Source organism: Calonectris borealis, chromosome 3 (assembly GCF_964195595.1).
Source record: "Calonectris borealis chromosome 3, bCalBor7.hap1.2, whole genome shotgun sequence".
Lineage (NCBI taxonomy): Eukaryota > Metazoa > Chordata > Aves > Procellariiformes > Procellariidae > Calonectris > Calonectris borealis.
Genome location: NC_134314.1, coordinates 16,318,485 through 16,390,006, shown reverse-complemented (window position 1 = coordinate 16,390,006; position 71,522 = coordinate 16,318,485). Strand labels below are relative to the sequence as shown.

Here is a 71,522-nt window from a genome sequence, read left to right as displayed (position 1 = left end):
CCTCTGAAATAAGACTTGTCTTTAAGTACCTCTTATCCTTACTTTTCCTTCTTTTCCGAGCATGAACCTCACACAGTAGAAATCTGGGTACCACTTCATAAGCTGCTTCCATGAACCCCGAAGATGAGGAAACATTTTTTTTGAGAGACAAATGAATTAGGCTTTAACTTCCATTGTTTATGATGGTTCCCAGAACCCCCTCTGGAGAGTTTAGCCCACTTGTATTTGGCAAGATATGAACCAAATCTATTGCTGGAGACATAACAGCGAATGATGCTGGAGGCAGGGTTCATCTGAACATCACCCCATAAAAAGCTCCAGGTGGATCCCTGTGCTGTGTGCTGGGACACAGGGGCTGCCTGCGGGTCAGTTATCCCCTTCCAGTTACGCCTGTCACCAGAGCAGTGTCACCAGGGGAGTGGAGTCCCAGTGTAACACAGGTAAGCCTCACATACGTTCCCAGCTTCACTGGGACAAACTGATGCCCTTTTACCACCACTTCATAGCTCCCCTTTACAGAAAAGTGAAGTAAAATAAAATTAGCTTGAGCTCCAAAAGGTTTTAAAACTGTAAAATACATGTTAAAATTGGGGGGGGGGGGGGGGGGGGGAGAAAAAGCTTTAAGTCAAAATAACAAATGAACCCTTAAAAAATTCTGTGTCTGAAAGCTTCTGCATATTTCACGAAAGTGGTTGCTTTACCATGCTCATCTCTCAAACTTCTGACACCCAGACAACACATCTTGCATCAGTTAAAGGATAATGTCCCAAAAGGTAACACAGCCGTAGCTGCTTCCACACCACAGGTAGAAGCCACCAAGGCCAGGACAATCCCATTTGAGCTTTGCACACTTCCATCTGGCCCTGAAATCAGAGACTTCTCTCCCTAGGCTTCTCCTATAGTCAATGGAGAGAGAAAGGCATCTCTGACGGACCAGCCCATGCTTGTTGGCACCGTTTGTTTTAGATGTTTGTTAGCAATCTGTATAGTGTTTGCTGTCAGAGAGTGTGACTGGGAAAGGAGCAGGAGATAAGTGCCAAGTGCTGAGGTCTGTGGCAGCACGGTCCTGGGGTCCCCTCAACTCTCATACTCCACCGCAGTAAGAGACAATGCAAGACCACAAATATTTCAATGAGCTTGTTTACACTCCAGAATGTTTGAAGATATTTCAAAAAGATGATTAAATCTGTCTGGCTTACTGTCATTCTTACTCCCTTTCATTGCTTCCATGGAGTTAATTGTTGGTCCACAACCAGCACCAGCATTTCAAATGCCACTGAAAGGGATTTCCCATCCATAATATGATCTGCTGTATCGGTATCTTTCCTGCTAGTCTTTAGTGTTACCAAAGCAACATATGTTTCATATAAGCTTAATAATGCCCAGAAAAATTATAAACACTGTTCCTTGGGGCACTTGCTCTGTTTATCACCATTCCTTAAAAAATACAAATAGCGAAAGCTGCAGACTTGACCACAATAATCGAAGGTGCTTTGTTTGGACTCCCCTACACAGAATGAGACTTTTAAAAACAGAAACTAAGTGGTTAAAATGAGGTCTTGAAAAAGCTTTTGGAAATATTGAACATAAAAGAGAAAAGTATTCAGCTAAAATGCTGGTTCACTCAAAGAATGTTCTTTCCTCTAGTTTACTTATTTTTTTCTTCAGACAGCACAGGATGAGTTGGAGCTGGCTTTTCTTCAAAAATAATATTTCTGTAAAGCTGTGCGCTTTGTCCCAGTGAGATATTGCCTAGGAGAGATATTTTTAAATGAACATTTTAAAGGTGAACTTCACAACAGTGACACACCTGTAGGCATTTGTGTTGCATGAGTAATAGCGAAAAAAGACTAAAAAGTTGTTATAGCAACAAGCATTAAGCGATGACTTCATGAGACGAATTGAGTGACATCAGAATAGCATCTTGAAAACAGCTGCTGTTGCTGTGAGTCCCATTTCGCAGGACAGTCTGGATGCTTTCCTCTTCCCCCAGCCCCTGCAGCTCAAAGAGCCGAGAGTGCAGGGAAACCTGAGCTCGTGTCTACGCTCAGCGCAGGGATGAGCACAAGCAGCTGGATGAGCAAGGTGTGAGCACTGTGGGTTTGGAGGATGTTCCCTTGTCTACCTCACAGCTCCCTGAGCACTTCCAAGAAGATAAAAATTTCCCAGAGTTTGCTTGCTGTTACTCCTCCAAATTTCTCCCCAGGTGTCGGACTAGCTCCTTGACTCAAATTTCTGTGTCCCTCAAGCTTCCGTGCGGAGGGTTTCTGGCTTCAGACCTTAGCACAGTGTCACACTAAGCCTTCCAACCCCCAAGGAAAGGAGGTCTGGGAAGGGCAGAAGATACGCAGCATGAATGGGCTGGGGGTGGGATGGCCATGGTGCTGTCGGAAGGAGTAGCTCTTATGCTGAGTGATGTGAGAGGAGTCACGGACCATTTCCATCCCCATAATGGTTTCTTCAGAAGCAGATTCAATCCCCTTTCAGGTCCCTTCTCTTGTTCCTGTTAGTTGAGAGGCTCAAGAGTTACTGGGGTTTCTTTTTTTAGAAATCTACCTTTTTTTTTCATCCAATCTTCAATGCATTCTTTCACCCTAGAGGCTTACATAGGCACAGAGAGATGTCTGCTTGTCCCTGTTACTTCTTGCTAGCAGTCGGGTTGGATGAGGCTACCTACCTTACATCTCTTCCCCCAAACAGAGGAGGAACTAAGGATTCAAGGACTTGGTAGGTGGATATAGAAGATTATCTCCAATTTTCCTTTCCCCTGGTCTCTTCAACTTCCTTAGCTAACCCATGGTTTTCCCTCTTCTGGAGTTTGCATTTCTCTGTGGTTTTAGTACCTCTTTTTGATTACCTGCCTGCTTACAGGCAAAGGGAAGGTGAACGAGGGCTTGGCATGCCAGATGGTAGGGAAACACAGGTGTAAAGAACATAGAGTCTAATACCAAAAAAAAAAGGCATTTTAGACACCTGCACATTACTTACAAAAGCCAAAGAAAATTTCTACAATAGCCATTTCCGTCTCTGAAGAACCTGATTTGTAGGAATGAGCTTGAAAATACAGATTAACGTTTCCATAACTTCAGGATGCTTTTCCAGACAGGGTCCTTCCAGGCTTTGCTACATCATTGCCTCTCTGCCCTGAGATGTCACCTGCTAGATACAAGTGATCAGGAGACATACACATGCTGATCTGATGTGTGCGGCAAATGGGAATAGAGAGTGAGATGTTGCAAGATGTGAGACAGAAATATGGCAGAGGGGGGGAGTGAGGAGGGCCAGATAACTTAGTCTCATGTATAACGCATGAAATATGGTGGATCTGCAAATTTATTGCTGAGGACAAGCACTAATTGCAATGCAAAAGCAGACAGCACCAGCCAGTGACCGCTTGGGTGCTGCAAAAGCATCTAGGGGCATGCAGCAGCCCTTTTTGCTGTTCTTGTGCTTGGCTGGAAAGATTGAACTCATTGCAGAGTTTCTGCTTCCGATGGCATGAAAGACCACCACCAGAGGCTTTCTGGATTAGCTGCTTTTAACAACTGAGAAGAGACTCCAGTCCTCCAGGCTTTTCTCCTTACCAGAAAAATAGGACATTTCAGCCAAGATGCTAAACAAGAAGAAGGTAAGCACTCAAAACTGGTAATATTTAGAACCCTAACCAAAATAGCCATAAACTCTCCAGATATTAAAGATACTGCATAAGTCATTAATGAGTGCTGTAAGGGAGTCTTTATTTGTGACAGGATCAGAAAGTTATTTCCCACCACATTGTGTACTCAGTCATTTTTTAATGACTCAGCCTGCTCTGACTTCAGGAAACCATGGTGTTGAATCTCAATTTACGGCCCAACAATGGTTAATGAACCTCAACAGAGGAGACAGAGGCGACTAATTATTTGCACATTTGGATGTCTGAGAAAAAAGAGGAAGAACAGGAATGTCTTAAAAAGATGGAGGAAAAAAAAAAAGACTCATTATCATGCCAAGGCATGTAATTTAATTGCCTGGGTTACAGATTTCTCTATAAAGAAAACAAATACCCACTCTGGCTTCCCTTCTCCCTCATCTCTGAATGAACTGGCCTGAGAAGAGAGAGAGATGCTGTGTCCTTGGACACCTGCCCTTCACCTACAGACACAATATACGTGCCAAAAAAAAATGTGAACAATAGACGTCTCAAATATTTGTTGACTTGTAAACAGTGAATAGCCCAAATCCAGTATCAGTCATAAGAGTCTGAAAGCAATTCAGAAGAAGCTAGCATCAGCCATAGTGCTTCAAATCTTGCCTAAGAAGTTGAGGATAGAAGACAAAACTGATTTCAAATCTCACTTCAAGACATGCACTCTTGGTAGGACATACCAGCTCAAAAACATACTGGCATCTTTCCGATGGAAGGTCCTTTCTAAATCTAAGGAAAAAATCCAAGTGCTTGATTCAACTGTTAGTTTTCCGAGTCTGAGGGGCTCTTCCCTCCCCTCTGCCCATGGGAAGCATTGAGTAAAGCCCTCAAACTCTCCTACTAGTCAGTGTTGGTCACAGCTCCATAGCTGTGCAGCTTCCCTGCTCTACTTTCCATCCCCCTGCCCCGAGGCTGGGGTGACTTCTGGTGCTGCACAAAGACATATGAAAGGAGAGGTTTTCATCTCCCCAAGAAAAGACAGGATTTCAGCCTTGTTGCTTAGAAAAAGGAAGCAAAAGCCTGGGAGATGACCAAGAAATTATGCTTCAGGAGTAGTAAGACTATAAAATTCAAGCATATATTCAAACTAAGAGACAACATATATATGGTGTGTGCATGTATATATATACACACACACACATACACACACACACACAGAGCATTCACAGAGAGATATATATGTATATATAACACATCTTCAAAACAAGGGTGGACTCATAACCAAATGTCTGTGATCTAGTAGTATATACTCCCTTGGAGAGAAACAATCACTGACAGGGTGTGATTTATCTCTTTCTCAACTGAATGTCCACAACAGGGCAATTGAATTGCATTGTAAAAGTGCCTATTTTTCTTCATTGACTATTAAGGGAGCCTAAAGGGACTAGCTGTTTGCATTCACAAATCTTAAAAAAGGTGCTGAAAACAGAAAGACAGGAATGTCTATTGAATTAATACTTAGCTGGAAGAAATGCTTTCAAAGAGGCCCATGTTTGGTACAACAGATAACAATTCAAAGCAGCATTTCTTATTTATAGGACTCCTAATAAGAATAAAGAAATCCAAGCTCATACAGAAGTCTGGTCCATAAGTACTTTATCTTTTTGTAGAAAAATTACTTGCTATTCACAAAAAATCTGATATGAATAATACAAACACATTTCCCAAAATGATGTGGTTTAATATGTGTTATACCTTCAGGAAGAAAAGAAGTTGTGAGGGAGGAAGGTGTTTTTCCTTCAACAATAACTCAGAAGTATCAAGCAGATTTCAAGAAATGACCATACCTCTGGAAAAGACCCAATCTAATTTTCCACAAATTTAAATGTAATACCAATTTCCATTAAAATGTTAGACTATGTGTTTCTGATGCCACAATAAGGAACAAAACCACACCTTCTCCTAATACAGTTCCTACCACAAACTGAAATAAACTTTCTAACTCATAAAGAAACGTGTATGCATATTATAGACTGAGCTTTATCTCACCAAATTTTAACCATATAGTTGGGCATCTAGTCTGCATTAGGCTGCCAGTTTGAGGTCAGTCTTTCTCACCTCTCTCTCTATAACGTCAGCAGATGCAAATCATCCCCAAAGTCCAACCTGCGAGTACCCTACCTAGCTATCCATAACAGAAGATATAAGCACTAGCAGAAGGTGCCTCTTTCCTACAGTGATTTCAGATGAAACCTAGGCCAAATTTATTTCAGTTGCCCCAGTGAGGAGATCTGGGTTGAACTCCACTTTACATTGCATGGTGAGGAAATGTCCCAGGGGAAGGAATCTTGCAAAATCCCCAAAGAAGGCTCCATAACAGAAGAATGCAAAAAATGGTCCGAAATTCAGACCTTCAACCTGGTGTACGCCACGAGAAAACGCAGGGACGTTGTGTGTGTCCACCTGATCTGCAAAGGGAAAGGGAGGATCCTTGTCTATGCTGTACTGTGACCTGGCCAGTCCTGGGAGAGGAGTGGTGAAGCCTGGCATGGTCTCCACTGACCTGTACATCCAAACTGAGCCAAACCCAGATTGCTGTGAATCCCACCTGCTACAGAACAAAACATTAACCAGGTTGTGGGCACCCAACGTCATGATCCACCCAACATCCTCAGATAATGTGATCGGATTGGACCCACACAGCGATCCGCAGAGGCACTGCATGTCGCTGGCCTGATACAATGCAGGAAAACGCAGCTAGCCTCAGAAATGCCTTTCAAATACTTTAGAGACACAGCCAGAGACGATTGGATGCTGCAACTGGCAGAACTTCAGCTTGGAGAAAATTAACTCACTTGATTGCAGATCTGAGTCACATTTACCTGCAAATCTGCCTTCAGTGAGTCACATGTACACATTTTCCATCATGAAAAGGAAACCACATCTGCTTCTTATTGCATCCACAAGACTTTCTGCTCTTCTCATGCTATTTCTGCTTGTTCCTGCTAAGGGTCCCTCCAGTTTCCCATTATCTTCTTCCCTGGCCTTACTCCATGCAGTTTTTCCCAGCTACTCATTGTCCTGACATCCTCTTGCCCTTCCAAACTCTTTTGTTTATCTCACATTTTCTATCTCTGTCATTGTCCTCTTCTGGTTTTCCATATCTTCCTCCCACACCTTACATTCCCATCTGCAGTCTTCTGCACAAGAACTTACATATTTTTTAGCAAGCACTGATGACAACCAATGGTGGTAACCATTTTTATATGGGCAAATGTGACTATAAACAAATTCTGTGAGAAGGAAAAATGAGAAGAAAACCAGACCAACTCAAGCCACCGACTGGCACTCTATGTGGATCATATAGCACTTAGACCTGCTCTAGACCAGGGTAACTGCACCCTAACACAGTCAGCGGGTTTTCCTGCAACAGCTCTTCCACAGACCAAGATATAATTGCACTGCCCCAGAGCCTTGACCATGGGAATGTCCTTTGATTGACATGAGAAGTGAATCTGATCATTAGGCAAGGGGTGCTGATGGTAAATTTGAGGAGATGAGATGAAGGGAGAGAAAGGTAGTCTCTCTGACATAAACCTGAAGAGTTAAATCTGAAGACCTGAAAGCTCAAAGTACCATGGCATCTGCAAGGTAGGGACAGAGCTACCTGGAATAGAGAATGAAAGGAACTCCTTGCTGAATTAATAATATAAAAAGGCTTAATCCTGCTAATTCCCATAGAGCAAATTCCAAAGGGTTGAAGAGCTAAATTCATATGGGAAACTGCAAATGGATGTTATTGTGCTTCACAATATCATTTTTTTATCACCACTGAACTCCACAAAGATTTCCTCCAGATTAGTTTTCTATCTAAAACCATCAAATCTGTGTCCATTAAAGTAATTTCCACATAGTTATAGTCTTGTTGTACATGTCAAGTAAAATTGAATTTGCACAAAACTTCTTTGCCATTGGGTATGTAGAGTTCAGTTATTAAAATGTAATTTCAACTTGGGGAAATGTTGTCAGCAACGGGTCTGTGGCTTTGTGCATTGACAAATATAAATCAAAAGAGAAAAAATTAATTGGCTCCCAAAATGAGAAATAAAGAGACAATTTTGAAAAATCTGTAAGCAGTGACCTGAAGAAAGAGGAATCAAGTGCTTTAAGAGAATCCTTAAAACTGATAAAATACATTAAACAGCCCATTTTTGTTTCTTTATTTTAATCTCTTCATGTATAAGCTTCTGGCTCTAATTAAAATCTTCATGTCACTCAACTAACATCCACTGCTACAAAGTGATAACGAACTTAAACCACGGGACTGGTCTTTTGAAAATGAAGAATTCTGGTCTTGGAGATAATTGGGTTTATAGGTCTTATCGATTGTAGGCCTTAACTGATTATAAACCCAAGATCTTTCTGTCACATCCTAATCATCATTTATTTATTGATTGTCCTAATGCAAGACTCCAAGCACTGCTTAATCACTTAGGCCAAAATAACAACAGAATTTTAGACATAGTTTTAATTGGATTAAAGGCACTGTCAAGCTTGGCCTTTCATAACTAGATACTTAATTTCTCAGTCCTACTGTTAATGCCATGAAAGGTCTGCTTTTTTTCTTAAAGACTCCCGCCAGTGCTTGGTCCCGCAGAGGAGTGTGAATGCACTGCAGTCCTGCAGGTTTGAGCAAGCAGATGGAAAGCAGGGATGTGTCCCAATAGGGTCCGGAAGGACCCACCAAAATTATCTGGCATACTAAGTAGGGCAAAAAAATACTCCTGTGACGAGCATTAATGATTGACAAGATGACAAGATGCAGAGAGGTCTGAACACCGGCTTTGATTAAAAGCGATATGTTAATGGCAGTTAGGTGAATGCTGGCATGTGCCTCAGTAGAGAAAGACAGCACATCCTGTGAAATAATTCTGATCAAATGAAAGCTAAATACCAAACATAAGATGCCTAAATTTAACCAGCTAAATGTAGCTGGATCTCCGTCTCTGTTCTGCTTAGTGAACAGGTCACACTTACTTGCTCGGAGTCAGTTTCTAATGTCAAACAATAAAATTAAAGACTTGGGTCTGTTTGATGGCAACAAAGAAGTCAGCGTAGAGGCAATAGACTCTATTCCGACAGAATACGGATCACACAGCTCAGTGGGTGAAGATGATAATTTAGCAGTTGCCTCTCTACTATTTTTTAAATGACTTTCCTATTTCTTTCATTGTTTCTTCACATACAGCCAAGAATTTCCATGTCTAAAACATTCCATTTCCAATCTAAAACATATTTTCTGTACAACACTTTTCACATTTTTAGTGGCATTTCTCTGTAAAACTACTGAGTAATTACAAATTCTCTGAAATTTTCCCTAAGTTAGCAACAGTGTTGGAGCAGGGCTCTTATACAGGAGAATTACCTGTTTTTTTCTTTCATTCTTATTTATTTCATTTCTAAATACCTATTTCCCAGAAATTGGAATTGCTTCTAATGCTCTGCATTGAATCATTCATCCCATTTTCTTTTTGCAATTATTATTTCGCATCAGCTATGTAATATGCAGTCCTGAAACACCTTAAGATGGCTGAAAATTTAAGTAAATTAAGTTCAATCACTTTTTGTAAATTGAAAAATTACAGAAATGGCATTGAGACCAAAAATTTCATTAGTAAAAAGGATCAAATAAAGCACTCAATTCTCCAAAATTTTCATCAGTTCAAATGTCCTTTTATGCCGCTCTCTTTGGGGCAATTTTAAAAATCATTTTTATTATTAACCAGTCAAAGCAGCCACCAGACTCCCTGAGCATGCAGTCTGCTCCCTGAACCATGACCAAATACAACGCAGAGGTGAAAGGAAAGGAAATTCTGGGGGCTCCGGACAGTCCCCAGTCGTGCAGCCGAGTGAGGCCGGTGCAAGGAGGTGGGTTGGCACAGGGTGCAGAAACTGAGTCAGACGCAGCCCCACGCAGGCCAGGGCAAACTCAGTAATTTAATCCATGTTTCTCAAATCCTGGCTCAACATCCTCCCTCTATTAGCTCAGCATAGCTAATGGCCAAAAAATAGTCAAAAATAGTGCTGCAGAGGTTGAAAAACTCATCACTTCTAAACCACAGCAGTAGTAAGTGCAATGATGAAACTTCCTCATGTCCAGTGAGGGGGGGTTCCATGCTGGTTTTTTAAAATTTTTTTCTAAGGTCCTTTTTTAAGGATTTTTTTCTCTTTATGAATTTTAAGGTAGATGTGGAGTCCAGCACAGAGCTGCCTGGGTCACAGGAGACACATGCTGTGAGAGGATATTTGCTTGTGGTTTAACGTGGTAACACTCTTCCCTTTTACAGTTGGTACAGGATGACGTATGGATTAACCCATGGCTGGATACCTCTGGACAGATCAAGTGGCTTGGAATGTCTGGGCTTCATTTTCCTGATGTGCTTTTCCACAATTGGGTTGGATACAATGCACGCTCCTCCCCTCCCCTCCTGGAGCATCTCTCCGGCATTTGGTTATCAGGCAGTGTGTCCACTTGCCTGTCCATCATCGCTGGCAAAGTCCCACTTCCTAATGCTAACTGCCTGACAGGTTTTCCCCTCCACTCTGCTTTCATAGACCTGTCTTTGCACAGAACTGTTAGTGATCCTGTCCCCGGCGTGTGCTGCAAGAAGGGACGGACACAAGCTGCTGCACCCACCAGCTCCTCAACTGCTGGAAAAACGGAGGCAGTGGTCAAGCAAAACATCTCTAAAGCCTAACAGAAGGAAATAAGAATGTATTATCTTTTAATGATTCCTTAGCTGTTCTGTACAATTCCATAGCTGAATCTTACAGGGTTGTTAAAAATCTACAGAAATCTATGGATATTTTATTTTCTGTTAAATTCTATAGGACTTTTCCCACAGAGATCTTAGACTGAGGACCCTGGAGAATCACAGCAGTCAAAAATCAGGATTAAGTCCTTATTTTCACCACCTACCACTGACCTGAACTACTCCAGCCAGATGCCACCATGGCCAGAGAAGGATTTAGGAAGCCCTGCAGCGGTGTGCACAGCGGCACCCCTGAACAAACTTTCAGAAGAGGACTCTCTGCAGCTCCAATGGCTTTGTGGGATCCAAGAGCCAGGGAGGCCCGGCACTCATGGAGAGGCTTAACCACCCATCGGTGAAAGCCACAGCTGGGTGCTCACACCATACCTGACCAGGCGGTGGGCAGTAAAATGTCCTGCCCCGCTGGGAGCCAGAGCCCCAGGGCTCCGGAGCAATCCCAACCTCCCTCCTGGAGAGTCATTCAAAGCAAGCCTGATCCTAATCTCTGCTTACTCTGCAGTGCACTCAATTCCACAGCAAAAAATTTAGTTATCAACACTAATTCTCGCTCACAGAGCAGGGCCACAGCGAGTCCCGCGCAGTGCTGGGCTCCCGCGCAGCTGCGGGGTGCTGCTGGGTGGGCTCCTGCCGGCAGTCGGCTGCCTGCTCCCCGAGCAGAGCCGTCGGACCCCCGACGCTGTCAGCGCTGCACAGCCCTCGGCAGGGCAGCAGCCCCGGGTTGCAAGCGATTGAATACTTGGGGTCTCAGTACAGGCACCTGAAGCATCACATAAATAAACTATGGGTGAGAAGGAGGGAAGAATAGTCTAATAATTTTCTGTTGTGTAATTACAGTAAAAATAGCTAATCCTGAATAAAGTTGTTACTTCATTGTATCCATGGCAACAGAAACAGCGACTGCTAGACCGTCTGCAAATGAAGGTGGCTTTCTTCTCCATCACATAAAGCGCTTCAGTCTGCCTGAAAGCTTCAGCGGGCAGGCGAGGAAGGGCTTAGTGGTCTCTGCGCTGGGATGGTCTCTGCGCTGGGGTGACCGGGCCCACCAGCAGGGAAATGCACACCAATGCTCAGCAAGCTCTGTATAAGCCCGTTACACTTCCAGAGCACCCTGCTTTGCTCCCCTGGGCCTTTTCCGAAGGCACGCACAGAGAAATACAGGAAAACACACGGCACGGGGAGACGCGGGCTTATCTCCAGCCTTTCCAGCCAGCCCCTCGCCTCCCAGCAGGCTCCCAGGCTGCCAGCGGGCTGCCGGCACTAGCACGGGCAGTGAGCGAATACACTCAGCCTCTCCTGGCTTTTCCTTGCCCACCCATCTCCAAGGAAAAGGCTAATGATGGTGATTAAGGAGAACAGGCAATCCATGTGTCCGCTCATCTGTCTCTTCTGCTGCTGCTGCTAAAAACACGTAATTTTTTGCATCATACTGCATTAAAAAATGAAACTACTCAAACCTTACAACATCTAACATGATGTAGATAATATGAGTTTCTTAAAATGATTTTCTCTCTTGTGTGGAGTTTGTCTGTGTATTTGCCAGTCCTATAGCTGTACACACACAACTTCATCTTCTGACCCTGTAGTGCTCTGGAAATGGAGCAAGTTGTTACTCTGATTGCAGAGACTTCTAATGTAGCCCTTCCACACTACTGCAAACTCTTCACCATGGATTTGGTCCTGGATGCTTGGCTTGATGCGGAATTTTTTCTCCTGTCATCAGGCACTGGCAAAGCTACAGGATTGTCCACAAGTGTCAAACTAGGCAAGATTCCCATGCTTATACAGAAATAGTGACAAATGCTGACGGAAATGGCCAAAATTAGAGCATAAAAAATAGCACTGCAATCTGCCACTGTAAACCAGCAGACTTTAAATGTCCAATTTCAGACCTAAAGTATGTAAATACAGTTTTATTGACACCTGCTTATACCACTTAACGCACTAAGTACTCCAAATCACTTTTGAATAAAATGGTCTTTAGGGAGAGTTTAGTTGACTGAAATAACTTTAACTTTCCCAACATCGCTAATACTGATACTGTATTATTACATTTCAAAATCACAGTTAACTTCTTGCACAGAAGAAGTTCTTGCATCCAGAAGAAGTGAGATAAAAATATCAATTACTGTGTTGAATGATCTAAAACAACGAAAGAAAGATGTTGTAACTCTGTAGCATCATGGTCTAGAGAGGTATGACCTAACGCAGTGTGTGAAATCTCCTCTAGTGATCATGAGGGCTTAATGATGGCCACCTACTTTACACATTTATCTTCTTCCAGTCTTCATTATTCTGACTAAACATGTCACAGACTTCTGCTCCTCTGGATGGCCTTTCTCCACAAGGTTTCTTCTACATTTCTAGTAAACAGAAACACCTGGAACTTGTGTGGTGGATGAGCCCTCTGCAAAGAGAGAGTATGGCCAGAGGCTTTAACCCTTGCTCCTGCTTACACTTTAAATTACAGCCTTTGTGCAAGATGCATGGTATGTACAGCAGAGCTGGAGACTTCTTGGAGCAGAGACCATACAGACCACTTTGCACCTGGCTTAAGGCTCCCTTAAGATCAGTTGAGTAGAGACAAGAGAGTTCATACCAGCTCAGGATCTGTCCTCTCTTTTTTCTCATTCTCTTATCGATACTTTAAGCGTATTAAATTTGGTATCTGGATGCTTCATAAGTAGCTAAAATAATGATGATGTTTGATCCAGCATTCACTGATATCAGTGCTAAAACCCTGCCTAACAAACACGTAATGGAAACTTGGCTTAAGTGGATCAGCCACAAACTGATAGCTTTCTGGTGATTAAAAGATGTGAATATTGTCCCTCACTGCTCTATATGGAGTAGTTCACACTTTTTTCTTTGTCTTTTCTGTGCTTAAATTTAGAATTGAGCTTGTTATGGTTTGGAGGCAGTGCAGATGGGAGAATTCATTTTATTCAAGTGTTATGCAGTGACTCCTCGGGCTGGTGGCTGCAGCATCCCACCCAGGGTGCTCAGGGAATGCCACCGAGCCCACCTCTGTGTAGAAAAGGATGACCAAAATAACAGCAGTTCTGAAGTGCAGCTACACCTATGCCTAAAACAAGGGCACGTGTTGGTCTGTGTTCCACCTCCCACCGCGGGCACAGAGCGGCTGTGCTAGGGACCAGGATGAGGAGAAGTACAAAAGGGGTCCATAACAGAGATTAGATAGACTTGGACTCTCCAGCCTGAAAAAGTCACGACTGAGGGCAGCTACCCCAGGAGTCTAGAAAGCCAAGTGCGGAGAAGGGAAAAAAGGAGTGCTTATTAATTATTTTTTGTAAAACAGAATTGAGATGTCTGTCTAAGGAACAGGCAGATGGGGGTTTCAAACAAACTGCAGCTGAACCCATAAGTACTGGGTCCTCAAGGGTAATACCAGGTGATATCGATGGGTATCATCAGCATGCTTTTTCACAGTAAGTAGTACTATACCCACCTTGTGTAGTTTCTCCTTGATGTAACAGGGCCTGTTTATGAAGCCCTGCCCAAGCAGACGTTCCTGCAGGTACAGCCTAGGAGAGCCAGCACCTCCCTGGGCTCAGGGGTGGGGACACCTCCCAGTGTGTCAATTCTCAGCGGGGTAAGAATTCACCAGAAAAAGAGCCCACACAATCTCTAAAGTGACAGTCTTAAAAGGTGGCAATTTGTAAGCTATGAAAGAAACAAATGCAGATCATTAGATCTTGTCAACTAATTAACATCCTCCTAATGAGAACTGGCTGTAACAAATGACTTTAAAAAATGGTCTGATGATTTATGTCAGGATCATTCCAACTTGCTGGGGAGTGTTTTCCTCCTGCACGCAATAAACACCAAGAAAAAAGAAAAACTTGTGGAACAAAAAGCTTTGTTTCACCTCAGCTGTAGTCCCTTCCCTTCCCTCCTCTATGTTCACAAAGCATTTATTCCGTTAGCAGGAGGAAGTAAAATTTATAGTTTCCTGATCACTGTTATTTGGCCCATGTGAAGGCAGGGTGTTTGGGTTCTCGGTCACGAATCACCAAAAATTGAACAATAAATGACCAGCTGAAGTGGACCAACACTTCTCCGTGCATGGCAATAGGTTTCAGTGCACGCCTTACCTGAAGTTGCTGAACGGGACGATTTGCATTCTGATCTAGAAAGGACCTTGGTGCATAGACGATAATCTATTGACATTAATAGGTTTGCGCGTCCTTTGTGAAACGTTATACATATCACTGCGTACCAGTGAGCAGCAGGTCAGTGTTAGCATCCCCATTTCATCCCCACCCACTGTGTTGAAGTTACATCACCATGTTGATGAGCCCATCAATATTGTCTGGAAAATAGTAACCACCACACCTGTACAGAAGCATACTTTTAATTCCCAGTTGGAAAATATCCCTTATTTCATGTTCTGTTGCCCTATCTAATTTTTATTCTACATGTGGATTTAAGTCCAAGAGATTAGGGCTGGGATACAAATTTCAAATGTCATGCCTAGGCAACAAGTATCGTATCCCAGTCACATCTGTGTTTATTTGCATGTTCTTATCTCCTGCTTATAATTAATTGTTGGTCGTGAAATTCCTCCTTGTGAAATGGATACCAAATTTGATCATAATAATAAGCTTTTATTTTATATTAATGTTCCTTTCAATACAGTGAATCGCACTGCATTTTTAATGGAAAATCATATAATACAAAATCTTATAATGTGTTCCACTGGTGACATAGCATCAAAAGCACATAAAGGTCTTGCAACTCTATGCATGAAGAAGCAGATTTTCTAATAAAAGAGCTGGGTATAAAAACCTTTGTAACATAATAGTATCATGAGCATTGCGAAAATTGTGAACACTGAGCTGCTGGGAAAAATAAAAACACTTTACTATATTTTTCAGCTCACAAGAAGGATGGGTGAATAGTTATAGCTTCTTTTAAAAAGTTAACTACATGCAGAAAATGGTATCACCTCTTGGTGAATAATAAGTGCACAAAGTAGGACATGGCAGTTTGTGTATATACAATAGTTTTCAAAGAGATACTGTTATCTTTTTCTGGATGGTTGTGGGTTTTTTTCCCCAAGGGAGGGATTTGACTGAGATGCCATCTCCATTGGCTGGCATTTCTTATGGGGATTTCTATTAATGACAAGAAACTAAGGTGGGGGGGGCAGGGGAGGAAGCTTTTTAAGGAATCTTTTCACCTGGGTGAAAGCCATACAAAACAACCAAAGAGAACAAGTCTCATTTTTGTGTTGTAGTTCAACTAGCTTTCTGCAGCATGGCTTTCGTAGGTAGCAAAGAACCATTCTGTAAACAGAGTTAGCCTTTCCACTGCTGTCCTGATACACAGAAATGTGAATTAAATTTTTTTTGCCCAAATATGCTAGTGACTAACCCATTCCATGCCCAGAACATTGTCTAGTTCGGAGGGTGAATGGCATGGCTTGGCTTGCACCCGTACAGCTAAACTGTTATCCCCAGCACCCACAGTGCCCATAGGGACGGATCCCGCTCACCCCTGCACCGTGCCCAGGCGCTGCGTGGCAGAGCCAGAGCTGCCCCGAGGCTGTGCCAGGGATGTGCCAGCAATCCCGCAGTACGGAGAGCCTCATGCCAGCGCCGCCCCATGTCCTCGTCTTCTTTAGTTTACTGGTACGGACATAACTTGTGTGGCTCAGAGGCAGCTTAGTTTTTTACAGCAGCTGCTCATCTGAAGGTTAGCAAAGAGCTCTCACTGTCACACTGATGTTAGGAGTTAATCCATTACGCATTGTTTGCAATTGATCTAAATCACTGGTGTAACTGGAAGAGGCAGTGATGGAAGCAAAAGGGAAGGACTGCTGGCTGATGTCTACTCCAAAAAAATTTGCCTCTGGATCCCAAGGACATCTGCATAACAAAGCTCCTGTTTTCCTCGGTATCTGTCACATTTATCAACAGCAGCCTGTACTATCTTTAAAGCCCCTTGCAAAACCTGTCGCTGTGTTCCTTTCATCCAGTGTTTCTGCAGCATCCACCTCTTCTCCACTGCCGCCTTCTCAGGCATCTTTAGCCCTACTGATGGTCTCCTTTTTCAGCTATTCTTTTCCCCTGCCAAAACCGGCCACATCCATGTTAGTAAATTGAACACTGTTAGGTAGGAAGGTCACCTTGCCAGGAGGGTCCCAGGTGCAGTTTTGCCCAGGCCACCTACCCCCACCCCAAGCAATCCCTGGGAAGGGTTCAGGGGTCGGCACAGAGAGATGTCCAGGAGTTACTTCCAGCAGGCGATTTCAGTGCACTCTCTATTTCAATGCAGTCTCTATTCTGAAGCAGAAGAGAGCATGACATTACTGACATGGCCAGGCCATGCTGTGCTAGTGCACTCTTGTGCTCCAAAACTGGCTCTCCTCTTCTCCAAACATGGTGGTTCTGCACCAGTTTTGCACAGAGCATGGATCCTGGCACCATTTAGCATCTCAGATATGAGCTAATAAGCAGATGTAGCAAATGCGATGGCAGTGTAATGGTAGTTATGGCATTTAATTCCTTGCTGCAAAATTTTAGGGCTTCAGTTGCTGCCAATCTACTCTCCTAACGCGCTTATTCACTGTTTGGACACACCGACAAAAGCCCTCTATCCCATTACGATGGAAGGAAAATGTTTTATCAACACCGGAAACAACACTGTGGGTGCGATGGAGGAACAAGCTGAATATGTGCCCACAAGCCGAGACGGGTGATGCCCTGAGTGCAACAAGAGCTGCCAGGGCAGGCAGCATCATCAGGACAGCGGCTGCACCGTGCAGTAGTGGTCCCACTCCGTGTCCCGCAGCGCCATAGCTGCGCCGACGGAAACGCCTGGCACCCGCCCCACCAGAAGCATTCCAGCGCACACCGGGGAGCCATTCTTTCACCCAGCTCCAGCAAAGTACGTGTTAGGGACAACACACGAGGGAAATTACTGGGTTTTGCCTACAGAAAGAATGGTGGCAGAAATAAATATTTTCCCATTACTGTCAAATATTTTCTTTGACATCTTAAGAATTTTCTTTCAAAACAACAAGAAACCCAAGAAAAAATTGCCCAGAAGCAGTTTCTGAAATATCCTCCTATGTGTTTTCATTAACGAATAGTTGTTTTTATCCCTGTTTTCCCTGAAAAAAAATAAAATGTATTGCTAGAGAAAAAAATGTGTTAATAGGAATGTTCTCTCTGCTACAACAGCAAAGGACCGTGGTTGAGTGAGACAGTACGGGATGCAGGAGAGCTATGCGTGCACAGCCTTGTGATGGGATTGCATGAGGATTAATCTTATTTTTTGAAGCTGAATCCTTTCCTGTACAGCGCAGGTGAGCCGGTGTGTGAGGACGAGAAATCCTCCTGTAAGCCACTGCAGTGTTAGGAGGATTAATAGTCCCAGCCAGTTTGGAGGAATTGTGAAGCACCCAGCATTTTTACACAGCGGGGCTCTGCCAAAGCCATATTTGCAAGGACGGTTCATTTTCAGAGGCTCTTTTTTTAAACCAATTGCAACTTTTTCCTGTTTGAAGCTTGTCCTGCCCGGGCTTGCCAGGGTTAAAACCCTTTCCTCCCAGCACAGCACTGGCAGAGATAATTGGACATGATAGGAAACAAAGCTGCTGATGGTTTCAGAGACCTGGAGTCACAATTATAAGTGAAATGAAGTATTTCAGAGACAGCAACAATAAGGCAATACAGAACCTGGCAATTCACACTTACATGTAACGCTATAGCATCTGATTGTGCTGACAGGGTCACGAGGCTTTTACATGAGACATTTTTATGTTGTTAGTGAACCGCCTCCAAAAAAGACAACCCGTTACCTGTTTGGGGCTGGGGGAGTGTAATGTTGGGGTTGCTTTTAAAGTGATCCCACATACCTTCTGAGTGCAATAAAATTGCATTACTAATTCCTAAAATGTTACTGAATATATTTTTTAAAGTTTTCCAGGTTTCCATAAAATGGCTAGTAACATCATAATCTGAATAAATATTAATTTCCTGGGCATGTTTTTGTTAGGGTACGATTTTTTTCTTTTGTACAGGTTGTAAGAGTAACTGTCCCTGCTCATAAAAGCATTATTACTGTAGCTGAACAAATGACTGCAATGCATAATTTATGTTGTGTATTTATTTATTTCCATTTGTGAATCATCTAGCTATAATTTTTGCTGTTTGCTCTTTGCAATTGTTTTAGCATTTTTAAGTTATTACATTTCACCTTGTTGGATGAACAAGCAGTTGCTCATGGTAAGAATTGGATATGTGAATTCAGTGAGTAGGCACCTAAGTCACCCAGTATCGGTTCCGCTCCCAGACTTGAAAATCTCACTTTCAGTAGGCCCTGAGCCTAAATAAATCGTGGGTTTGGTACCCTCAGGGTGGCCCAGTTTGGGAGAACGAGGTGTGACATGTTTGGGATGCTTTAAAATCTTTCTCTTTCCCATTTACTTGATGTATTTTTGAGCATAGTAGAGAGACCAGGGTGACAACTCAGAGGCAGCCAAGTGTTCAGTTCAAAGTCAAGGAGATGCAGGAGACCCCGACATACAGATTTCAGTTTTGGAAAACAGCAGTGGCCTCTCTATCTCCCCTGATGACGTTGGCATTACTGTGCCATCACCATTACCCTGAAGACTGCGGATGAGACCAGGGCCCATTGGGTGCTGTATAGACACAAGGCTTGCAAGCCCAAGGCTGTGAACTCTGAGTTTACAGCTAGTCTTCTCAGGAGTATCACATCCACGCAATTTCTGTACCTGCCTTCAGACACGTTTTATCAGTTCTTCTCCTTGGCCACTCGTTCTGACTGGTTTTGACCTTGAACTAAACCTTAGATCATACCTGCAACTTGAAATAAACTTAACCAAAAAATGTAGTTGGCATGACTGTCAAGACAGAGTTTCTCAGAAAATGTGGAATTTTTGCAAACTCTTCCTTATGAAACCATTTTCTCTAACAAAATTACAAGGGGCCCAGGTTTCAAATACTTCTTCGAAACCTCCAGCTAGCAACAGACAGATTTAATGCTGTAGTGTTGCAACTATTCAGACAGCCCAGTGCCACAGGGTAAGGTATAGGAAGAGCTTTGTACTGCCTGAGAGCGCAGGACTGAGTGACGTGCAGCCCCGGGGAACATGGGTCTGTTTCTACAACGGCTCTTACCGCAATGAGCTGCTGGGCCTTTTGCACCTCTCGTTTTCCCCTTGCAATCATTTTCTCAGCCAGTGCTTGTTCCATGTCCTCAGTCTTTCCTGGGGGTCAGGGACCACATGCTGAATAATTTGTCAAGGTTTTCACTGGGGCCCTCTCTTTGTAATCTCCCTTTTGCTCTTTCAAACCCTGGGAATCATTCCAGACCCAGGGGACCATCAACCCGACACTGAGGATTCTTCCTCTAATCACAGCTTCAGAAAATAAGCCTTTTCTAATACTCTTCTGTACAGAAATGATAAACGTTGGTAAATCCTTTGCCAGTCTTACACAACCATCAGCAGTGTCTGTGCTGTTTTTCTCTAAACTCTCTGCTGAGTCTTTTCCTTCTGTACTCACTGCTATCATCTCAGGCACGCCTCTTCCCCACCAGCAATGGCTGTACTTGGAGAAGGACTCTTCTCCCACCACACACCCCACACCTTGCCCTGGGACCCGGAGAAAATGCCATGAGCAGACTGCGCCAGCCCTGCAGTCAGACACTGTCTCAAAGAGAATCGCGAGATGCTCCCCCAGCCCTTGTGGGCAGCTCAGAAATGGAAAACTTGCTGCAGCCTCCAGCCACCAGCTTCTGTTGGGAACTTGGAGCTTAGAAACCTTAGTATGTCTATAGATGCTTACACAGAAAAGCATAAATTGACATGGTGTAGCATCACAAGAAATCCCTGTCCTAATATCTGTAACTTCATCCAGAGAAACAACTGTCTTGCTCTGCCATGGCTGCTAACTGTACTGCATCCAGTAAAGATGGGAAGGTCTTTGAGACCCTCTGAAGGAAGGCATAGTACCTCCAAAATCATAACTTCAAAGCTGCTAAAGCAGGAGGCAGCCACTGGAGCTCTTCCTTCCAGAGAGACCATGCCAGGAAGGCAGTTACATGCCATACTGTGATGTAGGAAGGTCTCCAGGATTTGAGGTCTTCCAGAGTATGCTGCAGGTTTAAAGCAATAATGTCAGATTTTAAGTCACCAGATTATTTGAAACATGATAAACCATATTGCAACTGTTGTCTCTGCCCAGTAAATTATGATGGACACTGCAAAGCAAGCCTGATTCCACAGGACCCCGGTGAAGCTACACCAGTGAAATCCCACACTACCTATTAAATAGTTCAACCACGGTTTGACTTTCTGCAGCTTCTGTATAACATGCTTTTTCAGGCTTTCATAAAGACAGTAACATTCTACCTAAAGGTCCAAGGCAGAATTTAAAGTATCACCAGCTATCCAATGTTTAAGAATAAGCATTTAAAAGATGCCGATGAATAGTACTGTACACATCAAGTATTGTTTTAAAAAGCATCCATTCAGCCTCAGCAGTCACAGTAGAAGAACTAGTGCTCATTATTAAGAAAATTAAACAGGAATGTACTCTCTAATGTTGATCATAATTGTACTAGTCGTAGAAAGCTACAGGTCTCCTGTGAGCCTGTGCTGGTGGAGGACACTATTAATTATCACAGTGGAAGGAGGAATGATTTGCCTTTGCCACAAAAACAAACCTCAGCACTTGTTAACTCAGCAAAAGAAAAGTACTGAGATGTGTTAATTTGTCATATTGGAATGAACCTGGAAGGTTGAAGAGTGTTTTGATATTTAGGAAATGAGAAAGATTAGATTATTTGTGAGATTAGATTGGTCTGACACTAAGGACGTTGATGTTAATACAAGCCTCTGTAGCGCTAAAGAAATGTGTTAGGTACCACCCTGAATGATCCAAACACTTTACAGAATCATTTATTATTGTTATTTGCATGTTAAGGGCACATAGAAACTTTTTTTAAAAGGTTTCTGCATTAATTTAATATTTCACATTTAGATTTGGTCTTCTGTGTTATCACAAAATACAAAAAATAACGGGAGCCAGGAACATTTTGTGGGTATTTCTGAGTGGCCAAACCTGTTTTAGCATGTTTCTGGCAGGCTGTGAACAGCTAACATCCCAATTCCCTTTTCTGGGCAATGCAATATAAGGGATAACAGGAGAAAAATAACTGAAGATACACTTACAATCAGCCTGATCTTCCTCTCAGATTGCTACCTTGATTTCAGTATTTAGGGAGTTCCCTGGGGAAGAGGTTGCAGGCACTAAAGGTCTCGGTAGTCCAGCTGGGAAAGGCCTGAGAGAAAGCAAAGGCTGGAGAGTGCAGCTGAAAGGACGCGGGTGTACCAAGACCAGCACTGCCCAGAAATGCTGCGCTCACCTCGTATGGGCAGGATGCCCGCAACAAGCCCAGCGTTTCCAGGATCATCGGGCGCAGCGGGCACTGGGCGCAGGCATCCCATGCACAAGGAGACGTATAACCAGAGCGGTTAATCTAAGTACTGGAGCCATCAGAGCCAGACTGCTGCTGAGCTGCCCCTGCAAGCAAGCTGTCAGCCACAGGTAAATTGATCTACTTGTACACCAACACCGGTCAAGACACAGTGAGTTTTGTTCGGAAGTGCTACTCTTCCACCCACACTGAATCATCCATGAAAAATAAACCCAGAAAACACAAGAAAATGGAAAAGCAAATTACCAGCTGACAGCAGAAATTAAAATTCTGAAAGGAACCTTCCTTCTGTCCCATCATCCTTTGAAATTACTCTCAAGACTGCAAAATAAACAAGATGATAAGCAATAAAATTTGCATTGTACCTCTCCACGTGCTGAACTTCAGGAAGGAAGATCTCTGCTCATCCAGCTGTGGGGTGATACAATTTACTCTCACGATTTTCTTTTGGGTTTATATTTTCTCTGCCTTTATTTACTGGCAATAAAGTGGGGATTTTTATTTAACTCTCCTTGGAAACTCAGGTGATTAAGGTGGTTTGGCGAGATCTCAAATTGTATGAGGCTGTATGAATCAGGACAAACAAGGGGACTTTCATCCAACTGCTGCTGTTGTCACTGGGAGCATTTGGGAGTTGTTTGGTTAGGAGAAAAGCATTTTTAGCAAAACTTGCCTCTATTTCTGGATGTTTTGAAAGTTTGTCATATAGCAGAATTCACAATGGGAAGAGAAAGCTGTTTCAGGAGATTTCTGTGTAGGACAGTGGCCAATGGCATGAGGTTGGGAATGTCCAAAGTGAGTCCATCTACTCTCTTCCCAATGTGTAGAACATATTAGTAAAGGTATATTCTCGTCTGATATGTAGGGACTTAATTAAAAACTAGCTTAATTTACCTATTGCTCAGCAAATTACTTACAAGTCCATTTAGAGAGACTATCACAGAAACTTATGTGGGGTATAAAGCAAGGGCTGAAGAAGAGTAGAGGTCAGATAAAGGTTTAGTGGACTCACAAAACATACTATGTTCAAAAAGAAAAATAAGACTTGACATGATGCAAGAAAAATTTCTATAGGTAACAAATCACCTATGCAGCCAAAGAATTCACATTAATTTGATCCCTGGTAGCTCCAAAATGCAACCATGTGCTGAGACCTCTGGATTTCCAGTCAGGCATAACTAAATATGCGTAATCCTCCATAGCTCTTGGAGAGGTGACTCCATAAAAGATACGCAGGAGGAATTGTAATTCAGATAAAATGGAATTAGTCCCATTGCAGAATGGAGTGCTTGGTAGTCTGTGTCTGGATAATAAGGGTACACCAAGCTGAATCAAAATCGTGTTGGTTTGTTAACTTTAACTGCACCTACATGCCCAATAAAATTTTAGTGCTTCTTTAATTTGGAGAAACACTCTGAACTCTTCATCTCATTAATTTGCACTTACTTTAAATTGCATGACTTACTTTCCATAATGAAAAGAGTCTTACAAGGTGGAAGTCTGTAAATATTTGAACTCCCAGCATCAAGTCAAGACACAGAATAAATAAACAGTTTTCTTTTAACCTGATATTGATATTCTGGGAAATGTAACTCATGCCCATATAGCTGGTCCAGAGTGATGGGACTGGGAGCATTTCAAATATTCCTACAGTAATGAGTCATCCCAGATGCTAGAATAACATCCGAGATTATTGTTAGATGGCTGGCAGCAGAGATGTGGCCAAACTGCCAGGGATATTCCTCCGAGAGTTTATTGCAGCTACAATGCAAAAAAGCCACATGTGAAGACGTGTGGAGCATGAGAAAGTCTGGTTCGTGAAAGACTGGCTCTAGAGAGAGTTTTACAGTAGTACTGACGCAGAACCGGATTAGCTAGGAAGGAGAATTGGAGAGAAATCTCAGTACCCCTTTGAAAACTGATGGGTAGATCACACAGGGGACTCAAGGTCAAGGCAGAAGGGACCATATTCCTTCTCAGCAAAGGTCAGGCTTCATTTCTGCTGCCTCTAAGAAATATGTCTATGAAATTCAAAGGATGGAGGTAGAAACTTAGGGAACGCTGATGGAAGATTTTAAAAAAGATGTTGTTTGTATGGCTATGAATCTGCACTGAACAAAAATCCTCGGTCAGTCACGTTTTCGTGACCTGGATGATAAAATATAATTGAGGTTATAGCTGTGCAATGGCATGCTCTGTCCCTCAGCCGGAGCCTGGCTCTCATGAGAAGTCTGTGAGCACTCGAGCCTGTCAGTGAATGCTCACACAAACAGCATCTTTCTACTTTTGAAGGGTCTTTGTTTTACAGGAAACCCAGTTTATTGCCTTTTTTTGTTTTACAGTGGCACATTTGCTCAGTCATTGCTCAGCCACCTGCCTGTCCTGCCGATACTGAAGCATCTTGGAGAAATCTCTCTGAGCAGTGAAGAACAGCCCAAAGAAGGCTTAGATATGCATCCAGAGGCTCATTCACAGTTAGGTCTTGAAAATCAGGCAGAAGGCCTTAAGATTATGTTTTTTTCCAATATTTCCAGCGTTTCCTGGCTCATTTGACCCAAAAATGCTCAGGGTGGATAAACCCATCTTGTCAAATCTTAATAATCCTCAAAGATGAGGGTTCACAACTCAAAATTTGACTTGATGTTGCCTTCATCCTCATTTTGCATAGCAGAAAACACAGGAAAAGGAGCCAGAGAGAAAAGTATATTTCTAATATGAAAAATTGCGCATATTGCATCCAGGCTTAACCACTCGCAGCAGCTAAACATTCAAGTGCAATCTTTTTTTTCTGTTAAGAATTTTCCTTTGGATCAAGTGGAAGGACATTGGGGAAACCACAGCACTTTGGCTCATAACAGCCTATAATTTCATTTTCTCTAAACAGCCAGATGATTATTCTTTCGTGCTTCATTAATTGTGGCCCACCAAAGGCACTTGAAAGGCTTAGTCAACCAACCCACAGAGAAAGGCTTTTTAACGTGCCTTGTGCAAATGACATTTGCCCTTTAAAAATCATCTGCAGTGGATGGAGAGGGGAGCTAAAATTACTTTCCAGAAGGAATGACGGGTATGAACACTGGTACTATTTCTATATATGTATGTGTGTGTGTATCTGTCTGGTTCCCGGACACCCTTAAACAGAACTCACTTTGAGGAGAAAGAGGGAATTTAATAAAGAGCGGCAGAAAGCAAAAGGTCAGTGTCTTTCGTCTTCCCCATTCAGCATGTACACTTTATCTTTCCAGAGCATGGTTCCCCTGAATAAAAGAAGAGTTAGAAAAGCTTGTTTGCAGCAAGAAAGCCCCTCCAACAGCAACCATGAACCCCCACCGGTGAGGTCAAAACGTGCCGCAATCCCGGCAGCCAGAAGCAGGTTAGTCGACGCTTCGGCTCCCGTCCTTGATCTGAGCGGCTGTGGTGTCGGGAACCGTGCCACGGGCTCCCTGCGAGGGAGAGGTTTAGTCCTTCAGCAAAGTTATCTGAAATTGTGGCTCCTGGGGAAAGAAGCCTCCCCGTGGGGCTGGCGAGGGAAAAGGGAAGGGCTGGGCCGTCACCCCTGCTCCCCCCACCCCAGCGGAGAGGAGAATCACTGCTTCGTCTTACTCTCATCAGGGTATTGATGACTCTGATATTTTAGGATGAAGCACACCCTATTCCTTCTGAAATACTTTCCTCCTTCCAGAGAAGCAGTTTTTCCACCTTCTAGGCACAGCTGGTTTCTTCAAAGCCTGGCTACAGCAGGACAGCATGTTTTTAAAGCAATAATTGTTGTGTTGAGTAGGAGTATCATATCAAATCTCAGAAGGCAAGTGCAAGTCTGAAAATAATAATGGTAATAGTGACAATAATAATATAAAACACAAAGGGAACACAGCCCTCCTGGAGCTGACGGGTAATTTAGGGAAGCTGACTGCTTGCGAGCACCACGGTCCAGGAATCGCATTTATCTGGGTCTGAGCAGAGGCTGTGACGCAAAGCTTTTCCATGCTGTAAGATACGTGTATAGTACTTCATCTCTCATTTGCATTACACCTGTGATGAGCTCTGTAAGCATATGACAAGCAAGTATGCTTCAAGTAGGTAACACAGAAGTTTGCTGCTACAGCAGAAATTTAGGCAACTCAAACACGGATGCAACCACATTAAAGTCAGAAGAAACGTTACACTTCCTCTTTGCTTGTTTTCATCTTTCCTTGTGCCTTGCATAGGTGCTAAGACCTGGTGCATCTACAAGCCTGAGCTCTCTGGGTAACAGGTTTTTTCTTATTATTTGTAATATAGCAATTATATCTACACAAAAACATTGTGGTAATACTATGTAAAAGAGACAGAAAAGCCTTAATCAGACAAGGCAGAGAGTGGGAAGGAAAGATGATACCAAAGAGTAGATGACCTCGTGAGGCCCCTTCCAACCTCAATAATCCTGTGATTCCATAAAGCCAAGCCACCATCATTTTATAAAAACCAAGCTGAGGAACGAGAGCTGAGAAAACTCGCCGTCCTCAGGCACCGTGGCAGCACCAGAAACCTACACTGGTTTGTGCTCATCTGCCGCCTGCTTCACAGTCATTGTTCATCCTCCTCCCTCTCGCTTTTTGATCTGCCCCCTTTCAGCCTTCCCCTCTTTTAACCTCAGTAATCCATATTCTCCACCTTCAGCAGCCACCCATTCCAAAAGCCGCTCTCACCAATATTTCTAAGTGTCACTCCCTTCTCCCACATCACCTCTCTCACCCTAACAAGTGCTTTCACAAAAGTGCCACTGCGAAAGGCGCATCCTCCCTTTCACCTTTGTTGCTGCACCAGTAACCACTGACCCTGCACCCTCTAATCCGTGCTCTTCTCTCCATCCATCCCACCCGTACTGCTGGAGCTTTTCCTGCCGCTGCCCTCCTGCCCTCTGCTCCTGCTGGGGAAAGGAGCGTGGTTTGTGAGCAGAGCAGGGCCCTTCTGCTCCCCCTTAAATCTAGCGGGTGATTGCAGGCTCTGCGCAGGCTAAATCTGCCGGCAAAACAAGTCAGAAACTCCCTCAACCAACTGAAGAGGAGGCAAGAGTCATCACATAAGCAAGGGACAGAAACAGCCCGCTAAATGATATTTTCCACTCCATTTATGTCTGGCCCTTTATGGTTTGTGACAAAAAGAGACACTTGGAATATTCCAGTAGAATAAAATTAGCAGGGATGTGATTATCAGACATGCAGCTCTCTCTCAAGATTTTGCCTGTAATGTTGGTTCATTAACCTGCTGTTTTATTAAAGACTCATTTAGAGGCTCTGAGACAATTTCACGTCATGTGTTTTCTAATATAAAATGTTCAGGGCATGAACATGTACTGTTCAGTATTTTGGGAATTCATGTATATTTATGTCATCAACACATCACTTTTAAATTTCCTAATTCACTAAAAAGCCCACTTCCAGCACCTCCACAACACAGTAGGAAACTAAAAATCAGAGCAGCTGGAAATGCGAAGGCAGACATTCATTCATTCATTCCTCTGCAGCTTGTGCTTTCTTGTGCCGGGCAGAGATGGATGCGCGGCCGTCGGCTCCCCTCTGCTGGCTGGTACCCGGACACGGCACGGAGCCGCGGCCAGACCTCCACGGGGCCGTCACCTGCCAAATGAAAAGCAACGAGGGCCCAAACTGCTAATAATCATGAAACGATGTTTTTCCAGGCAGCTGATCAGCACTTGCATGACTCTGGGCAAGGGCAAGCGCACCTGAAAGCAATTTTCACAAATTCTTTACACGGAGACTTATAACTTTTTGCAGGGGGACTGGCTGTACTGCCTGGGGTCAGGATGTCTTGACCTTCCCGTTCTAAACACCAGGTTTTCTGTAATTATAAAAATTGTGATTATAAATTTCTGTGACTATAAATTCTGTGATTATAAACTTTAATCATTATGCCTGAAAATTTCCCTGTCAGATCTCTACCTCAGGCCAATTCTTTTTAACTTTCTACCAAAACAGCACAGTAATTTCTGAAAATTAATTTAGAGAAGAGCAGAATTTTTTTCTCCTTCATATTATTTGCTCGTTTTTTTACAATGTTTTCAGCAGAAACTTGAAATTCAGCAGCATGTGTTCAGGAACTGCTTTATACCACCAGCTAGAAAGTACGTAGCCAAGTTATAAAACTCAGAATCAAAAAATGCCTCTCCGCCCATGAGCAGCAAGAGACTTTGGAGTTTGGCAGCAAACCTCAACAAAGAGCCTGTCTGTGCTGAGAATACACTGCTGTTTTTAGCCCTTCTGTGAGATTGCACATCCAGCATCTTGTCAAAACACTGCCCGAAACGAGCTAGTAACACCCTTCCTACTGACGACAGCAACTCAACGGACCTGCTGGGAGAATACACGGCAGCAACCCTCCCACCCAGCAAAGCTCCGTGTGCTTTCGGTGGGCGCTGCCCGGACACGGAGCCCAGGATTGCTCTCAGATTGCACTCGGAAAACAGGGCAGCACGTTCAAAGCTTGATTGTATCCTTAAGCAACAACTATAACTCACACCTGCTTTTCTTTTACATTGTCTGCTTAGGGATTTGATTTTTTTTCTAATCGTGGGAATTCTGCTACTGACTTCAAGAGAACAGGGCATGACTTTTTAATAAGGAAAGTGCATAAACTCCACTGTGTATGCAGGGCATTTCTTCCTAAATACAAGAGGTCTGGTTTGAATCAATTCTGATACCACAAAATTAAAGAAGTTTCACTTACCTGGCTCAATGCCGAGAAAGGAAGACACTTACCATTATTCATATTATTACTATTATTTGTATTAAATTATGTATGCCCTGAATAATAGACTCTTAAAACTTTTAAACACTGGGGATAAGGATGCCTTCCAGAGGCACATAGATGCAGTCCTGAGCTACGAGTGTGTCTGCCCAGCATAACGCACGCCTTGCAGAATAGGGATAGCTGAAGAGCTATCCCACGTACCAGGGACAGGGTCTCTCAGAGCAGCTTTCTACCTGGGGGACCAGATGCTGCCCCCTTGGCAGAGCTTTGCAGCCCAGGAACACCCCTCTGATCTTCTTCTTGCGGCTGAACTAGCCGGTGGAGTCTGCCTGCAAGGCATCCCCGAGGCTCAGTGAGCATCTTCTCAATAGAAGCCCAAATCTACAACAGAAACAACACTCAGGGCTTCTCATATACCCAAAGAGAAATGAGAATAAAGGCTGCCTTGGTCCTGGAATCTCCTTGGATTTTGGTCAAAACCTGGTTTGTTTCAACATTTTCTGTGTAATATGGGAACATTCATGCATAATGCACGTGTCCAGATGTATTCATAGAAGATGTATGCGTTCAATTACACATACTGAGTAAATGACATTTTTAAAAAATCCTTAATGTTTTGTCAAGCAGAGAGAGATTTATTATATTGAAATTGTAAAGAACTTCCATTTCACCACTTCCCTGAACACAAAATAGGGCCAACATTATGTACAAGGAAACAAGGAAAGAAAACAAAAATAGTACAAAATTCTAGGGTGGTTGTTTGAATCAAGTTTTCATTAAAATGATCAGGTTTATGTAAATTCATAACTAAGCTACAAATCAAGCACCAACATAAAAGCACACAGAAATGCAATGATAAATGGCTGGCCACTTTGCTTGCTGTGTCAGTCACACAATTATGATCCTGTTACCAATTACAGGCAAAATACACAGTACGACCATAATGAACGGCGCTGTTGATTGATAAGATGGTGTTTCTACAAAAAGACACTTTGCATAGCAAACAGAAAATAATGGGAAAATTGTATATGTGGAGAATATTCTATATATGCTAATAACTGCCTCTAATGATAGATTTGCAATAATTTCAGATCCAATTTCACCAGCCACTGACCACAGCCTCATGGCTGATGATTTGCTCAATGTGTTACGTGATGCAAAAGTCCGTCTGCAGTAAGTGTGTAATTCCATCCTCCCTTGCACGCTCAGCGGTGGGTACGGACGCCTTGTGAAAAGACCTGAACCAGCATGGGAGGAGGAGAGGCTGAAATAATTTGAAAACCACTTCCACCACTCTAAGTGGCTCTCAGGACTAGCAGCTACTGTTGTAATGTGAAAACCATTTGTCTGTCTTTAGGGACTTTCCTTCAGCAGTGAAAGATTTCTCAAGATGTTTTTGAAGAACTGATGAAATTTTTTCGGAGAGGATTTACCACAGGGAGGTTGCCCAGTGGGGGCCACCTCGTTTCTTCTTATATGATACAGTAAGAGTAATGTTTTCTGTTCTTCCAAACACCTACTTAAAAATGGTTTCTTTTCAGTTTCATCAAATGTCCATCAAGACAAGAGACCCAAAACCTCTCTTGGACACAAACCCGGGCTCTTCAGATACCCATTACCAGGATGACTATTCACAGGCTTTGAGAGGACAGCTCTTTCACACTTTCCTGGGGCTGTCAGACATGATTTCCAAACACCAGAGCCACTTGACACCCCAACTGTTACTCTGCACAGTGACATTTAAAAATAGGGCTGTAATAATTTTACTTAAGTTATATCTTGCACTCACCCTCAGTAGGAAGGAGAATAATTGAAATGTTATTAAGAAAAACTCATTACAAGTTAGCTGCGGGCTGCCAATGAGACAGGGAGGTGTTGTCATTTCTTCTTCACATACTGTTAAACCTACTTGAGAAAATTCTTCCAAAAATGAGGGGAAAACCCGAGTTTTCCATTAGCTTTAGGAAAGGGTAGACAAACACATGCATACGAACCCAACTTTAACATTTCTGCTTGTGTGTCCACCTCTCAGCTTTCCTAAAGGCTCCCAAGTGCTTGGACTTGCCTTGCACTCACCTCCCTGAATAAATTTGAACTGGCTTTTTTGCCTCGCAATTCCCAACAGAAGTTGCAGACCAGCCAGGGGTATGCTACGCTTGTCAACACCATGCACAGGCCCGTTCTCCTGACCTGAGACCTGCCTTCCCAATCCCAGCCTCCCAGAACAGCCGTATTTGCCCGGGGAGACCGTGATTGCCCATCATCTGAGGGCAACAGGGGACACAGAGAATTTGGAAGCGAACAGGAGAACTTGAGGGAAGGAATACCCATGGGTTGGGACCAAAAACCTCTCTAGTCCCACCACTAAAGCCCAAATCTGATATTTTGCTCTGTTTCCCCTTCAAAATACACTCCTTCTCTCTGGCCTTCCTGTGCTTTTATTTATACACTAGTAATAAGACTCAAAAAGAAGTCTTTTTTCTCTGTATCTACAACTCAGCAGAGGTTCTCAGGTGTGGGGCCACAGGCCGCTGCTACACGAGGCTGCAGAAACAGCATGGGATGTGTTTGCAGCCACGCTAGTTTAGGTTCATTTTAACCATCACTCAGTTTATCTGTACCCTCAGTTTTCTGGATGAAAAAATGCATCGATCATGGAGATACTGCTCCTTCACGCCCAGAGCACCCCTTCTCAAAGGACAGAAAAGGAACAGGGAAAAAAAATCATATTAAAATTTTAATTCCAGGATCTGCCAGATGGGCAGCTTTCCCCCATTCCCCTGGTGTGGTCCCATTACCCTGCTCCTCCACAGAGCCCCAGAGACCCCACTCCCTGTGGGACTCTGACAGGGAAGAGGAGGAGGAGGAGAAGGAGGAGGAGGAAGAGGAGCAGGAGGAGGAGGAGGAAGAGGAGAAGGAGGAGGAAGTCTTCAGCCACCTGCTCAGACCTGCTTTCGCAGGGAGAGGGGATGAAAAGTCCTTCTGGCTTACCTCTCCCCTCCTGCTACTGCTGCCCCAGAGCTGTTTGTCCTCCGGCAGGTCCCTGCTGCTGTACTCCCTGTCCCGCATCTCCTAAAATCCATCCAAGAGACACCGCCGTGTTATTTCCCAAGGCTGCCAAGTAAACCCGCTCCAGCCTCTGGTTAGAAACAAAGGTCTCCAAAGAGCTCCTGCTGCTCCCCGAACACAGCTCCCCGCAGCGTGCACGCCACCGGCCATCAGTGAGACCTTCATCACCACCTCACTCACCTTAAAATGGACAAGGACTAATTTTCCTGGACTTGGCAACCTGTTTTTTTCTCATTTCAATCTACATCAATAAGGCTTTTCAAGAAAAGGCAAAGGGAAGCATTCATATGCATGACTACTTTTATTTAATGTGCTTGTTCCATTTCCTTCAGTGTAGCTTTTTTTATACAGTTTTATGTCTAGATTTCTGCACTGGTAAACCAGCTGATTTTGACAGTGGTATATGTGATGTCAGATATCAGCTCAGTGAAGAGATAATAATTATAACATCTGATGCTCTTTGCGAGAATTTGTAAGAAGATCAATAAGGACAGGAGCACTTTGACTTTTCTTAGTATGGTTTCTCTGGCAACCAGGGGAAATAACATAGGTAAAATTATAGTCCCATCACGCTCCATGTGCTGACAGTACATAATATATAATTGCATGCTTCCCACCAGAAAGCTTACTTAGTATAATTCTATACAATCTTTTCTCTCGCACTGTTTTAGGTGTTTCATCATTTCCACAGCTTGCAAAGCCCTGAAAAATTAAAGAAGAAAACAAAACCCCTTGAGTTGGTTTTGCTATTGCCTGGCTTTGAGAGCTTATGACAGGACTAATTTAGTTTGTCTGGCAGCAATAATCCTAGATTATTCAAAACTAAGAAGAGGTGGGGGTGTAAATCATGCAGTCTTTCTAGAGAGACTCGGTTTTGCAGTTTGCCAGAATCCTCATCCTCCTAGAGGATGAACTTCAATACTTCTAGAGTATTTTACTTCTGAAAACACCTGACATAGGCTACTGATTTCAAAGAAGAGGTAGTGGGCCAGCACCTTTCTTTCAGCATGCACTTTCCAATAGCTTGTGTACGGCAGTTTGTCAACCCCATGTGTCTCCCTGTCTGTGTTTTGAGTTGTACTGGTCTCACAATTCAAGAACACCCTGGGCTTGCAGAAGGTACTCAGGGGTACCTGGAGAAGCATCAACACTTTGCTGTTGCATTTCTACTCCTGCGACATTTATTAACCAAAGGGAAGGCTGCTGGGCATACAGCATAGCCTGTCCTAGTGTTTGAAATGAGAGGAGCTGGATAAAGCAATGTAAAAGCTTGCAGAATTAGCTTTTAACTTGCAAAAGTAAATGCCAGAATTTGAAGCTCTCGCCCTTCCCCTCCGCTGTAGCTCCCCAGCCCCCATACATTGCTCGGGGCTATGGAAGTCAAATCATAGAATCATTAAGGTTGGAAAAGACCTCTAAGATCATCGTGTCCAACCGTCAACCCAACACACCATGCCCACTACACCATGTCCCTAAGGGCCTCATCTACACGTCTTTTAAATACCTCCAGGGATGGTGACTCAACCACTTCCCTGGGCAGCCTGTTCCAAGGCCTGACCACTCTTTCAGTGAAGAAATTTCTCCTAATGTCCAATCTAAACCTCCCTTGGTGCAACTTGAGGCCATTTCCTCTCGTCCTATCGCTAGTTACTTGGGAGAAGATATCAACACCCACCTCGCTACAACCTCCTTTCAGGTAGTTGTAGAGCGCGATGAGGTCTCCCCTCAGCCTCCTCTTCTCCAGGCTAAACAGTCCCAGTTCCCTCAGCCGCTCCTCATAAGACTTGTGCTCCAGGCCCTTCACCAGCTTCGTTGCCCTTCTCTGGACACGCTCCAGCACCTCCATGTCCTTCTTGTAGTGAGGGGCCCAAAACTGAACACAGGATTCGAGGTGCGGCCTCACCAGTGCCGAGTACAGGGGCACGATCACCTCCCTGCTCCTGCTGGCCACACTATGTCTGATACAGGCCAGGATGCCGTTGGCCTTCTTGGCCACCTGGGCACACTGCTGGCTCATGTTCAGTCGGCTGTCAACCAGCACCCCCAGGTCCTTTTCCTCTGGGCAGCTTTCCAGCCACTCTTCCCCAAGCCTGTAGCGTTGCATGGGGTTGTTGTGGCCGAAGTGCAGGACCCGGCACTTGGCCTTGTTGAACCTCATAGAGTTGGCCTCGGCCCATCCATCCAGCCTGTCCAGGTCCCTCTGCAGAGCCTTCCTACCCTCCAGCAGATCAACACTCCCGCCCAACTTGGTGTCATCTGCAAACTTACTGAGGGAGCACTCGATCCCCTCATCCAGATCATTGATAAAGATATTGAACAAGTCCGGCCCCAGTACTGAGCCCTGGGGAACACCGCTCGTGACCGGCCGCCAACTGGATTTAACTCCGTTGACCACAACTCTCTGGGCTCGGCCGTCCAGCCAGTTTTTTACCCAGCGAAGAGTGCACCTGTCTAGGCCGTGAGCCGCCAGCTTCTCTAGGAGAATGCTGTGGGAGACAGTGTCAAAGGCTTTACTGAAGTCCAGGTAGACCACATCCACTGCCTTTCCCTCATCCACTAGGCGGGTCACCTGGTCATAGAAGGAGATCAGGTTGGTCAAGCAGGACCTGCCTTCCACGAACCCGTGCTGGCTGGGCCTGATCCCCTGGTTGTCCCGCACATGGCTCGTGAGCGCCCTCAAAACCAACCGCTCCATGATCTTCCCCGGCACCGAGGTCAGGCTGACCGGCCTGTAGTTCCCCGGAAATGCAAACTCCTGCTGAGGCCAATGGCACAGCATCAAAAGCTGAACTTCAGCCACCTCCCTCTGGACATTAGTTTAGGACATCTGAAGAAAGAAGTAGAAAACAGCAAAATGAAGATAAACTTGCTGTAAGTGGAAGATTACCTCCATAGAAGGTAAAGATACTCTGGAGGTGAGCATGTCTCTGTGGAACGGGAAATGATGGGAAGAGGAGCAATTAACAGCTTTGGGTACAGCAAAATACTTGTAAAAACCTTTAGGGCTTTTTTTTTTCCTCCAGGACCAAAAGGTGTTCAATTAATTACTTAACACTGGGAGCCAAAGGAATCCTGGTGCTCTGCAACAAGCTTCTGTGTGCGTTTCTGGGGAGGGTCCTGGCACAAGGTGAGGGCAGGGCTGTCTCCTGCGAGAAGCCCACAGGCAGCAGCCGTCGGGCGCTGGCGGGGTTAATGCACCCGGCTGGATCACAGGAGGAGGCTTTGCTAAGCCAAACACAGGTGGGACCCACTCTGCCTGTCTGTAAAATATCTTGCCGACACCACCTGCCTACAGCTTCACTGCCTGTAGTCTGGGCTGCTGTTTTGCAGCCATTGGAAAAATCACTTAAAAGGAAAAAAAAGGGTTGGCCTCTGCCTTGCTTTGCCCCCTCTGCAGGATGGGAGGCTAAAGCATGAGGAGGAGGCAGTGCTGCTCATGGAAGCAACCAACCGTTTTTAATCCCTGTCCTTGTTGCCTATCCTCGTCTTCTCCTTTGCAGAAAGCTCCTTCAGGTTTCCTGGACATCTATTTTCAGTGAGGACACACACCGCATGACTGTGCTCAAGACACTAACCCTGGTCATTGAAAAGAGAGCTTTATTTTGTGCTGTATCTTCTACATAATTTTTTGGTCTCATCAGAGTATTTATTTGCAGATTCATTTTTCAGGTAAATGCTTTTGAGATAGTGCCTTAGCTGGATTTGGGTTTTAATAAAGCAGCTCCCTTTTCCTTCATCTAGCGATCTTGTAATCTCTAAAGAAGCAAGCACATCTATTGCTTTAATACACTTCATTAATCCAATCTCCGTTTTACTTTTAGCAGAGAGCACTTCAGATGTCTTTGGGATGTTTTACGTTTGTTTTCTCTCTTCTTGTTCTGTTTGTTTTCTAGTGACAGAAATTAGAATTACAAGCATTAGCAGGATTGCTTTATTGACTGAGGATCAATACTAGATTGCTTTTCTCCCCTCATAGCTAACAGCTCCATCCTCCTCTGACTTCAGAAACATTCATCAGATATTCAGTCATTTTACAGACTTTTTATCTTAACACTGCCACGAGTGGCTTAGCAGACACAATGCTTTCCTTGTATCTCCTTTAATGCTGCCTTTCCTTTCCTGTTGGAGAGACACAGAGATGGCCGATAGTGACTTTCTGGGGAAAGTTACAACCATAATTCAAACCAGCAGAGGCTTCATGTCATCTGCACGTTGCAACAGACTTAAAATAGCAGATAAACCTTTATACTACAAAGCTATGGATTTCTTCTTTAGCATAAACTACTCCTGCGCTGTGGCGTCTTTATTTCCAATGTTAAAAAGCTGCATGTTGCAAAAGTGAAAAACACACAGCAGTTCCGAAGGCAGCTGGGCTTTGGTCGAAAATACAGAAGACTGACAGCACAGGTTATGGCATCGCCTAGTCCGGAGCTGCTGCCAGCTGTGCCTCCATAGCAGGGCATGTTGCTACAGAGCTAGTGGTTTCTATAGCAGCAAGTGCTATATAAAAAGCATGACTTTTCCCTCACCTAAGTAACCTTTACGTGATGTAAGGAAGCTGGGAGAGAAGAGGCGCAAACCTGCATCTGTGCGTGTTGCCGGCGGGCTCTGAGCAAGCATCGCATTGGAGGCTCTGGGGGGATCAATTGCCTCTGGGTTTCAAGACTCATTTTCCACTGATGTTCTGTAGCTATTATTTTTTTCTGATCATGTCTATCATCCTGAGGATTTTCCAATTTCCCAGCCACTCCATATTAAACCCACCTCTGTTCCTCGGCTCTCTGTGCTGATGGGTGCTGTTCTCCGTGCTCATACCTGCAGGCACGGCCCCCCCCATGGGTGCCACACACCACATCCCCCCAAATATTCATCAGTACCACCCCTGCTGCAATACTACCCCAACACCTCCACACCTGCCTCCCACCACCCCCTCATAGCCCACCCCATGGCTCCCCCCAGGCTCTCCAGCCCTCCCTAGGACTGCCCCATACTCTGCCCCATAGGCTTCCCACCTCTCCAGTACCAGCCAGCCAATACCCCCAGTCCGCACAGAGATACACTGTGCCCACCACCCCCAGCCTAAAAAGTGACCCCACTCTGCTGAGCTCATTAGAGTGTGCAGATATAGGGTATCCCATATCTGGTGGCTCCTGGTTCCTATATACATAGTCCCCCTGCTCTATATGCTATCCAGAATGAATTCAAGGATTGCATCTGACCCTCAGTTCTTCACCCCAATACAGAAGAGATAAAACAATATTCTACAAGGTACATTTCATCTGGTTCATTTGACGATCATAGATGTCAGATTTGCTACTTGGCTGATATTTTTAAATTCCGACCATGCAATGGCACATTGCTACATTTAGCACGCTCTTAAGAACACCGAACAGCATTGCAACACAGCATCTTGTGCAAAAGCAACCGTTTTTTGAACAGTGAACCCCGCTTACAACCACTGGACCTGTTGGTTGGCCCAGTTTTGATTGGATTACACATGCTTCATTTGTCCAGTGATATCATCAGCTGGCCAGATACCACATTTATATTTAAATTAAAACATAGATATCCCACCGTACACACAGACATGAGTGGGAACCAAATCAGAAGCACATCATCACATACCTAACCCTGCCCTGCCTCCTAATCAGCTCCTCCAGCCACTCTCCGTGCCAAAACCCACGTGGGCCTCACCAGATACAATACCCTCCAAAATGGTGACTCCATCCCGGACGGACCCTTCCGCTGACCATGCTTTCTGCACCACTGGCCAAGTATAAAGGCAAGCCAGCTGAAGGACCAACATGTATGGGTGAAATCTCTAAGGAATGATTACCCTTTGGAATAAAATCTTGCCTGTTTGCATATTAAAAAAACCAACCCAAAGCACTGCTAGCAACAGTGTCTTAGTATCAGTTGCAGAAAGGAAAAAATGTCCTTTCCTGGCACATCCTTTAAAGGCCTAAAATCCCCCTACAGCTAGGATTTTCAGAGGCACATAACTTACTCCACAAGCTTTTCTCAAGTAAAATGGCCAGCTCAGTCAATAGAAGTTTTGCTTGAGTAAAAGCTACTTCTTTAACCCAAAAGTGAGGAAATTATAAACCGACAGGTTTGGGTTTTCAAAACACACAGAGTTGCTCCCATTAAACAAAGGGAGTTTTAATATTGATTTTAATGGGAGAACTCATATTCTCCGAGTGCTTACACAAATCTCTGTCAGAACTGTCATGCACTTTCTAGTACGACAAATAAGTCAAAAAATACCCTTTCCCTACTGACTGGCCGTGATGTATTATTTACTGATTCACCATGTAAATATCAAGTGTAAATTTGTCTTCAACTTATCTGCATTAATCCTTTTGTTATTAAATCAATTAGCGTACTGGTTTAGAAAATTCCTCAGGACATAAATTTCCACGGCACAGACGTTGATTTGAACTGTAAACAGAAGCTGAGGGTTGCTATGGTGTGATCTTTTGCTTAAAGTCTATTTACTTCTCCCAGCTAACAACAGTACCAATAGTGGAGTCCATAAAACAGAAAGTATAAAGTAAAGCAGGCGTCACACACCATGGTGCAGAGAAGTCCTTATTCTAAGGAAATGAATTTGAATGCTCACCATAAACAAAGGTATGTAGAAAAGCAAGATGAACTTTTTTTTTAAGGTTAAAAATGGTATTTTAATCTGCATTTTGTGATAAAAGATTTAAAAAGCAGCAGCAGTTTGAAAAATCTGCTTTGATTGTTGCTGTTTTCTAGTCCTCTTGCAAAATTCTACGTTTGTGCAAGTTAAGGTATGCAGCCTAGGTGAATATTCACATTACAGCAAGTTAATGAGACTCTGGTGGAATGGGAACAGGCAAAGAGCACAGAGATACAGCACAGAGATGCTTGTTGACCCTCAATTAGCCATTTGCAAGAGTATGGTATCATTTTAACTATGGAGGTAGTGCAGGCTATTTTCAAAATGGATATTCTCATTCACCAGCAAAGCTTCCTGTGAACTGCTGTCCTACTGGAACTGCAAGTATAAGAAACTTTCTGCTTTTTATTGCATGCTAACGGCATAAGTGGTTTTCATAATCAGACTTGCAAAAAAGGCAGTCCGAACACATCCTTAACCCTCCAATTGTCAGGTTCAAATATATAAACAAAACCCTTACGAAAGAAGAATGGCTGGAATTAGGAATATAAACCGTATCAAATAGAGGAGAAAAACCACAGACTTTCCTCCAACACAAGACTGGAAATTTAAATTATTTCTTCTACGAAGTCCCACCCAAATTCTCCCTTTACTCCTGGCTAACTCCCTTTTTAACCAGCAAATAAGTAACAGAAAATACCATGCATTATAATGCAATCACTTAATAAGAAACCTCTTCCACTAAGGTGGGGAATGCTTCCGATTCCCACGCAGAGAGCAGGCCCCAGCACTATTTTCCTGGTGTAGGTGTAGTTACACCTTTCTTTCCTATTAAGAAATCTCATTTTCAACATCAGCGTGTAGGGTATCTCCACCGTCCTTACAGGTAATGGAGGTCTAGGGAACATACCTACAATAGCACGTAGTGTGGATCTGTGGAGTGAAGCCAACTGTGGTTAAAGACTCACAAGGACATTTAATCCACCCTGCGGTCCAGGGGCTGCCTGCTCTTTCCTGGTCCACAGCATTAATGCCCATGAGCAGCTGGAGAGCGGGTGCAGCTTGCCTTCCCCAGCAGCAACCCAGGAGTCCCCATAGCCTGCATGTTCCAAGACCGCCCCATGGCCCTACCCAAAATATAGTAAGTGGAGATGACTGGGAGATTTGCTTGAAAAACACTCTTAACTGGAGCTCAGATGTGAATATTGATGCCCTCATAGTCATCCAGTGCAACCTGACAGCCATGTTCCTGCCTTTCCCCCCTGCTGTCGTAGAAAGACATGGTTCTCCTGCAGGTTTGCTATGGATCTGCTGGCCCTGCATGGATTTCTCAAGTATCCTAAATGGCAGTAGATGCTTCTGTGTGTGACTCTGTGTGTGACTCTGTGTGTGACTAACTCAACTGACCCAACTAATTTTGCACAGGTTAGTCAATCTTAAACAATTGGAAGTACTGGAAGTATTTAAAAGACGTGTAGATGAGGCGCTTAGAGACATGGTTTAGTGGGCATGGAAGTGCTGGGTTGACGGTTGGACTCGATGATCTTAGAGGTCTTTTCCAACCTTAATGATTCTGTGATTCTGTGATTCTGTGAATTTAGAATACATTTAAAGGATCCTTAGCATGCACAGCAGACAAGAACCAAGATTTGCAGAATGCTCTTTTCGTGGTTTAAACTACCAATGATCTGTAACACTGCAGCAGATCATCAAGAACAAAAAAACACATCTGAATATCCCTATTTTGGTTGCTATCTTTTCCACTCATTTAAAAACATACAGAAGCCAAGGATGCAGGTAGCCCAGGATCGCAGAGCTTTGAGATTCCTGCTGTTTAGCAGCAGGAACACTGGAAGCTGTAGGAGACCTCACCTGACACAGGGTTCTCCATGCTGTCAGGCTGCTGGCTTTACTCTGCTCTCTGTCCTGGGACTCCAGATCCTGGAAGCATTTTGGAAACCCTGCTTCTCATTCATCAAAGATTCACTGATCTCATTATATTTCAAGATGCAATATTTCAGGTTGAACAGGTCAACAATTTTCCACAATCTGTTTTGCTGAAAAGTTTTTTATGATGTCTACGTGGAAGAAGCTGGTAGGTGCACTTTTGTCAGTGCTTTGATCAAAGCTGGATTTTTAAAGAGAGGTATATAATCCTCATACTGCACATGTGTAGATTATATGGCTAATTCACACAAAAAGTAGGATAAGGTCTTGCCCTTTTCTCATTAAGTGGTCTGTTGTCAGAAAGTAGGATTTTATCCTAATTCTGCAACTGTATTTTTAATTGCATAGCTGTCTACTGCTTTGGAAGCTTTCTAAACTTAAGCAGTCACCTAAGCAAAAGGTTTCCTAAAAAGTGGGACCTGTCCTGAAAACTGGAATATAGCCCATCCTAAGAGCCAGGCTTTCATTCTCTTCATTAAACCATAACAAGACCTTTAACGAAGCATCTGGTATAATGGAAGTCCGGTCTGAAAGCTGTTCAAAGTCCATTTGGCTGCTCTGGCCATAAGGTCTGGGGCCATAGCTGTTTTCCTTTCGTTTTTGCCTTACTGTTTGAGTATTCGCATGTGAACTGTTGCACAACTGAGCTAAAAATACAAAACTCCAAACACATCCAGGAAGATTTCACATTGTTCTGGCTGTCCATTTCTTCAGGGAACAAAAGTTTCCAGCTCCATAGCAAAACAAAGAAGCTCTCTACAACCGTAGAAGGAATAAGGCTGAACTGAACTTCAGAACAGTGCAGGTGATCCAAGAAAAGAATGGCAAAACAGATTGTGCTTTCCCAGTACACTCTGTTACTTTCCTTTCTAGGTCTCATGGAGCATCTGTCTCATTGGGCACGAGTGTATGTGGTCAATCAGGTAGGGACTGAGAGTGGAACGAGTTAGGTAAATGTCTGACAAATGTGTGTAACACAGGCAATGCGTCTGGTGATCAAATCCTGCTCAGCCTGGAGCAGAGAAGGCTGTAGGGAGACCCAAGAGCAGTCTCGCAGTACCTGCAAGGAGGTTATTTGAAAGACACAGCCAGGCTGCTTACAGCAGTGTCCAGTGGGAGGATGAAATAAAATGACCACAAGTTGAAACAAGAGGTTCTGACTGTATATAAGGCAAAACTTCATTATGAGGACAGCCAAGCGGTGAAACCCATTATCCAAAAAGGTTGTGCAGTCTCCATCCTTGGAGGCTTTCAAGACCAACAGCATAAAGCCCTGAGCAGCCGGTCTGATGTCATAGCTGACCCTGCTCTGAGGAGCAGGTTAGGCTAGAAACCTCCTGAGGTCCCTTCAGACCTGAATTCTCCTATGATCTCAGGAAACTTGCCACCAGATTCTAGCATATCAAAGAAAAGGCTATACACAAAACCCCCTACATCCAGTTACGGGAACATCCTGCCTTTAGGAAGAACTTCCTTGTAATCCCCAATAGTCAGCGTTGGCCAAACATCAGCCTGAAGTGTGATTTAACACTAGCTTCTACGTTTAAGAAAGAAACCTACACTAAGAGCTGGAATGAAGATGCTAAAAGCTTTGCTGAAAAACAGATAAAGCTTGTGATTGACATGTTCAGGCAAGGCTTCCCAATTTTAGACTCTGACACTTATCTTGAAAAAAACTAAAAGGAAGTAGCTCAATTCTCAGCCAACAGAACTTGCAAAGGTTAAGAACATTTGAAAAAACAGGTCCCTTTCATTTAATAGCCAGAGACACAATTTAAAACAAATTTTAGGTACCACGATTTGAAAACTTTGCCTAACTTGCTGCAGAGAATTTTTGGTATCTCACATCAAAACAGAAAGTTAATCTCATTTCTGAATATGGTGAGCAGATGGTAGATGAAACATTTAGTGTATTGAAGTGCAGATCAACAAACAGACTCTTAGCTGCTGGAGGAGATAGCTAAGAAATAGAGAATAAACCAAAAATAACTGAACAGTATCTTGAGCATTGCAATATATGGTGATACACACCTGGAATATCGTAATTCACAAGATAAAATACTTCTGTAAGTACTACAGTGCCCCGGGTAGCAGAGAGAGAAAATTGAATCTCTGTAGTATTTGTGAGGCAGCTTCTCCTCGGCTGTTATAAACTGACCTGTAAGCTGATACTGTTAACGCGTACTACAGGAGCACAGAAAAGCAGGGCTATGCCAGACTTCAGAGGTCAAACTGCTGCCTTAGGTACTTAAGCAGTATGAAGCACAGCCTTTTCAGAAGTACTTAATCACTTTATACACTGAAATTCTCTTAGATCTGTTAATGAACTGTGCAAGAAAACAGCGAGGATGAACAGAATAAAAGCCAAGCTCCACTATGCAGTTACCAGAGCTCCCTCCTGTGGTGAGGATGTGACTTGAGCAACTCTGACTAACGAAGACAACTTTGGTTGTCCATGCAATACTGCACTTCTTGACAGGATCTAGCCTCTACTACCGAAATTCTGTGAAATACCAACTGAAAACATTCCTCAGCCAGTGAGGAACAATTCTTGTATTTATAGTTCTTTCTCCTCAAACCAGATACTTCCAAACATCTCTACTCACACACCAGCCCTGCAGCGCTCCCTCCTTGAAATACCATCACCTTGCTCAGGCGACAGATTTAAGTGGAAGACTCGAATGTAACAGCCCTGCATATTCTATATATGCAGGGAATAGCTGCTGTTTAATTTTTTTTTCAAGTAAATAATATTTTTTCAAATAAATCGTTTTTGTTTCAAATAAAGCAAACTGCGTATCAGCAGCTAACATATTTTGTAACACTAGAATTTGTATTAAAAGAAGGGGACAAAAAAAATTCACAACAGATTTCTTACAGTCTGCATTACAGCTTTGATTTTATTTTGAAGTGTCAGACTCTCTGTCACTGGAAGCAGACATTCCCTCAGTGGTATTTGTATGCCGCCGACACAACAGACGCTCCACTTGCCAGGCTCTCTCAGCAGAACTCCATTAAGACAAGAAAGAAGTTTATACATTTTTATGAAAGCTACAGCAAAACTTAACGCATGAGGCCTTTAATCAAGCAGCTACATAATCATTTAAAAGGAGTTTTACTCCAAACTGGCAGTGTGCAGGATTTGTTTTCATTTGGGCTGCATACAGCGACCAAAGGCACTCTGTTCCTGCCAGACCAAGACACAGCTTGTCAGCAGGATCTGTCACTTCTGGGCCTTCTAAAGCCCTTGCTGGTTAACGCCCAGGGCCAGTGAGAAAGCGCCACGGTAATGCTCTGCCATCCGTCACCTCTCTGATGGGTGCTCAGCATCCTCTGACCGATCACCTAACACCCCGCTCTGCTAACCATCGCCATGACCCATCTTCCAGCCTGCAATCTTGACTGACTTGACTGATCTTTATTCATTTGAGGAAGATGATGATGAAAACACAAATGTCACTATTTGAGGCAGGCAACACTGCTCATTCTGAAAGATTTACATGGGGGTCTCTGTCCCATTCATGAAATGGCAGAGATCATCTGAATAGCAATCTGCTCTGAAAAGCTGGTCTCCGGAGAGCTGCCCTCTCCTCCGGCTGATGATCTTGCTTCTGCCTCGTATTCACATGCGACATACACACTGCACTTGTTTTTTTAAATGTGTGTGTTTCTCAAATCTCTGCAATATCTCACAAACACCAACTTTCTTATATGAAAATTGCTTTGCTGTCCATCAAATCGCTATCACACCCCTCGGAAATTTGTTCTTCACAGATAATGTGATATGGCTGTGATCTTTCCTCTTTTACAGGTGGGCTTGTTGAGAGACAGGCAGGCATACCATGTATCTTCTCCTAAATTCAGCAGCAGATCTAGGAGCGGGACAATCCAGAAATCCTTCTAGCTCCCTCTTCCATGGTCTGAACTGTACAAAACATGGCATGAACATTTGGCAACACTGTCCTTAAAGTTCAGAAGACAGAACTTTTGTAGGAAAGTGTCCCAACACAGTACTGACTTAGGAAAAAAGTGCAAACCAACACTGGATGTATACTGTAGAAGACTTGGATGTAAAGGAGAAATCTGGGAAACACAAATGAGCTAAAAAAGATTTCAGATCTTATTCCTGCAAATAGGACCACATGAGAAAATCAGATCAGTCTAACTGACTTTGACAGTGCCCATCCTGGACCAACATGCACTTCCAACCAAAGCAGCAATACATTCATCTCCTATTATTATTTCCCTTCTGTAACTGATATATTCTTGCATTTAACCAAGCAATTTCCGTTAAGTTTTTCAGTGTTTCGGAATAAGCCTCTGAAGTCCCTGTCTTCCAGTAAAATCTGTGAGAACTTCTTCTTGAGCTTCAAGAAGCTTGTTACATAAAAAACAAAAGAAATTTTAGAAAAACCAGCTCAGAAATTGCCTCTGGACAAGGACATCAAATACTGGCATACAAAACCTGCTTTTTCTTAACTACAGCCTAATGTAAATGATCAATTTCGAGAAATGTGTATTTTAAAAATAAGGCAGTGCATATAAAGGCAAACATTAGCTCAAGTCTTGCATAATTGATACTGCAATACCCTCTTGTGGTCAAATAAAAATGTTGTGTCTGAACATCTGAACTTTTTCCTCCATAAAAAGCCTCTCTAGACACCTTTTCCTTTGACAGGGGCAAATAACTCACATATTTTTCACAGACGAATTTGTAGTGCGTATCATCATTTGTCTGGCAACAACAAAAGACTAACCTCAGTCAAGTTCTTCCTCAGAATGATGGGCACCGACACTGCTCGTCAGATAAGCTAACTCCAAAACAAACTCCTAAGCACCATCTCCTACAGTGACAGTCATAGTTTTTTTCAAGTTTCATGTCCTCAACCAGGAAAAATAAAGATGCTATAATCAATTTACATAGATAAGTATGGCATGAAGCCACAATAAACATCAACCTATTCTACTACAGGATTAAAAGAAGTACACAGTAAATCAGTCATACCAATTCAAATGAGCTCCCTGCTTAAACGCCCCGAGTTGTTATAATAAACAAATAAAATGCTAAACTGGCAGATGGTAATATGAGGGGAAATAGTTCAGTATCTGCAGCAGTTCTGCTGAGTTGTTCATCCAGTAAAAGGCCTAAATGGGCTACTAGTATATCCAATAAGGAATCTAGAGTAATGCCCAGAAATGCCATCCTTGCACTCACCTTGATGTGCTTTAATGGTGCATAACCGCTCCCTTAATGACTTCTGGTCCCAGCAGAAAATGGGATAATTTTCAAAATATCTTTTTTCCAAAAAAATACCTTTTTGGGGAACAGCAGCTACATTTTAAAGCCATATTATTATAGTATTTTAAAAATTTATTTTAAACAGCCATGATCCCACTCCCATCTATTATTTCCAGAGAAATGACTTGAACACTCTGAAGTGTCCAATACCTGCATGTAGACTCATCGCAACTTTTGTTTAAAGCCTAAAGAAGTCCTAAACAGTTAAGACTTCCTTCTTTCCTGAGGTTGTAGGGTCTCAGACCAACAGATGTGGCTTTAACCTATGAGTTCACTTTCAGTAAGATGTTCTGAGAGGCACTTTGTAGCCCTACACTTGCATAAAAACCAGGCTAGTTACAACTCCTGCATCTTTGTAGACACCACTCAATGGCATAGACTCTAAAAACCTGCTTGTGATCTTTCTGTCCAGTTTATTCAGTGGCTACAAGTAGTCATTTGGAAGCTATGTTCTCAGCTCAATAACCATTTTTAGTTTATTATTATGTTTAATTTGCAGAAATTTACTTGAAGGAAGGATTAGAATTAAAATAACCCAAGAACTTTGTAAACAAGAATTAAAATGCGTTCCATGCACAGGAACGGACTTCCCATCATGATCCTTTCCTAACCTGATCAGGAGCTAAAAGCCCATGCACACTGAATAATGCATTGGCTCTTCCAAACATGCCTCAGCTTCCTTTTAAAGCACTAAGATGCTCCTCAAACCCCATTCTCCAACCAGCTGCACACACTCCAACTTGGAGAGGACCCTGGAACGAATGCAGCAGGGTAAGCAGATTCCACAAGAGGAACAGAGACAACTATCAGGCCAGGTTGGCAAACAGTTCATTTCTTCAGTTCATGATAATGCTGTGTGGATACATGACTTTTTTTGCTTTTTGGCTGAAAGAGATGAAAAACACTGTTTAGGTTTCAATTATCTCAGAAAAACAAGCAAACAAACAAAAAGTCTACTAGAATTTCATTCAAACCCAAAGCAAACACAGTGGTTTGAGGTGGAGTTTACCTCTTCTTAAGTTATGTTATTGCAATCTTCAAAGTCAGAATAATTTTTCCAAATATAGAAGTACTTCTTACTCAAATATGTCTATATGAAGTGTTCGGATTGTTGTATAGTTGTAACTATTTTAAAAGAAATTATTTGCCAAATTCGGCGTGTATTTCCCAATACTGCAAGCAAATACGTTTGCCAAAAAACCCCTAAAAAAGTAGATTCAAGGTTCATTAGCATTTACCAGGAAGATGAACCAAGAGGCTAGAATTCATCTGGAGCTAATCCAGACTACTCAAAAACAAGTCAGTCAAGAATTTCAGAAGAAATTTATACTTAAAATACTCCGTTTTCCTGCAAGTTCACAAATACTTGAGGAAGTGACTTCATCTCACAAAAGCCCAACAGGCTGACTGTAAAGACAAACACTGAGATTTTGGACACTGTTTTGAAAATTCTCACTTTGTATGCTAATAACCCTTTAAAATTACTTAAGAACTACTTCTCATAGTTGCTTAATACCTTCTGCAGAAATCTCTAAGTACTTAAAAAGGAGTTTTGATTATCTCTGGCTGCTCTTTTTTTTTTTTAAATCTGAAAATAAGGTGCTTTCAAAGCACAGATTCATTGAAATACCTTATTTTAAACAAACAAGCTCTGCCCCAAATAGAGTTCACGGCCCCAGCAGCTGTACCACTGGGTCTCTGCTCCCTTTCTGGTGAATATTCGCAAGTCAGACTTGTTTCCAATAGAGACAGTAAACACACCAGGGAAACCAACAGCTTTCAGGAGATTTTGCTTCTGCTACATAACCACAACAAAAGTCCTCCTGACATACTCAGCAGCAATCTCCACAGCACCCTTTGCTACTAAACCAGACTTTATTGTTCTGAGGATTTTGAATAGAGGCTGGTCTCAGCTGCAAGCAGCAGTAATCACCTCGTAAGCTGAGAGTTTGCTGGTTACAGCTGGAGATCCAATGGCTTTCAGTAACAGTCATTTCTTACAAAATTGCTGTTACCATGAAAACTCCTTCAGCGTTCAAGCAACAAAGCAACATAAAGCAGTAGGAAATGAGCATTAAATAACAGGGAAGTAAAACAGTGCCGAGCACTGCCTATCAGTGTGCTGTGCATGTTCATTTTCTGAAAGCGCTCCAAATCAGCAGCTAAAAGAAAATGTTAAGAGAGAAGGAGCTTTGAAAGTGCAAGCAATAGCAGGTTTAACTTTCCTAACAGTCACAATATACCTAACAATACTGGGGATACAGTGATTCTCAAAATGGACAAGTTGGGAAAGGGTTCTGGATTCAGGAGAAATACCTTGGTTAGGTCTTGGCAGCCAGCAACCACACCTCTGGGGCAACCAGCCTCAGCTCCAGCTGTGTCTTTTGGCAGCACCCAACCCAGAAGACCTGTCGTTGCACAACCAGCTACTTGGGCCTGGGCAGATGAGCAGGCAGCACTGCAGCAGGACCAGGTTCAACAGGATAAGATCTGGAGAGAGTCTGTGGAAGCTGAACAGAGAGGAAGAAAAATTTGGTAAGTCACTTGTTCCAGTTCATGCTTCTTCTACTCATCTTAACAGTGGTACTGGTACTCCCTGACAGTCTTAGAGCTTGATCCAAAGCCTACACTATCAAAGGAAATTCTGCAGGGACTTTGGATCAAACCCTAACACCTTTCTTTCTAAGACTGTATTATCTGTTTCCCTTCACTGGACAACATCTATGCTAATATGTCCCTGGCATGCTGGTCTTAAGCTTTAAGAAAAGAGATGCAAAGAATTGCATGCTAAGTATCTTTTAGCTTTATAGAGATTTCCACAATGAAGATATAAATGTGCCAACCTTTATAATTTATTGCAGACACACTGATACTATCACCTCTTCTCATATTCTTAGAAATGGCTGAAATGGAAGCTGAACAGAGTGTTCTGCCAAAATATGATTTTGTATTCCCAATCTGTAAATCTGCTGAACATGCCCCATTGTTATAGTGTTTCAGCAGACTGAACTGCACACATACAACCTAAGCTTTGACTGTGTATACACCAGTGACCTGAAGGAACCTGAAATTAAGATCCTCTCTGTCTCTACCACGTATTTTGAGTGTTTATGTTCATACTTCAGTACACAGCATGAGCATGCCTATTAGAAGAATATCCTTGGTAAAAGTAAAATCAGATCCAGTTCCGACTGCACACTAGCCAAGCTAAAGTAAAGGGAGGAAAAAAGAACATCACTCTCAGGATTTTTCAGAATGGGAAAAGAAACCATCTGAAAACGCCCATCCTCCTCAGCCTTCTGGAGGAGATAAAAATCACAGCTCTGATTTCCCCAGAGACACATTTGCACTCTTGTCTGGCTCCTTTTACCTGAGGGAAAGGCTGACACCAGGACTCTGACTCATGCAAAACCAAGGCCGTGGTGGCAATGTTACTCTTTCCCAGTTGTGCATTCAGACTCTTCCCAAACGGGCCCAGCATGTTCCATACCCATTCCATAGCTAAGGCAGCAGGAGGGACTCTCTGCCTGTGCCTGCCTTCTGGGGTTCACAGTCATGGATATCGGTGCAAACTCACTTTCATGGGTACGTAAGATAACACATCACACAGCTGATGCATGTCCTGCTCTCCAGTCTCAGCTACGAAGACAGAAACTCTTGTAAAAGGATAGGACAGGCATGTGAAGGACAGATGCCTAAAGCTGGATTCATCAGACTACATATGCTACAGCCTGCAGAGAACTGTCCTTCAGCTCCACATCCCCAAAAAGAATGATGGGGAAAGGCTGATAACGTGTTGGCGGTCTGACTTGAAGTGGACATAGGTAAATATCTGAGACCCAAGTATTTCTCAGTAATTAGCACCATCCAGTAACACCCAAATCCGATATGTTCAAATAGTGGCTGGCATAGCAAGATAAAAAATTTTAGGACCTCTATGCTGTGCTAGTATACCAAAACATAAGTGATAAACACAACAATCATAAATTAGCTTTTACTTGCACTTAGGGCATATCTGCGCTGGACAGGGGAGTGCAGCACAGAAATCCAATGCTCCTAGCTCCACGTGGTACACAGCTGTGCTGTACAGATGAGCTCAACTCGGAAGGATGTACAGCTTCAGCACTAGATGAATGAGCTTAGATGCAGCACTGCGTAGACACAGGTAACCAGCTCAGAGAGTTAACCCAGGTGTCCCTTGAGCCCTGCTGCAAATACAGCTGTAGATTACTCTTTCCTCTATTGACTTCACAGTACATTTACAATAGCAGGTGAACTTTATGTTTTCTCCATTTCAGGCCAGGGAAAGCAAAGGGCAGAAAATCAAAGGACTTGCCCTGTAGTCCCACATCAGGTACAGAGCAGAGCTGAAAAGCAAAACTCAGGTCTTCTGATTCGATTTGCTCCTAGTACAGCTGCCTATCTGCACAAAATACTCCCGTGGGTGTTTGCCTGCAGCAAATAAGGCTCTGGGAATTCCTACCAGGGACTTCTGCCAGCAGAATATCGGTCACTTAAAAAATAAGAAGTTGTGTCTTGCTCAAGGCATGGGACAAAAGTTTGCTAGAGTGACTCAGGACTTTGCTAATTCATCTGCATTTGCACAAGGAATACATTGTGTACATGCTATCCTCATCTTCCTTTAGCAAAAAAACCCCACTCCTCATGTAGTATGGGCTATATATAGGAATAAAGAAAACCCTGGGCTTCACCACAGAAAACACAGGTTTCAGTACAAAGAGTTTGCAGGTGTAAGAGCTTGGCTGTACATATCAAACTGAGCAGTTACACAGGCATTCAAATGCAACCAACATTAACTATTTTATTTAAAGACAGAAGATTTTACACTGCATTTTTTACTTCTATTCCAAGGTACCAGAACTGGAGTTTCCTGAAGGAGTATGACCAAATGGTAAGTTTTGAACAAACATTCAACTGTAAGCCAGGCTCTTTTTAGTTTTCGTCAATTTGAGCTAGGCTAATATTTCAAATTGAAGCATACTAAGGCATAATCGGCAAATGCTTTAAGACTAAAATCTTTAGGAAAAATAAAAGAGAACTAAAGTGCCTTTCATCTGCTACCTACGCCACAAAGAAATACAGTGTGTGCGTGTGTTCCATCTGTTTCAGTATTAACAACTCCACAGAAAGACAAGTGCTAGAAGAACCAACTTCCTAGGAGAAAATTTGTAAGATAATGTCATCATGCTGAAATCCAAGCCACGTACTAAAAACGAAACAAAAAACCTCCCACATCACGACCATTCTAGAGGAGGCAAACTTCTGTCCCAGCTGATGTTTTATACAACACATTTGAAAATTATTCATTTTCCTGTGTTATCCTATTCCCATGTAAGACGACAGGAAAAAAAATCATTTTACTTTATTTCTTCAACACTTTCCTGTACATTCAGTATCACATTTTAAAGTACATTCAAATTCTAATTTCAAAAGCAAAAGTGCTGATATTATAAATAATCTCAGTAACTTGTATTTTTGTAACAAGAAATGGATGTAACTTTGAAAACTTATTAACGGCCTTTTGTTTTACCCAGGGTAAAAAAAAGGAGCAGACGCCACTGCCAAACTATGTATCTGTGTTCTCAAGCAAAGTTCCCAACTCTACCAACCAGACTATTGGCAGTCGAATGAATACTGAACTTGGCAGGGCTCTGGTAAACATGGATTACTTCTTCAGCAGTGGAGCACGAAAGAGGAAACTTGAGGGTGAGCTCCAGCTTTCCTAGCGCTTCTGTAAAAATGTAACAGTAACAAAGCAAGTTGAATGGTTCTAGCCAACAGACTCCACAACCTGTAAAAAATTCCTCCACCTTTTTCTCAGAGAGACCAATACTACTGTCTAGCATGGATTTTCTGTCAAGACCAAAGACGGATGTTGTCCAACAATGCCATAGGAGACAATCCTCTTCTTATTTGGGGTGACAGAGAGTTAGCACTACAGATCTCATCCATCTTCCCATACAAGTCTACAGTAAGGTTGCCACTAACATCAGAAAGAACAAGATTACAGCCAAAATGCAATTTCTTCCTGAATTTTTATCTCCTGAAAATAAACAATCAATGGAGACCCACTTAGATGAGTCCCAACATAAACAACATAGTTTCAGTTCTGAAAGTCAGCATAATAAAACACAGCATCTTGTTGCATTTCACCTAGTTAGTAGTCAAGGATTCATCAGCTTCTGTCATCTGCATGTTTAAGCTTGCTCTAAAGAATAAAATTTAAGGCACGTGGCATGTTCTGTGCTTTTTCACTCCTTGCTGCTGAGGGAGGGAGACCAAATTTTTTTCACATTAGTTTTCATTTTTTTTTCTTTAGATTTGCTGCTCGCAAATTCCTTTCTCTTACTCTTTTTTTCTGGTTTAGCTGATGGAAACTCATTGACAAGGAAGCAGGCTTTCACATTTTGCTCTGAAGGTGTGTTGGCTCAGCAACCTGTCTTACACTCGTAGCATCATCAACCTTGAATTTAAGGTTCATAGTTCCTAAAATCTGTGGTTCCCAGGGAAACCATCATCAAGCTAAATCGACACAATACCTAAAGCCTGTTCACTAGTACATCTTTATTACATAGACGCAAACTGTTTATGACCTGTTGTTCTGTAGGGAAAAAGCAGTAATCAGCAGAGCATGGAGAGTGTACATACAGTATCTGCTTTTGAACCATATGTAGCTTCTGTAGGACCATGCTCAGTCCTAGGTGGAGATCAACACAGAAGCCGTTAGCATTGCCTTGATACAACAGGCTGCAATGTCTCACCAGACTGAGGTGGAGATGTGTATACTTATGCTTTGCAACTCAGGCTATTTGTTTTTATGATGAGACTTCAGCAGCAGAAGGCAGTTCAAAAGCACAAGAGGCAGTATGGAACAGTGTGGTCACTGTCAACATCTAAGTGGTCTCTGGAAAAAAAAAACAAAAGACACTGTAAAAAGAAGAGCCAAAACCCACTCACTGAAGTCATGGCACCAAGCAGTTCTCCTGGCTTCCTCGATGCAGCGAGAACTGGAGGATTAAGGCTTTCAGGATGACAGCTAAGCTACCTAGAGAAGAAAGAAGACCACATCATGCAACCAGCCTAGCTGAGGAGGACTGATTCCACTTTGTGCAGACATCAATTGTGGTGGACAACTGTGTTCAGACACACCAAATGGGAACCTACTCTCTAAAAAAGACATCTTCTTGTTCAGCTAATATGCTCTCTTCTCTCTCCTGTGAGCAGAAAACTGCACCAGGAACTGGTTTGTCTTCAAACATCTGAAAGATGGAGAGGAGAAAGCAGGTCAAGCCTTTCCTTTTCTGTGTTGTCCAGAGCTTCTTCCAAAAACTGCACAGGCCACTCAGAGGCTACATATTTATTGGTGATTGCACAATACTGAAAAGTTATTAGGCTTGCATGCCTTACTCTGAGACATACTGAGCAGCCTCAACTCTTGCTATGGGTCACAAACTCTATACTGAGTGGCAGATGTCCAGTATCTGTCAGGCTCAAGCTCCTATTCATGTAAGAACATTTCATTTATAAAATATGGGGATTTTGTTTTTCAGCATGAAAGCATACAGAGCTCCTCGTTTCCTGACCTCCAGATGGCACTCACTCCACACCAACTAATACACTGAAAAGGACACCAAGTTATAGCAAGGCAGTGTTACACAATTCCTTTTTAATTTCAAGGCACATTAAATAATTCCAGATTCTTGACTCTGTTTGCTGTGTGTGAATCCAGAGAATCCCTCTCCCAGAGAGTTCCTGCAAACTGGAGGGTACCAGAAGCAGGATGGTCTAAGCAGTGGACGATTTAATCCTTCCACTTCACTTGGCACTGGCACTGTTTCAGCTGAAGCATGTCTCCCAGTTTTGGACAAGACCTTCCATGTCTTACCCTGAAGATGTGGGCCACTAAGCAGAGTCTAGAGAAGCAATGATAGTAACGGGAGTAGGGGAAAGTATGGCTTATGAGGAAAGATTAAAAAGGCTGCTAAAGTTTAACCTGAAAAAGAAAAAGAAGCCTGGGAAGACGATAGCAGTCTTTAGATACATGTATAGCTCTGGAAGGAGAAAAGGAATCATTTGTACTTCACAGAGTAGCTACATTAATTTAATTCTTCAGTTAGATACACTGCTTTCTCTGGTGGACTTTTGAGGATTGTTAATATTAATTGCAACTTGGTGCATAGATGTTTCCAGTGCCTCCAAATTTTGTGTGTTCTCATTTTGAGTTCTGCTTATAATAAAAAACTGTGAAAAATACGTTTTTTAACAAAACATAACATATATAAGTTCATATAAATCTGTATTTCTCATACTTTTAGAACAGTCTTTGTATATAGTTCCCAGGTAGCATCTTAACTATAAAGTAAGGAGTCCCACTACAAACTAGTTAATAGATTTTCCCTCTTTTCTTCCTCCCAGTTGTTTGGCTTTGTTAGGTTTTAGGTTAGGTTTTTAAGTGTGTATGTGGAGGGGGCAGTTTTGGTATTCTAGGCCCTTTCTAGTACTAGTTTTTAGCTAACCGTATTATTTTAGATAACGTGCAATTACCCAGAATCGCCTTCAGACGTTCAGTTAACTGAATAAACCATTTCACAGAGCAAACACTGAGTCAACAGGGTTTGGGGTTTTTTTTGCTTACAGTACTTTCATTCAATTTGTGATGCTTCTATTCAGCCTAACATCAAGTAAACCTTACATAAATACAGCCATGTTTTCAGTTTGCCACAAATATATATAACATACTGCATGCAAAACCAATGAACTACATGCAACCTCCAATGTTTCTTTTATACTCCTATCACACACACTTGTACAACATAACCTCAAACATGAAGTACACAGGGATCCACTGTACTTCTTTAGTAAGAGGAGGTTCTTCAGAGTTGAAACACTGTCATTCTGCCACCGAGGAGTCTCTCAGCCCAGAGATAACCTTCCTCATGGCAAGCTTTTGTGACAACTCTGCATCAGTCTTACTACTCAAGTCAACAGTAAAACTCCCAGTCCTTGGGCACTACAAAGTGTTTGGCAAATACAACCAAATAGAAGAGTAGCTAGAATCAGAGTCACACTTTTTTCTTTTTTTAATCTTGATCATTTTTACCTTGATGCCTCCAGTGGCAGAATGGGGCCTCAAATATGCAGCTTGCATAAGGAATGAAGTACGTGAAATCACAGTTATGTTGGCCAGAAGGGACCTCTGGAGGCCTCTAGGCCAATCCCCTGCTCCAAGCAAGGCCAACGTTGATGTTACCATCAGGTTGCTCAGGACCTGGTCCTGCTGAGTTGTGAAAATCTCCAAAGATGGGAGATTCCAGAGCCGCTCTGAGCCCCTGTTCCAGTGTTCAGCAGTACTCCAGGCGTGGTCTCACAAGTGCCAAATAAGAGAGGAAGGATCACTTCCATAAACCTACAGGTTCTTGCTAACGCAGCCCAGGATAAAGTTGTCCGTCTTTGCCAGCAGACCACAATGCTGACTCACATTCAACTTGTTGTCCCTTAGGATCCCCCATGTCCTTTTCCTTAAAACAGCTTTTGATCCTGTTGCTCCCCAGCCTTTACTAATGCATGGGGTTACTCTGTCACAGGCTGCAGGCTTTAATTTTTATTAAACTTCAACAGTCTTCTGTCAGTCCATCTTTTCAGCCTGCCAAGATCCCTCTGAGTGGCAGTTCAACTGCCCAGTGTGTTGAAGGCTGCCCGCAACGTGCTATTATCCACAGACCTGCTGAGAATGCACTCCACCCCTCGGCCAGGTTGTTAATGCAAAACGTAAAACAGTATTGGCCCCAATACCAGCCCCTGAGAAACACCACCCCCAATTTGGCCACCCACTGGATGTCAGTCTGCTAACCACTATTCTCTGAGCCCAGCTGCTCAGTTTTCCACCAACCTTGTGGTCTTTCCCATCCACCCTGTATCTCCCCACTTTCACTACAGGAATGCTAAGTGAGACCATGTCAAAGGCCTTGCTAAAGTCAAGGTAAATGACATCCACTGCTCTTCCCTCATCCACCAAGCAGCTCTCTCAGAGCAAGCAATCAGGCTGACTGAGGCATAAAATTTGCCCTTGGTAAATCCAAACTGGCTGTTCCCAATCACCATCTTGTCTTTCACGCACCTGGAAACAGCCAGAGGATTTACTCTGTAATTTTCCTGGAAACTGATGTTAGGTTGACCAGCCTGTCATGCTCTAGATCCTCATTCCTGCAAGAAGATGTGACATTTGCCTTTTTCCAGTCATCTGGAAATCTCCTCTGATAACCACAACCTGGCCAAGATGAAAAACAGTCAGTGGCCTTGCAATAATGTCGACCAGCTCCTTCAGCACCCTCAGATGCATCCCCTCTCGTCCCACGGAGCAGTCTTTGTCCAGTTTGCTTCTGCAGTCCCCAACTCTGTCTTCCTCTGTCCGTTACTATTTCACTCCCTCTGACGGGGACACTAGGCTCAGAGCACCCCAGAGGCCTGTGAGCAGACCTTGCCAAGTAAAAACTGAAGACAAAAAAAGCACTGAGCACCTTGGCTTTTTCCATGCCATTCTTAAGTACGTCCCCTGCCTTGTCAAAGAGCATGCCCACATTTTCCTTCATCTTTCTTTTGTTGCCAAAGTAATTACGGACACTTTCCTTGGTGCTGTTCATGTCCTTTGCCAATTTCAACGCCAACTGAGCTTTGGTCTCTGAACTCCGCATGCCTGGGCAATCCTTTTGTATTGCCTGGGTAGCTCATCCCTGTTTCCACTTCCAAACCCTCCCTTTTGGTGTTTGAGTTCAGGCAAGCGTTGCCCATTCAGCCAAGCTGTTCCTCTACCATGCCGTTCCTCTGCCATGCCTGCTCACATTTCAGCTCACTGGAAAGACTGGTTTTGTGTTATGAGCATAGTGTCTTCCAATATCAACTCACTCTTTGAGGCTCCGTTGCCCCCCATAGCAATTTCCTGAGGGATACTGACAGGCAGGTTTCTTGAACAAGCCCAATTCTGTTCTCCTGAAGCCCAGAATCTTTATTCTGCTATTTGCCTTCCCTACTTCTCTTGGGACCTTAAGATCCTGGAGTCACTGCTGCCAAGGCTGCCCTTGACCTGTACATTGTCTACTAGTTCCTCCTTGTTTCTGAGTTACAAATCCAGCATCTGGGTCAAAAAAAATGTTCTTGATGCCCCTCAAAAATTGATTGGACTGCTTTTACCCAACTGGGTGGCTCCTCCAGATGTCAGAGCAATTTTACATTCCCAAAGAAGCCTGGGCCTACAATCGTGAGCTTTCTTCTAGTTATTGAAGGCTTCATCTGCTTCCTCTTGCTTATCAGGCAGTTCATAGCAGGTGCCCCTGCAATGTTCCCCATGCTAGTCTCCCCACCGATCCCGACCCCTCAGACCTTAGTTGGCTCGTTCCTCACTCCAAAGCGGAGGAAAGCTCCAGGCAAAGAGATGCTTGCTTGTGTTGAACACAACTTCCACTCATTTCCCTGCCTGCTTTTCCAGAAGAGCTTGTATCCTTCCATCACAGCCGTCACCACGAGCTATGCCACCCTGTCCCTGTGATCCCAAAGAGGTCACAGCTCTGCAACTGTGCTGATACGTCCAATTCCTCCGGTTTCTTTCCCGGGCTGTGTGTGTTCACACAGTGTCACAACTTCTCAGGGCAAGTGAGCAAGCCCTCCTGCAGCCTGCTGTCCCTGGCCAACTCTGTCCACCCCCAGCCTTCCTCCACACGTCTCTTGGGGGTTGTCTCCAACCCCACAGGTTCCCCACTTGTAAAACTTCCTTTATTTTAACCTGGAGCTTAAAACACCAACTATCTATAAAATGAACTATTCCCTGCTAGCATGCTAGGCTGTGGAAATAATGAGCAAGAGAGCACTCTCTGCATTCCTTGCAAAACCACAAAATTCAAGGCATTACTTTGCTTAAAAACTCAGCTATGATAAGCCAACATCATTATTTGAAAAAAAATTATGGTTTGGCTTTTTGTCTTTGGTTATTACAGAAAGATTATTTTCCTTTTTTTTTTTTAATAGGAATCAACATTTGCATTCCTATTTGAGGTGCAGCAGTGTTAAACCACTGCCCATCTGCTGCAAAACAGGCAATCTGCACTGCAGATTAGAACGTAATGTATTTACTCACTGAACTGTAATTTAAAGTGGTTCTACATTCTGCTGCAATTTACCAAGTAAGAGAGTCTGAAATTTGATATAAAACTAAATCATTTAAACAGAATAGGAATAATTTCTTATACTCTTCATAATTTGTTTTGTCATAACCTTGAACAGGGCTGTCCAGCACTATGACGTCTGTTCCTTCCCTAAGCTGCTACTTAAGTAAAAGTGGCCAGTAAACAGATGTAGAGCAGTATCATTACATAGACAGGACAGGGGAAGGTCAGTAAATCATCTTGCTTAACTGACTGCTTGCAATGCAAAGCAGGATGTATTTTTTAAAAACCTGAAATGGTGACTAAAGGTAAACATTTCATGTCTTTTTTAAATATAAAAATAGTTGAACAGAAATATGTTCATGGACCTGCTTAATAGCTACTTGATTACTCTAGTAGGATACAAGGCAGTGCATATTATTGATATTTTTACAGCATTTTGTTGGATCAGCATCCACACAGTAATGCAGATACACAACTTCTACCTTAAATATTTCTCTATTGTTCTCAGATTATCTGAAATGACACATTTATACCTCAGACCTAATTTTAAATGAGATATAACTTCATCTTGTGTGATGGGTTACTCAACTCTTTCTCAAGTACACAATACTCCCACAAGGCTGAGAAGTCAGTTTACTAAGAAAATCTTGGAACAATTATTATTTTAAGGTAACTTCAAATTTTCTTTTCTTCTTTTAGAGTTTATTGTTTTTGAAAAGCTTGATTAATTTCAATTATATTAACAGAAACACAGTCTTTAAATTAAAATTCTGTATTTGGGGGGCCATCTCAGAGTTTTGAGATTTTATGTACTCCTATGTACCTGCTTCTTTTTTTTTTTATGACTGAATTACACAGAGGGCAACATGATTTACAAATTAAGTAACAGTAATAGTAGTACTGTTTTAAAATACCACTAAGGGTATGTGCAATGAATGCAATAAACCTGTTCATTAAATCGTATTATCAAAAGAACACAAAACAATTTGTGAGAAATGCAAAAGAGCTGAAACAACTAAACCGTGTTAAGAACTATTAGTCATACAGAAATAAAACTTTCATTAAAATGAGAGAGAAGAAATTTTATGCCTGCAAATAACCCCTCATGTTAAAGCAACTACGCTGTTAAGTACAAATCTGAATTAATGACATGGATTTGACACTCTTGACTAGTCCCGGCCATATGCAGGCATGAAAGAGCCAAGATTCTGTATGTGTGTGATCACTACAAATGTATACTCCTTGGATAATGGTGCTTATTTAGCTCTGACAAGCTGGTAAGTACAAAAGCTTTAAAAACTGTGCTCTACTATTTTTGTGTATCACTGTGTATGGTGGGTAGGTGTATGCTCCAGGGAAGTTGCTCCATCTCCGATAATCTGACAAGTCCAGCATTCAGGCACTCTCAATTTCACTGAACTTTCTTTCTGCGCAACCAAAAGCGACACTGCCAAAACTGCGCCATCCCTACTGCAGGAATTAGCACCCCAACGATCCAGACAGCGTGACCCGAAAAACACAGGAGCTGCAGCACTGGAAACTCCACTTTGGGGGTGAAAACTGAAATCCAGCCTACAGCTCCAAACCAAGAGCTGACACTCTTGGTCAGAGCTGACACTCTGACTACACTACTCCTAAGTGAACACAACCCATGGCTAACCTTTTACACCAACACAGCATCTGATGATTACTGTTTTGTGGATTTTGTTTAAGGTAACAAAGAGTAATTTCAGGACCAATGCTCTCAACCTGGAGCTTAACGTTTCTCGGCCCTGACACCAAGGAGCGTTCGCTGTGGGTAGGCCTCAACCAGCGGCATGGAGACGACCCGGGAGACCCGGGCGCCCCCCGCCCCACTCCCCCGGTCACCGCGGCGTTCCGCTAAGACGCCAGCACGGGCACTGGGGGGTGACCGGCCCCTTCCCCCGCAGGCGGCTGACAGGAAGCAGTCCCCCTCCCGAGGAAGCTGCATCGGCTTCCTCGGGGTTGCCAAACCGCCTGGCAGCGCGCTCAGGCCCGGCGAGGCCCAAGCCTGATGCGGAGCGGGGGAGGCCCGTTGCCGGGTCCGGCTCTCCTCTCCCCACAGGTCGGGCGGCCTCCACGCCCCACGCCCCGGGCAGCGCGGGCGCCATGAGCGCTCAGTGACGGCTATACCCGCGCCAGCGGGGCCGGGCCGGGCCGGGCCCGGCCGGGCGAGCTCCCCGCCCCACCCCGCCACGCCGCACCGCGGGTTCCCCATTCCGGGCTGCCGCGGGTGCGGAGCGCAGCGGGATGGCGCCGACGCTGCTGGACCTGGCTCACTGGAGCACCTGGGCGGTGTGCGCGGTGATGAAGCTGCCGCAGGTGGCGGCGGTGCTGGCGGCCAGGTCGGCGCGGGGGGTCAGCGTGGGCAGCCTCCTGCTGGAGCTGGCCGGGTAAGCCGGCGGCGGGGGGGACACAGACGCAGAGGGACAACATGGCGGCCCCCCCGCCGGGGGCGCGGGGGCTGCGCGCGCAGCTCCGGGGCGCGCGGCGGGAGGGACCGTTGGGGTGCGGCGGAAGCGGCTCGCTTCAGGGGGCTTCCCTCAGCGGCGGGCGGGGGGGGGGCGGGACGGAGCGGGGGTTTGATGCGGCAATTAATAATTACGTTCCTTCCTTCACAGCTCTGGTCACGCACGAGAGCGTGGTGAGTAGCTGTGTGAAGGGGGAGGCGAGCAGTCCTTGCTCTCATCCGTTTTAAAACCGCTCCTTTCTGTGCCGTGGTTCGGTACCGCTGAGCCCGCTGACTCTCGTATGCCTGTCATGTGCAGGGGCCGCGTCCTGCCTTCACGGGGCGTACAAACTCTTCGGAGCAGAAACGTCCTATTTTGAAGTGTGTCCGCGCTGTTGGTTAAAGGGACACTCGGCTTTTTTAACTTGCCCAAAACCAACCTGGGCCGCCCCTGTAGCTGGAGACAACACCTACTGTTGGGTTTAAGCCATGTGTTTAGGTTATTAAGTGGCCCGTGTGCCCTGTTGTGCAGGTAATCGTACCAGTTAGACAGGCTTCTCTCACCCAAATAAGTAAAACATAATCAGTCTTTAAGAAAATTACAAACCATGTCAAACTCCAAAGATTTGTCGGTCTGTAATAAGCTTACATGGGCTAGACTTATTAAATCTTGCTTAAAGAGGATTGTATGGAATGAAAAATAAATAGAGAAACTGCGTGCATGTACATGCAAATGTGGGTACAAGCATGTGAGAGAAAAAACCTTGAAGAGCCTTGTGTTTGCCGAACCGCTGGATGGAGGTGGCCAGAACATCCAGCTGGATGGCTGCTAGCTCGCTGCACCAAGCTAGAAAAGAGCTTTTTATTCAGAAAAATCACCTCACAAAACCAGCACATTGTTTCTGAATGCACCCGTGCCTCGTCTTCTATTAGGGGCACAGCCCTTGACCCCGGCCTGGTGCTGCGCAGGCCGAGGCATACAGACACTGTTCTGCACCTAGCTGTGCAGGATCCCCTTGGTCTCCACTGCACGGCTGCCCGCGTTTCTCCATGGCACTGAACCCCTGTTGTTGCTGTTTATCCTTAATACACCTCAGAGTACGTGAACTAAACTCTAGTTCCAGAAGAGAGCACTTACCCCACAGCCCCAGCCAAAAAGCAATGGTAGCATTTTAAAATCATTCATGTGTGTTGGTGTGCATTGAAAAGGCGTTATAAGTAGTGTTTCAGATAAGCATGGAGAAGCCATAAATGTCTCCTCAGCACCTGCATAATAACCACAGTACCCACACCGCTGTGGGCTCTGCGCCTACTCTGGGCAAAAGTATTTTGGAAGAGAGGCTTTTTTGAAACATTTATTGGGACTATTTATCCTGCAGCCTTTAAATACTTTGGGTCCAGTTGCAGAGAGCTTTGGGGCTACTGGTACAAACTGGGATGGTTCTGCAGAGTCAGAGTGCAGTGACCTGGCAGAGGAGTGACACAGAGCACAGTGCTGATGACAAGGAGTATAATTTGACCCTACAAGAAATAAGATTTCTAGGAAGTTCAGATATTTAAATTCTGAATACTGTAAAAGCCAGTTTCTTACAAGACAGGCAGTTCCTTATGCCATCTTTCTATGCCGGAAACTATCAATTTTTCCTTACATAAAACTATGCCCTAAGTCCTTTCTATTTTCTCTGCAGCCTTGAAGTTTCTGTCTAACCCCATGGACTTGCATGAAAATTGAAGAAAGTAAAGAAATGTGATAAAAGTTCAATTCCTTTTAGATACTATATTGTGGAATAGTTTGGCGCACTTAAGAACAGGCTCTGAGTCTGACCAGTACAGCTACACTGGGCAATCTTCTAACACTGTAGCCTAGGCAGCTTGGAAGGTGTTTTCTACTCCTGTAAAACTTGCTTAATGTACAGATTGAACTTCCGACATAAATAAAGAAATCAGAATTATCCCAGAGGTGCCAAGGCAATTGCAAAGAGAAGGTAGCTTCTAGGTCTGGAAGCCTTTATTTCTTTCTCATCTGTTGTAATTAATAAAATCATGCCTTTCAGACTGTGACACAAAGACCTTGACAAGCAGTGTGGGCAGCTCTCTACATCTTACTCTATTTGAGGGTAACAAAAATAGACTACAGAATCAACAGAGTTGCACTTTGTCTTCGTATTTGTTTGATCAGTTTGACAGCAGGGGCTACACCTATCTGGAGCCTTTTGGCACAACCAAAACAGTAAAAAAGAGGCTGTGAAGGAGCTGTCCTGTCCCTTCGTGCAGTCACGCTGTTTTGTGTCTTTCTGTTCAGCTTCCTTGTGTTTCTGAGATACCAGATTTATTATGGTTACCCTCTGCAGACATACCTGGAATATCCCATCCTCATTGCACAAGGTAATTCTTTTAAGCCATGTTTTGGAAGTAAAACAGGGCTCATTCAGCACTCCAAGACTTGTAGATAGAGTACTCAACTGCGATGACATGTATCCATTGACCAGTTCTAGCTGGGGTTGGGGGGAAGAGAGAATGAGCATCTCAAATATAATTGAATTCCTATACAGTTTATGAAAATGGAAGGTCAGGTCGAGGAGAAAGATCTAATTAATACACACACAGTGGAGTTGCAGCGTAAGCTCATCCTTTCTCCAGTGCCTCCGCGTGGGAGAGAAACCTTATAAACGCTCCAGATTCTGAGAAAAATTTCATTTTGGAGCTTGCAGTGTTCTGGACATCAATCACGTTTGAGAGACAGGCCTGTAAGAAACCAGTTTTGATAGACATGGTGCCCAGTGGAACTACTTCTTTCTGTCTAGAATTGCATTTAGGCCCTTTCTCTCCCTTCTCTGACAAGCAATCTTTTATTTATTTCAGATGTCATTCTCCTTTTGTTTATTCTGCGTTTCAGTGGAAACATGAAACGAGCTTTGTTCTATGCAGTCATGTATCCTTTGAAATCTGGGAATTTTGGTTTATATAGCCTGTTTGGTAGTTCTTTGCATAGCAGCTATGTCATCATTTGTTTTCTGCTACCATTGTAAATCATTTTCAGCCACCCCTCAACATGCATTCCACCTTCACATGCTGATTTCTTGGATCACAGTAAAGTCTCTACGAGACGAAAGCTTTATATGTAGCTATGCTTTAGAAGGCCCACAATTCTTAAGGAGTAAGACCAATTCTTAATTTACATCTTTGCTAGAGATGCAAGGTGGAAATGATGAATCTTTTTTCTTTGATTCCTACCCATGCGGATTGTACTTGCTATGATGAACACAGCAGTGTATTGTTGTTTTTTTTAAATAGAACTTGGGCTTAAATCTCAAGTCTTGTGCTTTGGAGAAGGTCTTGAGAAACTCCAGGCACTGTTCAACCAAAGACAGTGTGAAAAAAGGAACATCTAGTGTTTCAACCAGTGCTTAGTATGTTTTATCTAGATTGTATAGTCTGTTACAAAGTTTCAATAAGATTATTTCCAGATGTTTAAAAAAATCTAATTCCCCAGACAGTTTTGAGAGCTTTGGTATCCTAGAATTTTCAGTGCTATGAAACTTAACATAATGTAAGATTTTGGGGGGGATGGTACATGCTAACACTGCGGAAGTGGATAATAGACCTGGCCATGGTAAGTGCTGCATGACTATTTGAAAATAGGTCCACATGAAATGACTTTTTTTCTGGACATCTTGATTGGTGAAATCTCTCCTTATATTTGTCCTTGGAAGAATTAATCATTTGGGTTAGCTTTCAGAACAACCCCAGTTTTCAAATACGGCTGTTTCACTTCTGTGAGTAGCTGGAAAACGTAGCACTGGCAATAGAGGCTCTATGGGAGGGAAAAAAAAAGTATATTCTGAGGTAAAGTTGTTAATTGTGGTGCCTTAGATGTTGAAAAAAGATTGCCTCTTTAGTCCTAATGTCATAATCCCCATTAATAAACTTTTAACATGAGAGGAAAAGAAAAGAGCATCAGTCAAAGCATTTGAAATAGGGAACGTTAAATATTTCACAAGATCTTTTTTCCCTTTAGTCCTAGAATTTTGCAAGAAAAATATAATCTGATAATGCCCTACATAGGTTAAAGATGGTCTTTTCCCTTTTTGTCAGAAGAGAGAAAGTTAAAATTTAATTGAGATGAACTGGAGTTGCTAAGGCAAAAGATGATACAAATGGGGATAAAAGCTTCTTAAGCCTAACACTAATCCTTACTTGTAAGGGAAATCCGGGCACGCCACAGAGACCCATCTGGAGGTCTCTTCGACCCGCTGCCTTTGCAAAATCCCCCTTGAAAGGATGACAGGGTGAATAGTCTGTTCCCTTCATTACTTTTTCCCACCAATTGGACTCATTTTCCACACATTCTTGTCAGTTTTCTCATTCTTTTATGGTTTTGTTTGCCAGACATAATGGTAACAGATGGTCTGAATCAACCTTGCTGTTTAGACTAGATCAGTCTCATTTTAGCTAACTTTTATAAACAGTTTTATATAGCAGGTTGAGAGGCTTTTTTATTTCTTTGCTTCTTATTGTATTTGCCTCTATCAAGCATTTGCCAACAGCAGTAGCAACTGTTGTGCTCTTTGAGCTGCTGCCTGGGCAGTACCTCAGAAATTAGTTACTTGCTTCTGGCAACTTTAATTTTTTGCTTCACGGTTCCTTAGAAAGAAGCTGAAATGCTTGGGTTGCAAAATACTGAAAAAGTTTGGGTTTTTTTTATTCTAAATGAAAAAGCTAGTCCTGGTTTTTAGTAAGTTACTTACTAACACCCATAAGCTAAACGCTCAGATAATACAATGGCAGAGGCAGAGGTTCTTTCTCTTTTCTTACCTGCTTTTCAGAATTTGTGCACGCTCATCAGCGCGGCCAGTAAGCTGGCTCAGCTGCGGTGTCTCTGGCAGACAAAAGATTCTGGACAAGTGAGCGCCTTGACCTGGAGTATGTCTGCATATACCTGCGCAAGTAAGCTATGGGCAACTTGGTGTGAAGCACTGAGTTTTCATTTTTTAAAGCCGTATCTCCTCCTAATGCCTCTTTCAATAGATCTTCACTCAAGTGTAGTAGGTAAAAATCTTGCCTAATGTAGTTTCCCTTAGTGCCGACATCTGAGACTCAGATACCACACAGTCTCCTGAAATCAAGTTTTATCATTGACACCAGTCACAATGACACTGACTTAGAAAACATGCAAATATGGTCAAAGGAACCTGAAATAACTGAAAGAGTGTCTTTACGAAGAAAAGATTTCAGTGTTCTAGGATTCAATAAAATTACTAGTGATCCAGCATGAAAAGGTGCTAAATTTTGTAGTTAGACAGTCAGACAATGCTAATTCTGAAAAGTCATCTACAAAAAAATACACAGTTAATGCTAAATATCTTTAATTCTATGACTACATGTAAATACATTTCTCAACAGAGAATTTAAGAACGTACCAAGAACAGTGATTTGTGCAGTTCATGTATTAATTACCTAGCGGTCTCCATGAACAGTTATTCTACAGCTATTTGTCAGGATTGCCTTTGTTATATTCACAAAACTTGTTTAAAATATTCTTACTGTAAAACATAGTGATGCTGGATCTATTTCCTTGTGAAACAAATGTTTTTAAGTCAATAATTAGAAGTTGTGGTATGTTCACTGAACAATGGCAATAAACTTTGTAAATGGTTTTAGTCTGCTGCAAATGTGAAATAATTAATGTTTAGATTTGTTGTGGGAAGGAAAGCTGAATTCCTCATATTTGCAGAAGCCTAAAAGCATGCATGTGAATGTTTACAATGGTTGTCATGCTAACTCGATTGTGGGTGTAGCTCAGTATCAACTACTGAAGCAGAGGGCTGAACAGAAAGAGAAGCAGTAAACTCCGACCACATCCGATCTAGTGAGATAGATGATAGAGATATAAAAATTCTAATTATATCAGTGATTTTCTCATTAAAAAAAACCCTTAATACAGTGTCACTCAGCTTTGAGAGCTTGATCTCTGAAGCTAAAATAGAGAAGAGTGGGTGCACTAAAAGTAGGAACGTCTATACAATGTAAGTTTTCATGCAAGATTATCCTCTTTTTTGAAGGTATAAACGTGTCGTATCTTGTCCATTAATCAGAATTCATTCAATTTACAGCAAGAATAGTTACAACTGTAATGACTACGAATGATCTTGCAGGTGAGTAAAGTATGGAATTGCCCACCTTTCCAAGGTAACAGCTGCCATGGTCGGTTTTAGCTGTTCTGTAAAAGCAGTTATCTGGTCTCAGAAGAACAAACCATGAACCTGGTGGTTTAGCACGGTGAGCGAAGGAGTTACTGCTAAAAAAGTAGCACTACAAATACCTGGAGTCAAATACCTGGAGAAAGCAAAAAAACCTGCAAGTGGTCTAAAAGCTATTATTTTTTTCAAAAGGCAAAAGCACTACAAAATTAACTTAATTGTGGAAATAGCAGAATAAAGCATTAAAAATCTTTAATATTTGAATACATAAATAAATTTAGTAAAATACAACTTAAAAAATCTGTAATAATTGAGAATAAATCTGTAATAATTGAGTGATAGCTTTTCAAATAGTAAGTGTTTCCTTTTCTTATTGTGGGGTTTGTGCATTAAAAAATTCTAGAAAACTATTTAAAGTTCAGCTTAGAGTATGAATAGTTTTAGACACAACATTCAGAAAGTTTATGGCAGGCTGAAAATGAAATGGTAGGCTGATAAGAAACTCACAAAAAATGGCTTAAAATATATAACTTGCAGCTGATTTCATTATAAAGCAAATTTATTTAACAGCTTCTTACTGTCCTGACAAAACTGAAAGAGGTAAGGAGTGCAGCAGATTTTTCAGTGAATGGTTTGAAATCAAGACTTGGTGGATGTAAGAACAGTAACAAAATGACATTGTACTTTATTTGGTGGATCCTTGTTCTAGTTCAAAACTGGTGTTTCATCAGAAACATCATTTGAATGGATTTATTTTTTTAAGCAGTCCTCTGCAGCACAATAAGGCTCTAGTTTTACAAGCAGTTCAAGTGGCTCTTTCACTGGAAAAGGAAGTCCCCTTTTCAATCACTCATTTTCACCCTGTCCTTGCTGCTTTCTCTTTGCCGGAGGAAGAGTTTTGGGGGCCATGCAGTTTACAGGATCACCAAAAAATTGGCATGATGCACATGCAGAAATTTAGCCCAGGTCAGTTATTGAGCCCAGTTCACCCACAGCTACACACTTATGCTGATTAGAAGCAAGAGAGGTATATTGAGGGGAGGGAGGAAGGGAGGAAAACACCATGAAAGTACAAAGCTGGCTCTTGAAAGTAAAGCTGGCTCTGGTTAAAGCTGCTTTTTAAAATATAGCACAATACACTTTGGAACATGGAAGGGATGGCAGCAAACAATGATACTGTGCTGCTCTAATGGAAAATGTTTCCAGTTAACTTCTTACACTGAACACTTTGGCATGTTCATCTTGGTTTCGTACACATGTATGAAACAGTCAAATATCACGTATTTCTGAAACAAAGTGTTGTGTACATTTCTGTGAATATTCCATTTACCAAATGGATATTAGATATACCTATACTTCAAATTGTGGTCTCACAGGTAGAGATACTATGCTTATTTTGGTTTGAAAAAATCCGGAAAGTTAATGAAGATACTGAAAAACTGCTTTTTTCTCAATTGTCAGATTTCCTGTCATTAAAATCTGACAGATACAAGTGTTTCTTGTCTCCCTGAAGTCTAAACTTAACAGATGGCAGTAGAGAATAATCCCTTTATTATAAACAACACGTGCAACTATAAAGGACATGAGCTGCAGCTCCGAGTTTAAGTGTAAATATAAATTTATATGAGGCTACTCAAACTTGAACTGTTCTCCTGGTTTTGTCACAAAGGAGTTAGCGGTATTGTAGTGTATTATTTTCAGACATCACTCGCAAGTGCTAAATGGTCTTCTCTGCTATATTTACTTTGAGGATTTCTGGGCTCCTGAACATGGTAACTTAAACTAATTGACTGAAAAGAGTTGCAGAATGGGAACCAGCCTGTTTGTACACCTGTGAAGAAGGTTTACAAAACATGTCTTCTGAAAATGACAGCAGTTGGTTTTTTTTGGGTTTATGCTTACAAGATTTTTTTTTTCCCCTTTTAGTTCTCATCCGTTTCATAACCATGCTCATTCTCAATATTTGGGTCACAGCCACAGTCCTGCGCTACAGGAAGACTAAAAAGACTGATTAGAAGACACTCAGCAGCACACAACATAGTTACCATCAAAAAAACCTGATACAATTAAGCTTAAACAACAGCACAAAGGTTGAGGAAGCTCTCTCTCTCTTAAGCTAGTATTAATCCCTAAGCATACTTAGTACAGTCATGCTTATTTTCTCTTAGAAATAATTCTATAAGATACTTAATTTAAGCAGCATATTTTTATTGGTCATTTAAGACAGTTTCACTGATATCACATTTTCTCTGGATTTTTTTACTAAATGAACAAGGTATTTCGTATTTAGATGTTTATATATTCTCGTATCACTTCAGTACTTTCTGGTTACATATAAGCAATTTTCTTCAATTATACAAGAGCAATTTTGCACCAATATATCAACTTATCTTTCTGCATCTGCTGTGAGTTTGAAAAACAACAACAGCTGTTTGTTGTCGTCTTGCAAGCAACTCAATTAGTTTGACATTAACTGTCTGTATTTTAGAATGCAGAAAATCTGAGTCAAGGCCCAATTCAAAATAAGGTTCTAAATGTGTTTTGCCAAGTCACAAATCCAGTTGGGATTGGAGCGCTTACATGCAACACTTAAATAGTACAATTTATACAGCTGATACAGGATACCCATGGTCACTTTCTTCAATATATCCAGTTTTTATTAGGATAAGAGCAAAAACTCAACTATGAATTCTTCTTTTTCAACCTGAGCTCTCATTCACTGAACATACTGTTTTGGGAACAGCAGAGACTAGAATGTATAGAAATTAATGAAACTTTGACCAACAGAGTTAAAAATTGTGTTCAAGCAGAAGTTCCTGAACCGATACCCAGAGTCCCCAAATGCAATCCATACTGACAGCGACCCGTTTATATGTGCAGCTTGATGCCTCAAAGCAGACTCACCTCCAGTGGTTATCAGTTTTTGATGATAGTGCTCTGGGCTTTGTCTGTACTAAGTGTGCTGAAGAACGTAAAGACTTCAATTTTTACTTTGGAGATTCTAATCAATTTGTAGTAGATACGTTAAAAAAGGGAAAAGGATATTCTTGAGAACTATTAACGGGGGATTTTGCTTTTGGAAGTAATGCCTTTCCAACCAGAAGTTACAGAAGTAATCACGTAGCTTGCCTTCATTTCTCATTACGTTCTCCGAAATGACAAGACACACCTTTTCAAGAGTTCTTACAGTATTACTGTTGATTGGCATGTTAAAACCAAGGCACCCTTGATCCTGACACCCTTGAAAACTATGGGAAGACTGCACTGACTACATTTCAGGCAGGTTTTCCTTGCAACATGCGAAATCATTGGACTCTTGTGGAAGAGCGGGATCTGCAAAAGCAGGTGTTTCCGCCAGTGTACGCTCAGCAATCAGACGGAGACCCTCACCATCAGAAAACATAGCTGCTTTGTAAACTCTGATTTTAGAGCGGGAAGGGGTGGGAAGAGGTATGTCTGTGGACATATGATTTCTCGTATCTCACATTATTGAGAGCAAGCTGAAAGATGAGGATTTTTTACTGCTCCAATAAAATGTATAAATGTTTCTATGTTGGTTGAGAGAGTAACTGTAAACATCCTGTTACTGATTTTACTAAAGCTGTGTAAAGTATCTGAAGTGGTCTAGATGGTGGCAGGTGGCATGTGATACATTTTCCAGGTCATATTAATAAACGCTATTCTTCATAACTGATTAATGTAATTCTTACAGTTAATTTTCGTTACATTTAATTTTTTATTCTGATTCCATATATGGAGAGAAAATGAAATATTCATTACAGGTCATTAATGGGCAGCTTTCACCTTAATATTTGAAGCATCAGGCTGTATATTAATTTGTAAAATGCTAAAGAGCTCCAGCATCTTAAATGAAAAAAACACACTTACTTCTCATCTCGTTTTTTTTAATTAAAGCCTCTTCTTGATAGAGAAAGATTTTGTATAGAGTCCAAACCCTGTCTGTTACTGACATCTTTCATACTCCTGAGTGATGCTGTAGCAAAATGAAGACACTCCATTTTCGGTTTGAGGATCGGCACTTCAAGTTTTTTTGTCATAAAATGCTGAAAATGCTGAAAAAAGTTCTTTACAGGTTACTGAACATACTTAGAATAAATCATCTTAGAAACTTGCGGAAAAAGGAGAGACTGAGGAAAAGAAACAAAGCTGTATAATTCACAAGTTTAAGGTAAAGTAGTTTTGTGGACTTGGAAAGCTGGATCATGAGTTCTCATTCAAGCTGCACAGGATACGGAACAAATCAGAAGGTAGCAGTAAATAGTTTTAAACACTTTTTTTTTTCCCCCCAGAGAATAATTTATTTCACTTTTGTAAGGTAGAAATACAGTCAAGTCCTGGGCAAGCCCCGTGAAAGCGCAGACCCTGTGGTTTTCCAGTACGTAAACCATAATCTTCTCGGAGCTGGATTAAAGGCAATAGCTTTAGACAAGATACTCGGGGAGGATAAATCCTGTTAAACTTGTCATTCAACAGTATCAGGGCGGACACAAGTGAGTTGTTTGCCGCGTAATGCAGCAGCGGACCGAAGACAGGCGGGGAAAGCATCTTGGATTTACTGCGGCGTGTGTAAGCCGGGAAGCGACTTTTATCCACAGGGCTGGAAGCAATACGTCCCCATTCATGGATCCTCTAGAGGTGCTGAATAACACACTCGGCCTCTAATCGCACCAGTTCACAGCAAGCTCACGGGTAAAATAGCCTTTCCTGCCCTGGCGGATAAAGTGTGGGTCCTGTCCAGGTTTTCAAAAAGTATGAGTTTTCTTGCCTGTGAAAAGACAAGATCTGAATTCTAGTACAGCCCACTGGAGTTTCACTATAACCCCAAATCTCTTCAGCTGTGGGTTTGATGAACTACGACTGTGCATTTGGTAACAGATAAGGTACAATCTGCACTTAGCCACAAAGCTCAGTTTAAAAGCATGAAAGAGAAAACATTTATCATGAGATTACTACCCAAAAAAAGAATGAGGACATGATTCCAGAGACAACA

At 42.8% G+C, this 71,522-nt stretch overlaps 2 protein-coding genes and 1 long non-coding RNA gene across 7 annotated transcripts; 2 read left to right on the top strand and 1 right to left on the bottom strand.

The window, feature by feature from the left end:
• Positions 1 to 43,239: 43,239 nt before the first annotated feature.
• Positions 43,240 to 60,321, bottom strand: LOC142080135 (uncharacterized). Of its 4 annotated transcripts, none has more exons than XR_012672879.1 (6): positions 60,151 to 60,321; positions 52,641 to 52,728; positions 51,293 to 51,414; positions 47,979 to 48,172; positions 45,579 to 46,547; positions 43,240 to 44,288 (listed from the first exon to the last, which is right to left on the bottom strand). It is a non-coding gene; the product is annotated as an uncharacterized LOC142080135 (long non-coding RNA). The 4 variants fall into 4 exon arrangements; XR_012672881.1 differs by lacking the exon at positions 43,240 to 44,288 and adding an exon at positions 52,848 to 52,942 and having other exon boundaries at positions 45,720 to 46,547; positions 60,151 to 60,310; XR_012672880.1 differs by lacking the exons at positions 43,240 to 44,288; positions 51,293 to 51,414 and having other exon boundaries at positions 45,720 to 46,547; positions 60,151 to 60,310.
• CIMIP5 (ciliary microtubule inner protein 5) lies at positions 47,932 to 53,915 on the top strand. The gene is made up of 3 exons (XM_075145054.1): positions 47,932 to 48,197; positions 50,535 to 50,574; positions 51,218 to 53,915. Exons 1-3 carry the CDS (start codon positions 47,938 to 47,940, stop codon positions 51,407 to 51,409), a joined length of 492 nt encoding a protein of 163 aa, XP_075001155.1. The 5' UTR covers positions 47,932 to 47,937; the 3' UTR covers positions 51,410 to 53,915.
• On the top strand, positions 59,815 to 70,205 carry SLC66A3 (solute carrier family 66 member 3). Of its 2 annotated transcripts, none has more exons than XM_075145051.1 (7): positions 59,815 to 60,255; positions 62,614 to 62,696; positions 63,174 to 63,243; positions 63,867 to 63,924; positions 65,138 to 65,258; positions 66,425 to 66,466; positions 68,438 to 70,205. In XM_075145051.1, exons 1-7 carry the CDS (start codon positions 60,113 to 60,115, stop codon positions 68,524 to 68,526), a joined length of 606 nt encoding a protein of 201 aa, XP_075001152.1. In that variant the 5' UTR covers positions 59,815 to 60,112; the 3' UTR covers positions 68,527 to 70,205. The 2 variants fall into 2 exon arrangements, with proteins under 2 accessions (XP_075001152.1, XP_075001153.1); XM_075145052.1 differs by lacking the exon at positions 59,815 to 60,255 and adding an exon at positions 60,435 to 60,506.
• Positions 70,206 to 71,522: the final 1,317 nt, after the last annotated feature.

Excerpts from the sequence above, each read along its gene's own strand:
- CIMIP5 (XM_075145054.1), top strand. The coding sequence starts at position 47,938 with ATGGACAAGTTGGGAAAGGGTTCTGGATTCAGGAGAAATACCTTGGTT. Across the intron at positions 48,198-50,534 it reads CAGAGAGGAAGAAAAATTTG|GTACCAGAACTGGAGTTTCC; the intron begins GTAAGTCACTTG and ends TTCTATTCCAAG. Across the intron at positions 50,575-51,217 it reads TGAAGGAGTATGACCAAATG|GGTAAAAAAAAGGAGCAGAC; the intron begins GTAAGTTTTGAA and ends TGTTTTACCCAG.
- SLC66A3 (XM_075145051.1), top strand. The coding sequence starts at position 60,113 with ATGGCGCCGACGCTGCTGGACCTGGCTCACTGGAGCACCTGGGCGGTG. Across the intron at positions 62,697-63,173 it reads TCCCATCCTCATTGCACAAG|ATGTCATTCTCCTTTTGTTT; the intron begins GTAATTCTTTTA and ends TATTTATTTCAG. Across the intron at positions 66,467-68,437 it reads GACTACGAATGATCTTGCAG|TTCTCATCCGTTTCATAACC; the intron begins GTGAGTAAAGTA and ends TTCCCCTTTTAG.